The 72,089-nt window shown below is 32.0% G+C and overlaps 2 protein-coding genes across 3 annotated transcripts; both read right to left on the bottom strand.

The window, feature by feature from the left end:
• Positions 1 to 20,304: 20,304 nt before the first annotated feature.
• Positions 20,305 to 22,724, bottom strand: LOC108469902 (homeobox-leucine zipper protein ATHB-13-like). The gene is made up of 3 exons (XM_017771045.2): positions 22,180 to 22,724; positions 21,719 to 22,098; positions 20,305 to 20,980 (listed from the first exon to the last, which is right to left on the bottom strand). The coding sequence occupies exons 1-3, from the start codon at positions 22,310 to 22,312 to the stop codon at positions 20,627 to 20,629; spliced, it is 867 nt and encodes a 288-aa protein (XP_017626534.1). The 5' UTR covers positions 22,313 to 22,724; the 3' UTR covers positions 20,305 to 20,626.
• A 14,599-nt stretch (positions 22,725 to 37,323) lies between these two features.
• On the bottom strand, positions 37,324 to 42,630 carry LOC108468124 (sucrose transport protein SUC3-like). 2 transcript variants are annotated; one of them, XM_017769299.2, is made up of 14 exons: positions 41,987 to 42,630; positions 41,179 to 41,244; positions 40,933 to 41,031; positions 40,784 to 40,848; positions 40,599 to 40,683; positions 40,482 to 40,515; positions 40,239 to 40,338; positions 40,040 to 40,115; positions 39,167 to 39,532; positions 38,814 to 38,957; positions 38,418 to 38,651; positions 38,236 to 38,299; positions 38,101 to 38,144; positions 37,324 to 37,807 (listed from the first exon to the last, which is right to left on the bottom strand). In XM_017769299.2, exons 1-14 carry the CDS (start codon positions 42,293 to 42,295, stop codon positions 37,640 to 37,642), a joined length of 1,854 nt encoding a protein of 617 aa, XP_017624788.1. In that variant the 5' UTR covers positions 42,296 to 42,630; the 3' UTR covers positions 37,324 to 37,639. The 2 variants fall into 2 exon arrangements, with proteins under 2 accessions (XP_017624788.1, XP_017626010.1); XM_017770521.2 differs by having other exon boundaries at positions 40,784 to 40,823; positions 41,987 to 42,058.
• Between the last annotated feature and the right edge of the window lie 29,459 nt (positions 42,631 to 72,089).

Below are 72,089 nucleotides of genomic sequence, written 5' to 3' on the forward strand. Positions count from 1 at the left end.
ATATCAACATAAGGACCTTTCATTTAATAAATCATAACAATTAAATACTTTTAACTTATAGCATGCCACTTTTACATTTTACGCGATTAAGTCCTTTTTCTCAAATTAAGCATTCAAACGCTAAAATTAAATCACGAAACTTTCACACATACATGCTATCATACTGTAAACACATAAAATAATATTAAAATAATTTTTTGACCTCAGATTTGTGGTCTCGAAACTACTGTTCTGATTTAACTAAAATCGGGTTGTTACATTACAATTCAAGTATGAACTTACTATTTCATTACCTTTCCACACCCGTTTCATATGCATAAAACACAAGACATAATCATATCATCAACCATGACTACAAGCTAGTACATTTAAACATAGCTCTTTTGGAATTAACCACATGATAAACCATTTCATAAAGAATTACATAATTTAAACATTACCATTCTTTCATGAACATAAGCATATTTCCATTTGGGCACTTTCCATTTCAATGCATAGCTTATAAGTAAGCATAATACAATCCATCCAATAGCTTGGCCAAAGCCTAAGCATTCACACCAAACATGTTAACAATGTAAGCATAAGACATAAGCAATTTACTCATGGATGATCACAACATTTAAACGTGTAACATATGAATATATCATCCATCTCAACTTACATTTATCCATGTATCACCAATTCAATGCAATTCATATGTGAACATGTCTTATTTCATATCAAACTCATACCATTTTTTTTCAAATCATGCCCGTTGAACCGTTTAGAATACCGTTGGATACCCAGGATAACTCACACATAGTGTGATAGCTCATATAACTGTAATTCGTCAATTCCTGTACATGTATGCTCACACGAACTATGAATCAGAATGCTCACATGAGCTGTGAAAATGGGCCTACTCACACGAACTGTGGGTTGGAACGTAGCTACACGATGCAGCTCAAACGAACTGTGGAGTATCCGCAACACATGCCAAACCTCAGCCATCGGTAGGACATTCAGGACCAGCACCTGAATCATGTAAATCCTAATGACATGTCATTTGTATGCTACAAATTCCTAAGATTCAAACAAGGCTTGGTAGTCGTCAAAACATTGTTGGATTTTCAATCGTTTCATTACAAGATAAATTACATACAAATACATATATATTTTTTGATTAATCACAATATAATCACATATTAACATTAAATTTAATCAAAATTATACAAAATACAGTTCATATGAACTTACCTAGCTAAATTGCAGAAATGTCAAAACACAGGGGCATTTTGGTAATTTTCTATTCTCCTCGATTTTCTACCCGATCTTGATCTAAATTAATAATTTCATTCAATCTATCAATTTAGACAGTAAAAAAATGTATTTTATGCAATTTAGTTGTTTTTATATTTTTACAAATTTGCCCCCTAAAGTTTTACTTTTATTCAATTTAGTCTTTGAGCCTAAAACATGCAAATTAACCCTTTTTACCCAAAATTGAGCCTAGCCGAATAATTATGGCATCCAAAACATCCCATTCATACTATAATTTCACATCAAATCCTTGTAATTTTACTATTTTAACAATTTAGCCCCTAATAGAAAAATTCATCAAAAATCACTTAATAAAATACTTTTAAATAACAACTAATATTTCAAATTCATCATTTAACATCTAAAATCACAAGGATCATCAACGAAAACATTCAAAATCTTCAACAATGTCAAAATCGAAGGTACGGGCTAGCTGGACCTATTTGCAACAATTTCAAAAATATAAAAATTATTAAAAATGGGACTAAAATAGACTTACATGCATCTTCAAAATTAAAGCCGAAGTTTCAAGCTTATCCCTCTCTATTTCCATGGAAAATTCGGTGATGAAAGTAAAATGAGGAAGAAAACATTTTATTTTCTTTATTTTATTAACCTTTTATTTTTATTTTATTAAATAAATAACATATAAAACATTATAATTAAAAGAAATTAAGCATCCAACCACCCCACTAATATAAAATATGGTATATTTACCCTATTAATTCATATTATTTCATTCATTAAGCCATTTAATGATTCAAATCAAATAGCGACCAAATTTTACATCTTTTACGATCTAGTCCTTTTTAATTAATTAACTATCGGAACGTTGAAATTTTTCAACAAAAATTTAATACCACCTTAATGAAACTCTGTAAATATTTATAAAAAAAATTACGACTCGGTTTATAGAAATGAGATCCTGATACCTTATTTTCTAAAACCACTTAACCTTAGGGTTTTACCACTTGAACTTAATAAATTTGTTATATAACAAAAATCATTATATCAAAAACCTTTTTAAGACCATGTTTGACTCGTAAATATTAAATAATAATATTTATGAACTTACTTGTCAGATTTGGTGGCCCTGAAACCACTGTTTTCGACACCACTAAAAAACGGACTATTACAAAGAGATTGTATAGAGCGCGATGAATGAACAAGGAAAGATTATTGGCATGATGAGAAGGATACGCAATGATTATGGATGCAATTTCGAAGATGATGATTTTGTGATGAAAAGGGGATCAAACATGAATTTTTTGCACTAAAGACTCCTCAACAAAATGATGTAGTTTAGCATAAGAACAAGACCATGCAAGAAATGGCCAGAGTAATACTCAATAGTAAGAACATCTCAAATAATTTTTGGGTTGAAGTAGTTAACACTGCCGTACATGTTTTCAACTAAGTGATAATTAGACCAAAGACTCGTATGACTCCATATGAGTTGTAGAAAGGGAAGAAACCTACTATGAAGTACTTCCATGTTTTGGGGGGTGCATGGTTCATCCTAAGAGATACAACACCAAGGTAAATTTGATTTTGAATCTGATGAACTTATTTTCCTTAGTATAAGCCAACAACAGCAAAGCCTAAAGGGTGTTCAATAAACATACTCAGAAGGTTATGGAGTCAATCAATGTGGTGGTTAATGATGTTGGAGCTCATGAGATTCATGGTGATGATGATGGAGATAAGACTTATGATTTAGTGCTTAAGGGAGTGCCAACTCCCTTTATTTGGCACTATTAAACCTAAAGAAAAGTAAAAAGTAAAAAGTCAAAATGTTCAAGTTACTGATCTGGTCAATGACATTCTAATGATGATGAGTCACTTCAATCTTCAGCAAGAGTTGGGAAGAATCACTTGCTAATATAATTAGTGATGTTCATGATGGAACCAAAACAAGAGACAGACAAAACTACAGATGCATGGTTCGTTTAGCTTGCTACACTTATCAGATCAAGCCAAAATGAGTTGAAGAGGACCTTAAAAATGTTGATTACATCTAGGCCATGCAAGAGGAGTTGCAATTATCATATATGGGTCTCTAATTCTATGATGCATAGTTATGATGAGTGGGTTTTGTTTGGTTATAAGCTTAATGATATTATAAGCCTTCAAACTTAAAAAAAAAAAATTCAATTAAACCACTCTAAACTTTTTGCACCCAATTAAGCTATTAAACTAACAAAATTGGTCAACTAGGTCCTTTGACTAACATTTAACGTTAGTAATTACAGTAAAGTTGGCATGGTCATTAGCAAGGGCAAAGGCAAGAGTATGATATTGGGGTGCCAAAATAAGGTTTAAAAAGTTTAGGGCACAAATGTTTAAAAAATTACTTTAAAAATGACTTAATTAAATAATTCAAAACGACAATGGACTAGAATTGCTATTTCACCCCTCAACTAAGGGAAGGCCAAGGCATTTGTCTACCCCCAATTACACCGCTGACTATTAGCCCACATCAAAAAATAAAAATAAAAATTTCAAAAAAATAAAAAAAATATTTAAAATTATTTTTAAAATAAGTACACAATGGATCTTGGTTGTCCAAATTTATTTGAATTGAGCACCCATGTGTCTGTATACTTTCTATTCTAGAATTATAAAATATAAGAAATTATAAAATAATTAAACATTATAAAATTATTAGAAATTAATTAAAATAATAAATTTTATAAAAATATTATATTTATATTTTAACTCAAAAATGAATTTGAACAATTGCTTAACATGTTTTGTTATATTTTTTGCCTCTCATTCTCAATTAACCCAAGTTATATTAGTCAAATAATTTAATTAAAATGAGGAAAATAATTTTATAGAATTTTATGGTTTTAAATTAATTTCTAATAATTTTTATAAATATTAATAAATTTTAATGATTTTAATTATTTTTATAATTATTTTATGTTTTTTATAATTCTAGAATGAATTCAAATGAACTCGAATAATAATTTGTCCGATTCATTGTATATTTTTTTAATATTTTTAATTTTTAATTTTTAATTTATGTTGATATGGCACTGTCACCATAGATTCATTGTATATTTTTTAAATATTTTAATTTTTAATTTTTAATTTATGTTGATGTGGCACTGTCACCATAGCAATTAGCGCTGACTAGACCGTTTCTTAACAATCACATCAGCATTACTATTAAATATTAATGGTCAACATTAGTTAAAAGGCCTATTTTTTTAATTTTATTAATACAAAGGCTCAATTAAGTGCAAAAAGTTCGAAGGGACTTAATTAATTTTTAAAAATTTTCTAAAATTTATTTTACCCATAAACTTTGATTATATTTCGATTTTTCGTCTATTTGTGCTCTATATTATTTTGATTGTACTGTCTAATTACTTATATATAATATTATAGTTGTGATTGTAAAACTTAAAAAATACATATGAAAAAAGGATTAGAAAAATGGTGAAATGAAAATGGGCTATAAATGAAACAAAGGAAAGTGGGCTCAGTATTGGCAAGCAGAAGGTTGGATTATATTTATCTGAGACTGATTTGAAATGATGCCTTCCGGCTTTCTGCTGCTTCTATTTCAAGCTGCAACATTGTTTGTTTTTTCGTATAAATAATCTATTTTAAGAGAGTTTTCCCATTCTCCCTCAATAAAAGCAAAATAAAAATCACCATAATTAAAGTGGTTGTTATACATCCACTACTAAAGCATACAAATGATTTTTGAGAATTTACAAGTTGTTTTAATTATATATTAACTTAATTATCTAAATATATTTTAGTAACCATTACAATATCATTAAAGTCACATCATTGTGGACCATCATTAATTAATATCTGGGTCAAGGAGATATCAATATGGGAAAAAAATAAGTAACAAGATGAGAAAAGAGATATAATTTAAATATAAAAATAAAATTTTGGCTACCAAAACTATTATGCAACAATAGTACATTGGTTGATTTTTTTTTTTTTGTAACAATGTAAATTTAAACGTCAAAAGTTTCTCTTCCACCAAGTTAAAAGCTTTAAACTTAAAACTTGGAGGAAGTTTCTAAAAAAATGCCTTAAAAGATTGAGGTTGAATGAAGGGTAGAGGTGTGCATGGGCCGGGCTATCCGGCTCGGCCGTAAGGCCCGCCCGAAATGTGAGAGGGTTTGGATAAAAATATAGGTTTGAAAAATGGGCTTGGACAAAAAATAAGGCCCGTTTAAAAAAATAGGCCGAGCCTCAGGTAAAGTATTTTTAGCCCGGGCCGGGCCGGGCCCGACCCGAATCACTAAAGGACAAAAAAAATCTGCATATTTTTTTTATTTTTGAATGTTATTTTCTTGTTATTTTCTCTCTATTTTGCTACCATTTTACTATTATGTTACTATTATTTGTTGTTATTTTTGGATATTGTATAAACTTTATTTTATTGTTAATTTTCTTATTATTTTAAAGGCATTTGTTAATTTTTTATTATTTTAAAAGCATTTGCTTGTTAAGTTGCATTTATCTTAGTGTTATTTAAGTCTACATATTTTTAAAATTTATTTTTAATTTGTTGGGAAATATTTATTTTGATATTTTTTATATTTTTGATGTATTATATATATTTAAAAATAATATAAAAAATTTTAGGCCCATTTTTAGGCCCAAATTCTACCCTAACCAAATAAATGGGCATGATTTTTTAGTTGAGCCCGGCCCGGCCCATGAACACCTCTAATGAAGGGTATCTATACATGTTTTATAGCTTATTACGTTGTTGTATTCTCGATGTGGGATGATTACCTTAAACCTTGTTTGCTCAGTGTAACTAAGAACATATAAACACACTACTTTTAAATAAACATTTTCAAATTTGGTAACTTGGGCGGTAACATTTTCAACTACTAATTCTCTCCTCTCTAGAAGTCTCATTTGTTTTGGTTTGCCTATGAGCGGCCGCGTGTCCTCTGGCTAGCGCCACTTACTCCCCTACTTCGTTTTCCATTGTTTTTATGCTTTTTAGCACACTACAGGAAAATAGGGCTTTAGCGGCGTTTTTAGCGGCGTTTTATCAAAAAACGCCGCAAAAATTGTAAAACACAAAGCAATAGGGCGTTTTATCAAAAACGCCGCTAAAAACTGAGCAATAGCGGTGCTTTTGGTAAAGCGCCGCTAAAAGACAGAGATTTAGCGGCGCTTTTGGTAAAACGCCGCTAAAAGACAGAGCTTTAGCGGCGCTTTTGGTAAAATGCCGCTAAAAGACAGAGCAGTAGCGGCGCTTTTGGTAAAACGTCACGAAAAGACAAAGCATTAGCGGCGCTTTTGGTAAAACGCCGCTAAAAGACAGAGCAGTATCGGCGCTTTTGGTAAAACGCCGCTAAAAGTCATATAACTCTTAAAATCTTAAACCCCCAAAAAATCATAAGCACTGCTTTATAACCCCTAAAATAGTAAACCTCTAAATCCTAACAAACCCTAAACACTAAACTATAACCCCTAAAACCCTAAAGCAATAGGTGCATTTTTAGCGGCGCTTGGTTATAAACGCCGCTAATGTTAAATTATTTTGTTCAAAACTTCGTCGTTTATCTGTCTTATATATTTTTTACCTACACCTGATACACTTAACATTTTCTCCATTTTTCCCTAATTCTATTTCCCCCTTATTCCTCATCCTAAATCCCTAAAGTATTATCACCCATTCCCAAATTTGACATCCAAATCCCTAACGAATTTAATAATAATAAAAAAGTAATTTTAATAATTAAACTTAAATTCAGAAATTTGAAACATAGAGGAATTAAATTCTTAAGAATAGAAATATAATGACTAAATTTTAATTTTACTGAAAAGTACAAATACTTATCTCATATTTTAGCTTTTACAGATTAAGTGGTTTAGTATTCAATTTGTTAAAGTATGTTAAGAGAATTACTTTTTCTTTTTAAGATTTAACACTCCTATGTGAGAAAATATTATTTAACTCAGATATTTATTAAAAGTTTATATAAAAATTAATTTAAAAGTCTATATAAAATTAATTGTTATTTTAATCATAAAGTTAATTGTGTTTCAAATTTTATTATAGAAAATATTTGTTAAAAATGAAAAAATTAAAATACTGTTATTTAAAATAATTTTAAAGTTTTTGGGTATATGACTTATTGTTTTTAATTTATATATTAAATAAATTCTTATATAATAGTAAAAGAGATAGTCTTAATAAATTTTAAAATATTGAATTAATTATCATTATAGTTTAAGATTTATGGCTTAGCGATATGATTTAGGGTTTAAAATATAAGAGTTACTATTTTAAGGTTTACGGATTATGGATTATGGGTTTATGGATTATGGTTTACAATTTATGGTTTAAGGGTTGGGGTTTAAGGTTTAGGTGTTAGGGTTAGGGTTATGGGTTAGGGTTAGGGTTATGGATTTAAGGGTTATGTTGTATGATTTAGGGTTTAGGGATAAAAATTAGGGTTTAGGTTTAGATTAGTTAATTAGTATTTTTAATTTATATATTAAATAATTTCTTATATATTCGTAAAAGAGATAATATTAAATTTTAGATATTAAAATTATGATTATAGTTTAATTTATTTAAGAGATAATAGATAAACTTTATATATATTTAGGATTTAACTTGAGATTTGTTAAATGATGAAATTTTATGTAATCAATTAATGTTTTTATATTTAAAAATATTTAATCTAAACAATTTGATATATAAAAATATATAAAAAAATTAAAATTTAATCTAATTATTTTAAATATTACTTAAATTTTTAAAAAAAATTATTTAAAATTAATATAAAAGATATAAAAATTCAATATAAAAATTATAAAAAAGTCAAAAATTAGCGGCGTTTATGATAAAAACGCCGCAAAAGACAAGCAATAGCGGCGTTTATATAAAACGCCGCAAAAGGCAATCAATAGCGGCGTTTATGATAAAAACGCCGCAAAAAGTAATTTATTTTAAATAAAACAGTACCGTTTTGATAAAATACGCGGCTAAATTTTAGTTTTGATTGAAATGACACCGTTTTATTTCTCTCCCCCCCCCCCAATTCCCTTCTTTCCCGATTCCACTCTCTTTCTTAGCCATTCTTTGCCCGTACTTCTATTTCTCTCCCTCGATTCCCTTTTCTTTCCCAGTTCCCTTTTTTTTCTCAGCCTTTCTCAGACTAAGCCATTTGCCTAAATCATAGTTCCCCCGAAACCCTCATTTTCCCCCAAATCATAGTTCCCCCAAAACCCCAAAATTTCCCTAAATCAAACCCATTTGCTGTCTCCCTCTCTTTTCGATCGATAGGTATTATAATTTTCTAATCAAACCCAAAGCTCATTCTTTCATTTTGATTTCATTGCAGCAAGCAAGCCGTTTATTTTTTATTTCATTTCGACTTCGATTTCACTTCTGTTTTATTTTTGCAGCCAGCAGAAAGATTAAGGGATTTCATTTTGAAATCAAACCCGATTGAAGGCTACCTTTGGCGAGTCCATCAAATCAAGGTACTCTTATTTACTTGTTCTTTTGAATCCTAGACTTTAGCATGTTGACATTTATATATTTTTTTCTTTTGTGTTCTTTAGTATATGCCATCTATTGGGAATTTTATTGTTGTTCTCTTTCCCTCTGCGTATGTAGTTAGTTTCCTATTATGGGAATTTATTTTGTTGGTTTTGATTTCTGCGTTTGATTTTGGCTTTTTCGTTTTTTGAGTCGGAAGATTGATGGCCTTTTATGGGCTAGTTTTATTTATATTGGCATTTGATTATACATGATTGGAAAATGGTTTAATATGTATAGATTCTCCAAGACTAGAAACTTTATCCTTGATGTTTCAAGTTACTGAATGATGAACTTGGCTGTCTTGAAACTACAACCTACACATGAGTGACCTTCGATACCGTAAACATGTTTTCGGTTATCGCTCGATGTCTTCTCATGTGATCATTGGTAGAAGCAATTCCTTGTAGGATTAGATAGTTTAGGTTAGATAACCCGACCTATATTGAATTGCTTGCTCTATTTATTGTGTTTTGGTTTCAATGGTCAATATTCGGGCTTATTAAACTCTAAAAATGCGTGTCACCAATCATCCTCATGAAAACATGCCTCAAAACACTCTTTGCTTCTTTGTTGTGCTTGTCTTTTTTACACTCAAATATTTATGTTACCAATCTTAGCTGGTCCAATCACCTTTTCTTCCATGATCTTCGCATATTGTGTAACATTAATACATCCTTCCTTATCCCGCATTGCTTTTACATCGTTAAATAGCGGGTAGTAGCTATCCTCAAGTTTTCGCAAACTTTAGAGTCATAAAACCTCGCTAAAGACTTCCGATTTCGAAATTTGCTGCCTTGCGTTGGAGGCACCTATTGATATAATTAATAATTACGACCTTTTTTAGGTAAAATAATGTGAATTTGCATTTAATTAAATTGTTTATTTACCAAAGAATCTTTTTTTCGCAAGCCCCATGATATATATTTTCATTTCTCATTATTTTCTTCTAAGATCTTTTTATCATAATACTAAATCTACAGTTAATGGCTCCCTACCATCTTAAAAGTTGAATTATAGTCTAAATCACCATTTTTTTTCCCTTTAATTTCTTCGGTTAATAATTAGTACGGTAAACGTGGACCAATTGCCATCTTTAAAATTAGTTGAAATGACTCTTGAAACCCACAAAAAAGCTGGTACACTTCTCAAATTTTTATTTTTATTTTTATTTTGGTGGAAAACATTTCTCAAAATTTTAACCACGGTGTGACAAGAGATATGTATTTCTTCTTAACTTGGCAAGCTATACAGACTTCGCCAATACAAATTAGTCACGCTTCATAATTGTGAATCGGTAAGCAACTCACCATTTTTCTATATAAAAAAACATTTGGGCAAATCAAATTTATTATACATTTTCATGACAAGCCTCGCCAGCTGTTATCAATTTTATTATGTGCATGCCTCGCCATTTTCTTTTTATTTTGGTATATATCATTGAAGCTTGGAAGTATACATACTATTGGTGCTTATAATTTGCTCATATCGTTGGCTGTCATTAGTGATACCGTAACTGCATATTTGTTTTATTTTCTCCTTAATCCTCAAGTCATGCTCTAAGAAATACACTCAATTGAAGTTTGGAGCAACTCTATCCTCTTTTAACTCTATGATCTTATGAATGTGCAGAGCATGTTTGTAATGTCTCTGTCATAGTGGCTTCATCATATGATATCAATTACTATGTTACACATTGATGGTTAGAAAGCTGTAATTAATTATTTTTTATTCAATTTGATGGCTCGGAATAAATTGTTTGTGGTGACGCATGCATATTCACGTAATGAGATGATGTGATTGTTATACATAGCTACTACATGAGTTGAGACCTGATGAGAGTAAGTTGGAGAATAGCCCGTGTTATCCAAAAATTAGTATTTTGTTCTAACAATCACTCTTTTGCATGCTAACTCAGATATTACGTGACATCTGTGTCGGATCAATTGCTTGCCATTGAAAAGAAGGAAGGTGGGGCTATCCATTTGTACATCATGACATTGGGGTTATCCATTTGCCAAAGATATTACCCTAGACTTCGTGATGAGTTAAATGGATTTAACTCGAATAATGATTAATTCACTTGTTTTAAGTGTTTTTTTTCATTTTATATTTTTATATAAAAATATATATATTTAAATCACAAAATGATAACTAAACTATACTTATTTTCCTAAATTGATATTTAAACTTTTTGTTGTCATAAGTGGTACTTAAACTATACCACTTACCCATTTTATCTCTCGTTGTTAAAAAATTCCTTAACCAATCATTTTGTGGCATGATATAATTTTTAACTAAATTATCCAAAAAAGATTAAATATTATTTCCTTTATAAACATATTTATCTTTTTTTGTTCTTCACCTAAAAGTTCTAGTGACAAAAAATTCAAGAACTAATCGAGAAACACATTTGAACCTAGTTTTCGACAATAAAGCTTAGATTGCGATGAGTTTTTTTTTTCTTTTTAATTTTTTAATATATTCTACCGGACACATTGCAATTCCAAGTATCTATGTTAGTGATTTAGTATCTCTTCTTAAATTTGAATCTCGATGATAATTAAACTGGAGGATGCCATTACTGTAGTGAGGATCCTTTAAATATTTACCTTTTTTTAATAAATTTTGAACTAGAGTGAACTGGCAAAAGTGTTGTTAAGAAGCTGAGGGTGTTACCGTAGCTCAACCAATTTAATAATTTAGGTTGATGCTATAATGTTATTGAAAGGCATATTTGAGTCAGATTATTTTTTTATTTTATGGATGTTTATTGTTTGCAGGTGTAATTTAATTTGCTAGAATTGACTCTTCCATCCAATTTATAATTTTTAAGAGGTATGTATATTTAATTTGCTAAATCTTTATTTCTAGGAGATTATATTTGGTATGTATTCCATGAGCTAATTACAAGGTAATTACAATTTCAAATAGGTATGTATATTTAATTTGTTAAATTTGTTTTTAACTTGTTTTTTAATGGATCATTAATGGATCATGTTTTTAACTTATTTCAAGTCTGTCCTTTGATTATTTTTTTTAATTTGCTTATGTTGTTTATCCTTAGAGACTTGTTATGTTGTCTTTAATTTTTTTAATTTGCTTATTCTGCTTATCCTTTGGATCTCTTTGCTACTAGTTCCAATGCGTATGTTCTTCTCATTGCTACTGGAAACCTTTGCGTATGTTCTTAAGTATGAATTAATTTTATTACCATGTAGCTTGCTTGTCCATTAAAATTACAACAATAGCTCACCTTCTCTCCAACCTTTTTTTAAATATTTTAAAGATTCAAAGTACATAGGCTGGAAACCTGACGGGTTGCCTTATATCGAGCTGTAAGATATAATGGATCCTCCCTAGGTGTAACAACGTCACGTATGATGAATCTTAAAAAATTCAAAAAGACTTGAAAAAAGTTTTATCGAGCTCATTTACTATTGAATATTTATTACCATGTAGCTTGCTTGTCCATTAAAATTACAACAATAGCTGACCTTCTCTCCAACCTTTTTTTAAATATTTTAAAGATTCAAAGTATATAGGCTGGAAACCTGACGGGTTGCCTTATATCAAGCTGTAAGATATAATGGATCCTCCCTAGGTGTAACAACGCCACGTATGATGAATCTTAAAAAATTCAAAAAGACTTGAAAAAAGTTCTATCAAGCTCATTTACTATTGAATATTTATTACCATGTAGCTTGCTTATCCATTAAAATTACAACAATAGCTGACCTTCTCTCCAACCTTTTTTAAATATTTTAAAGATTCAAAGTATATAGGTCGAAACCCGACGGGTTGCCTTATATCGAGTATGTAAGATATAATGGATCTTCCCTAGGTGTAACAACGCCACGTATGATGAATCTTAAAAAATAACTTACATAATTCACATAACTTACATAATTTACATAACTCACATAACGTACATAACAACTTACGGAACTTAACTAATACATGTAGTGTAATCTAATAGTTTCCTTAAAAGCATATAGTTTAAAGTTCAAATTTCATAACTTACATAATCTACATAACTTACATAAAACATAAAAATATATCATATCAAGACTTACATAATAAACAACTTACCTATGTAATTTATTGTCAACTTTAGAATTCAAGAACTACGAAAAAGATAGGAGTTGGATGAAATTGTCAAGGGTAAGCAACGCCTATCGAAATAGAGTACAAACTTTTCTGAATTTTGCATTTCAAAATGCAAGACAAGAGAATATGATTCTTTGCCCGTGTAAGAAGTGTGGCAACATCAATTGGCATACTCGTGAAGTTGTCTACGAACATCTAATTGTTGATGGCTTTATTCGGGTATAAAAAATAGATTTTCCATAGAGAGTGTACAGCTAGTGGAACTTCTTCAATGATTAATCCGAATTATCCTGATACTGATTACCATCAGTATGTCAGACAAGATGACATGGAAGGTATGTTGCGGGATGCATTTAATATGCACAGTCATGGTGAGCAATCGTTTCCACCTGACTTTATTGCATCCGATGATTGTAATATTGGTGGAAATGTTTTTGGCGAAACGGGAACAAGTGCACCTTATGAGGAGCCAAATGAAGAAGCGGTGAAGTTCTACAATTTACTTAATGAAATGAACGAAGAACTTTACGAGGGATCAAAATATTCGAAATTGTCCTTTTGCATTCGTTTATTTCACTTAAAATGTTTAGGAGGATGGACTGGAAATTCTTTTACAATGCTGCTAGAGTTTCTGAGAGAGATATTTCCTTTTGCAAAAATCCCCCAATCTTTTCAAGATATGAAGAGACTAATAAAAGATTTGGGCCTTGGGTACGATAAAATTCATAGTTGCCCAAATGACGCATGTTGTAACTGGGTGATCAAGAACCAACAAGTGTTGTAATGTTTATGCAAGTCTCGTTGGATGAATGGGAATACGAGAAGATGTGAATGCGGATGAAAGTGGGGCACGATTAAGAAAGAAGCCACCAAGGTTTTACGATACTTTCCCTAATACCAAGACTTCAAAGGCTTTTCATGTCATCAAAGACTACCGAATCTATGAGGTGGCATAATGATCAATGATCGATGATGGATTATTAAGACATCCTGCGGATTCTTTAGCTTGGAAATCATTTGACATGAAATTTTCAAGCTTTACAAGCGATCCTCGAAATGTGAGGCTTGGGCTAGCAGCTGACGGCTTTAATCCATTTAAAATCATGAGTACTTCGTACAGCACTTGGCCTGTGGTGCTTGTTCCTTACAATTTGCCTCCATGGATTTGCATGAAGCAATCTTCGTTTATTTTATCAATGATTATTCCTGGAGAGAAAGGTCCCGGAAATGATATTGACATCTATTTGCAGCCACTTATTGAAGAGTTAAAACAATTATGGTCGGGTGTTGAGACATATGATGTATTAAGAAAAGAGAACTTTTATTTACGTGCAGCTTTATTGTGGACAATTAATGATTTCCCGGCTTATGCTAATTTATCGGGTTGGAGTACTAAAGGACGTTATGCTTGTCCTTGTTGTGCTGCGCAAACTTGTTCGAAGTGGTTGTACAATGGGAAGAAGTTCTCTTACATGGGCCATCGTCGGTGGTTAGATGGAAATCATAAATTTAGATTTCAGAGGACTTTATTTGACGGTACAGAAGAGTACAGAGGAGCTCCTCAGTAGACGTTGGATCTGAAATCTTGTTTATGTTAAAAGATATCAACTTCAGTTATGGGAAGATGAATCAACCACCTAACACGCAATCAAAGAGAAGATCAAGGGATGAATTCGATGATGAATCTGACGAAGAGGATGATCCTAATGAGGCAGACTTGTGGAAAAAAAGAAGTATTTTTTTTGAGTTGCCTTATTGAGAGCATAATATTTTACGCCACAATCTTGATGTCATGCATATTGAGAAGAATGTCTACGAGAACATAATTGGGACAATTTTGAATGTCGATGGAAAATCAAAAGACAATCTTCAGAGTCGACTTGATTTAGTTGACATGAGAATTCAGCGTGATCTTCATCCTCAAGTACTTCCGAATGGGAAATATCGATTGCCACCTTCTATTTTTTCAATGTCAAAGGAAGAGAAAGAGGTGTTTTGTATGGTGTTGAAGGATATAAAGGTCCCAGATGCGTATGCGTCAAATATATCTCGATGTGTGAGTCTTAAAGATCGAAGATTATATTCATTAAAATCACATGATTACCACATCTTGATGCAAGATTTACTCCCAGTTGCTTTGCGGTGCTGCATGTCAAAAAATGTGACGTCCTGTATAATTGAACTATCCAATATAATGAAAGCTATTTGTGGCAAAGTTTTGGATGTTAAAGAACTTAAGAAAGTACAGGATCGAGCTGCTTTGACTTTATGCAATTTGGAGAAGATCTTTCCACCTTCCTTCTTTACTATTATGGTGCACTTGGTAATTCATCTCCCTCACGAAGCAATACTTGGTGGACCGGTTTTTTATCGATGGATGTATCCAATAGAAAGGTGCTAATTTATTTGTCAAGTATTTATTATTCGCATCTATACATTTAGTTACAACTTTTGATAAATATTGTATATCGTGTTTAGGTTCCTAAGCAAATTGAAAGCTTATTGTCGCAATAAGCGTTATCCAGAAGGATCAATTGCTGAAGGCTACTTGGCAGAGGAGTGTATGACATTCTGTTCTAGATATTTAGAAGATGTTGAAACATGATTGAGTAGACCAAATAGAAATACTGGGCTCAATGATCATAACTTGGCCGAAACTTATTTATTCCAAAGTTATGGAGAACCAATCGGCAAAGTTGAAATTACAGAATTAGATGATATATCGTGGATACAAGCACATCGATATGTACTTTTTCACCACGATTTAGTTGAACCGTTACGCAAGTAAGTTCTAAAATTTCCTCACATATTCGTAGTTTTGATTTGTTTATCTTCTAACCAATTACACTTGTTTTTAATATAGTGAGTACAAACAAATTTTGAGATCTCGTGCACGCCTCGAAGATTGCAACATCGAGAGATTAATAAGTTATTCACAGAATCTTTTCATGAATGGTTAAGTCAAACGGTATGTAACTAAAGTTAATAAGTTACATATAATCCCGAAATTTAGTTAATTATTCAATTTACTTTCGATTCAATAGGTTTGGAGTGGAAAGGGCGTCAATGACGAAGTTAAATGGCTTTCCCAAGGTCCGAACAGAATAATAAAAAGATATAGTGCCTTCCTCATCAATGGATACAGATTTCATACAAAGTATCGTGAGAGAATGAGGAGAACTCAAAATTGTGGAGTTGTTGTTAATTCTTCAATTACAAGTTATGCTAGTGCTAGGGACAGTAATCCGGTTGAGGGTAATGTGGAGTATTATGGACTTCTTACCAACATTATTGAGTTGGATTGCTGTGGCAGATGGAAAGTTGTCTTATTTCGGTGTGATTGGGCTGATGTTAATACTGCTCGAGGAATTAAAGAAGATCAATTTGGTTTTACAATGTTGAATTTCTCTCGCTTGATTCACACTGGACAACAATTGATGGACGAGCCATATGTATTTTCCTCTCAAGTGAAACAAGTTTTTTATTCGAAAGATCCAACTGATGAGGGTTGGTATGTTGTACTCCGGAACACCCCTAGAGACTTGTTTGAAATGGGTAATGGAAGTAGAGATGACATCTTCGAAAGATCAGAAACATTACCTTTTCCAGAACAAAACTTAGATGAAAATATCCCTAGTACTAATACACAACATCAATGGGTTCGACATGATGTGGATGAAGATATTTACGAATAATAATGTAGTAAGATTTTACAATTTTTAATTATATGTAATATTATAATTTTAATCTTTGTCATGTTATATAATTTAACTATTTTATATGTACTACTATTGTTGTAATTTGTTACTAAAACTTTAACTATTTTATGTGTATTGCGGGAAAAATGCGTAGAAGAAGATTAAGAGATTTAAGTATTGTCCGAATACTCCAAATTCGGAAGAAGGAAATAGTGAACAATGCAGACAGCTTGTTGGATCTTCGATCGCGCGGAGACACTTGATGAGCTGAAGAATTTCAAAGTAATGTTATGTTCATTTTACATGTGTTGACTTTTATTATTGAATTATTTGTCAATTTTAATATAATAGTAGTATATCATTTTCAATTTGAAAGTGGTAGGACGCGTAGAGTTCGAGGACGACGTTGCTTAGAGATTTATACGACTTAGATCTGTCGAGCGTGTTAAAGTAAGTAGAAATACTCATGGTCACTGTTGGATCCGAGGCTCGACTTTTAGCGAGCTATTTGGGCATTTTAGCACGAAATGCAAATATGTTACCCATCAACTATGAATCATGGCATCACATGCCTGATAGCAACAAAAATCAGGCTCTCGCTAATATTAAGGTAACAAAATGTGAATGCAATTTATAATACTTTGGTTTAAGTTTCATTTATATTTACATTCTAAACTTATGTTTTTTTAGGAGAGATTTGCTTTAGAAGTCTCCGATGATTATATCAAGAAGGCATTAGGTAAAAGATGGAGAGACAATAAAAGCACTTTAAAGAAACAATATTTTAAGAAAGACATAAGGCTCGAGGAAAAATTGAGAAATGTTCCGCCGAGAATGCTAAGGTATCAATGGGAAGATGCGGTTAGATTTTGGAATTCAAAGAAAGGAGAGGTATTGCGTATTTCCAAACTCTTATATATAGTGTTTACTTTATACGTAATAATAATTTTATTATGTAGGACCGTGAACGAGTTGGAACAAGTAGCAGGCAAAAACAAAAATTCACGCACACGGCAGGGTCGAGAAGTTTTGCTTCTGTAGCTGAGGCCGAGGTATTATGAATTTATTAATTCTTTCAAATATTAATAACTTTCTATTATTAAATAATATTCTTACTACTATATTGTAGGAAGTTAAATCCGGACAAAAAGTTGGACGCCTTCAGCTTTTTGAGATTACGATAGGAAGAAAGATGGATCTCCTATGACATCCAAGTGGAGAAATTATGGTATATTTACTTAATAATATTTGATTTATTCTAAATATTTATAATCTTTAATGATAATTTTTAATTTGATTTATTCTAAATCTTTATAATCTTTAATTATAATTGTTTAATTCAATTTATCATTAGTAGTTTTAAATAATGTTAAGTTATGTTGCATTCCTTTTTATTATATATTTCGTTTCTAACTCTTTAATTGATTTTTTAGGAGAAACTAAAGGAAAAGAGGGCAGAATATGAAGCGATTGCTTCGAGTGATAGTTCTGTTAATCTTGAGAACATTGATAACAGAATTATCACTGAAGTTTTGGGTCCTGAAAAGTTCGGTTGGGTTCGATTTCAAGGATCTGGTATTACCCCGACCCAATATTTTGGATCCGGCTCCCAGCAATACATGCCTTCCAAAAGTCAAGCTCAAGCTGAAGTTCAGAGGTTAAGAGACCAGATAGCTCAGATGCAACGAACACGGTTGAGCAAATTGCCGAGGTTCAATGAAAATATGAAGAACTCCAAGAACAACTTAGAGTGGAGGCGAGAGAGGGAGGAGGCAATGCGCAATGAGAGAGGCAGAGGCACGAGCGATGGTAGCAGAGCAAAGCAAAAAGTACGATGACCTCCAAATCTGACTTCAGCAGATGATGCATATGTTTCAAAGAATCGCAAAAGCCACCATCTTAGACATTAGTTTTCTTATTGTAAGAATGTTTTTAAGTTTTGTCACGTTTAACAAGATTGTAAAAATATTTTAAATTATACTTTATTTATTAATTATATCATATATCTTTAGTTAAATTTGAAGTATCATTTAGAATTAATTTTTGGTTGTATTTTTATGCTAAATTTTTGTTTTTGGTGCATTTTATACTATATTTGTTGTATTTGGTTGGAATTTAATGCAGGAAGGGCTGGATATTGGTAAAAAAAATATTGCAAATCTGCCAAAATTAGCGGCGCTTTTCCCACAAACGCCGCGGCTTTTTTTTCAATAAACGCCACAAAGTTTTATGGCGTTACCTATAGCGGCATTTTTGGCGACGTTTTAGAAAGCGCCGCTAAAGGCTAAAAAAAGCGCCGCTAAAAGTCTATTTTCCTGTAGTGGCAGAATCATCTGAAGACCTGCCTTCCTTCATCTCCGCCTAACCCAGGCCACAGATGAGAGGTCGGTTTGCTTGTCTCGTTTTCTCTGCCTAACTCAAAAATTGAATCCACTAAATAATTATCAAAGTAGACTCAATGATAGTCCTAGACTACTTGAAAGCTCAAGGTAAAAGCAATCTCACAATGTACAATTTTTTGCACTCACTCTCCCCAAATGACAACCAATTTTACCCACAAAATGTTCCCAACATGAATTGATAAAAAGACTCAAAACTCATCTCTAACAACATTTATATGGGTAGAGTAGTTGCTTAGAAAAACTTATGCAATCAGTTTGAATTTTGAATTTTGAAAAAATCCCAGTTGATGAACTTGGAATGACTCAAACTCTTCAAAGACTTTTAAACTTAGTTACCATAAGGACTTCGTATGGTTTTATCTAATTCCTTATTATTTCTTACAGTTGCTATCTATCACATATTTACAAAACATTTATTACAATAATACGTCTATCAAATATTAGCAATATTGAATAAAAAATTGTTTTGCCTAACAATTATAATCAATCATCTCCTTTACTTTGTATAGCTTAACAAAACAAAGTTTGTGATTACTTATTTATTTACTAATTTCAACCTTCTAAACGAAAATACATATTAATTTTGTTCTTTAATAATATAACTAGTTACCAAATACAGTGTAAAAAGAGATAGAAACAAAGAGAGTGGGGGGTAAAAAGGAGGACTGTGTTGGATGATAGGGAGTGGGTGACAGTGGCTCACATGATATATATGTATAAAGATCTGTGTATGTATGTATAATTTTGGTGCAATCAAAGAGTCCAAAAAGGGGGAGAGCAGGAACTGGCAGTGAGGATAGTGGTGGATAAAATAGGGTTTTGGATGTCATGCATAATTCCTTTGTTTGTGAATTGGCAGCCAACGTCCCCTTCACGAGAACGACCATTTCCTACTCTTCTTGTTTTCTTCTGTTCTTCATATGCTTGTCTTCTTCTTCTCTTGGAATGTGTGTTGAAATTGGATCCCTTTCTTTTCCATTTTTTACCGCCACAAAAAGAAAAAAGGTATTCTTTATATAAATAATTTAGATGAGGGTATATACCATTAGTTTAATAGAAAGCTGATCGTGGTATTTACTAATTAACCATTAATTGCGACCAAGATTAGAACCCTAATTTATATATATATTAATAAATAAATATTCACCATTGGGTTTTGATGATTATCAGGATATATATCATTATAATCCCTTTTTTTCTTCATGGTCCATGCTAGGTAGAGCTGCTGCAAACCAAGTAGTCATCATTGCCAACTTAAACTTAAATAATTTCACTTGGAAATTCTTCTTGCATGATTCAACCTAGCAAACGTCTCTATGCTCTAAGCCTATACATACACACACGCAAATTATTTCTCCATAATCATCACTTCAGGGCCCCGTTGATCATAAAAAAAATTTCACTTGATATGATTTCTACTTTTATACATCACTCTCTCTCTCGTTACCAAAACCTTGGATACATATCATAATCATTATGTATAACATAAACAAATACACCATGTTATGTTTTTCTGTAACTGGGATGACACTTTGATCGACGAGTACTTTTTCAAACATTCCAAATCATCAATTGAAATGGTGTTGTTCGAGCCACGGCCAAAACCCCGTTTGATCCTCGATGTTGCAGAACATGTTACCCAGGCCTTCTTCTTTAACAATTTGATCCATCTTTTGGCATTGAAGGTGATTATCAGGCCTTGATGATGAGGTTTGAAACAGTTGTGCGACTGCTGTAGTTGGCCTAATGGATGTTGGGAAAAGGGTTCTGCAGCTTGTCGGATGGCTGTCAATGACTGTTGGTGTCCTTGACATACCCAGCTTCACATCCGAGCTGTTTTCACTTCTGTTACTACATGAACCTTCCGTTTCCTTGTTGAGGTTGATGGATTCCGTTGGTTCTTTGCCTTTCAGTGCCAATATCTGCACCCACAAATTAACTCTTGCAGTTAAAGAAGAAGTATATACGCATGTTGTTGCACAAACTACTAAATAACTCAATAGTTTTGAAGAGGTTTAATCCATAATTTCATACTAAGACAATGAGATCCTTGTTCTAACTTGTAAGAAAAGATCTCTCATTCATTGCATTCCATAAGTTATCACTCATGATTACCCCTATTAATTTGAATTCTAATTATGGTTTTAATCTCTCTATAATGCTAAAATTTGTGATTTAATCATTTTACATTAATTCGGCATAGTTTATTCTATCTTCTTTTATAGTATCATTAGTAGGTCTAAATTGATAATACTGTTAATTGCTATTTGTAACTTGATGAAATGGTTTTTTTAAATAGTTTAAGTATTTAATTAAGATTTAAATTTATTATTGGTTGGACACAAATGATTAAATTTTTGCATGATCTTTTGTGATAGAACTTTAGCAATAACAATTAATGGTGTTATCAATTTGAATCTACAAATATCATTATAAAAATAAATGAGAAATTATACTAAATTAAAGTAGAGAGATTGAATCTGAGGCTAAAAACAGAATTAGACCGTCAATCAATAAAAAAAGTAAAATTATGTGGCAGAAATAAGGTTCTGAAAATAATGGTTCATGGTAAGTCAATAAAGCATGAAGAAATGGATCATAATAATCTTCAAAAAGCTCAATTATTCAACACACACACACACATACATATATATGCTTACCTCAGCATGAAGCTTTTGGTTCTGAGCTTGGAGTGCATCATTATCAGCTTTGATAGCTTCATACTGTTTTTTAAGGAGATCATAGTCTTTCTCAAGTTGCTTGGTTTTCCACCTTGCTCTTCTGTTTTGGAACCAAATAGCAATCTGCCTTGGTTGCAACCCAAGAGCTCTAGCCAGCTGCATTTTTCTCTCAGGTTCAAGCTTGTTCCCCAACTCAAAGTTCTTCTCAAGGGTCTTCACTTGTTCCATGTTCAGCCTTCTCTTCTTCTCTCCTGCCTGTGAACCATCATCTGATAAATCATCCTCCCCATTTCCTTCTTCACATACATGATCTATACCAGAAAATGATATTGATCTCTTCCCCAGAAATGGTGCAACACCTATATATATATATAAAAGAAATCAATTCCATGATAGATTTTACATATGTAAACCCTAAAGATTCAGAATGATATATATACCGTGAAAGTCTTGGGGTGTGCATGAAGGAAGCATTTGATTGATGGAAGTTGGGGGTTGATGATGATGATCTTCTTCATGAGGAGTTTGGAGCATGAAATTGGCCGGAAAAAAAGCCATCCCATTGCAAGACATGTCTTAATAATAATGATCTTAATTCAAACAATATTGAGAAAAATATATATTTTCATGCTTGACTGCCATGGCATGATGTTCTTCAAGGAAACAACAATACGCAGAAAATCCTGAGAGTAGACACAGAGTTTAATGAAAGAAAAAGCAAAAGAGAGGTTTGATAATTCAGTTTATAAAAGAAAAATAAATTAGTTTCTTGAATTGGAAGGTGATGCAGAGATTTTTCTGAAATGGATGGCTTATATATATATATATATCAATTCTGTGTGTGTGTGTGTGTAAGAGAGAGAGTGAGAGAGAGAGATATGCATGTATGTGACTATGCCATTGGGTGAGGGAAATGCTAGCTGATATTATTATTATTTTCTTTTAAAAACTAATTAGCAATAAAAATAATATCATGAAATTTAGTTTAAATAATTGCAACAAAATTTTTATACACGTGCATGCATGTTCATGAAAAAAAAATGAGAAAGGCTACTAACTAAACATTGGTTATATTATGAGTGTTGAAAGCATTTAAAGTAGTGATACCAATCCAAGTCCAATAATTTGAGGTCATTTTCATGTTACTAGACTTTTATTTCCACACTTGGGAGACAATTTGTGGTGTTTTTCTCAATAAAGACAGTTGTCTTTAGATGTAAAATAAATTTTCAGGATAGGGATGCAACCACTTTTTATGAAGCTTTGATTCCATAGGTGAATGTGGGTGCTTCTTTTTAACTGGTTTGAATTGTAATTTTATAAAACTTATAGGTTTAAATAGTAATTTTACAAATCAAGGAAGCCTCCCCTACCTCTAGTGAGTAATATTAGATTCTACTGTTATTATTATATTTTTAATAGTGCTAAGATTCCGGAGTATATCTTCTTTTAAGTAATATTACATTTTCATGATAATGTGAGATTTTTGATAAATTTATCTCAAAAAGGGTAAAAGACACCTACTCCTATAGTTTCAAGAATGCTCGTACCCATCAGGTTTAAAGAAAATTTCATAAACACCCCTTCAAATCTATTTACTAATTAAAAGATAAATTATTCCTTTATTATTATTTATCTATATATTTTCTATTTAATGTATTCATTTCTCTATTTTAATATTAAAAATTGAATGCTATACAATATATTTGACTTTTTCATAAAATTATATTTGAATTCAATTAAAATTAAATATTTTAAATTTATTTTAATTAGTTATGTATAAACCGTGTGAGATAAACTCTGTCATATATTTTATGTAAAAATAATTAATTACTAGAAAGTTTTAATGGGAAAAATTGATTGAAATATAAAAGTGAAATTTAAAAAAAATCATCGAAAATTTAATATTGAAAGTGCAAAAGAAAAAGTTGAAAATGAAAAAAAAACGTAAAAGAGAAAAAAATAATTGTCCAAAATTTTAAAATAAACTTATGGCGAACGAGGCCTTGGCTGAACTAGAAGGCTAAGACCCTCTAAACTTTAAGATATCATATCTTAAACTATATTTATTAAAAAAATATTAATTGAAAATTATTTATATTTAGCATAAGATTATATTAGAATATAATGTAATTTATAATTTAATTTAATAATAATTAAAATATTTTTAACTAATTAAATTTATTTAATTTTTCATTGAATATAAAAGGTGAAATTGTCATTCTATTTATTTCATTTAATAAAAAACTTTAAGAGGATCATGAATTTTTCATCAAACTTTACAGAAGGGTATGTGAGAATTTTTTAAATCATTGCGGGTAAGTGGATCTTTTTTTATCAAACCTGACTTTTTCCTAATAAAAACTCACCAACGACTCTGGATCCTTGATGTTGTTGTTATAAGTTGAGAAAAATAATAATTTCTCTATTTTATTTCTGCATGAAATTTTATATTTATGATAATTTTACCATTATTTTCTTTTATTATTTTGGTTAAAATTTCCATTACACCATAACAAATAACATGTTTTGGTAAAATTGTATTTTTTTCTCCTGTCACTTTGATCAAAGAGAAGCCTTAACTATTTCCTAATTTCAATTTATCTATTTGAAAATGGAGATATTAAATTAATTTAAAAAAAAAAGCATTCATTTATCAGTAAAATAAAATACTATAAGCTTAAACAATGTGTTGTAAAGAATAAAAAATAATAAAAATTCTCGATGACTATTTAGTAAAATGTGTTTAGATAATTTTATATTTCCTCAATCAAATAACAAAAACTTACTTTCAAACTAAATAAATTAAACAATATAATATAACATACCCAATAACGTGTTAAGTAATATTACGTTCTAATAATCATATTACAAAAATAATCATACATTCCTTAAACTAAACACCTTTTAAATGTATGGTTATCAAGTTGTGATGTTTAAATCAGCAAAAAATTTACAAAGGAATGCACATAAGATTCAAATCAAAGAAGGATGTGTATAAATGGATTGTTGTAGGGCTTTAGTCTTCTCCCATTCTTACATATACCAGTTCTCATGTAACGTGTCTTCCGTGTTTATTTTTAAATTTACTAAATAATATAGTTTATAAATTTTTAAAATATATATTTGTTAATTAAATTAAAATTTGTCTAATTTATAATAAAAGTCTGTTAATTTTGAAAAATAGTTTAAAGAAAAAATAACATTTTTAAAAGTAATGAAAATAAAAGAGTAGGAAATAATTGATAGTAAAATATTAAGTAATTAGATAAAATAACTTATAATTTGAATATAAATCAAAATTTCACCTATAAAGAACCAAGACTTTAATACTTCATTTTCTTTAACATAATATTTCATAACACAATAGTAAACATCATTCACAATTATGTAAATATTATTAAAATCAAATCATAGTAAAACTATCAAGTATTAAATAATAATAATAATAATTAAACATCTCAAACAATAATGAAGATCTTTTTTTTTTGATGGAAACAAAACCTATTAAATAATACTACAATATGAATTTTCCTATAATTCTTTAGATGTTATTTTAAATGAAAATGCATTGATAATGCATGTATTTATAGTACTAAATATTAGTTTTAATTTATATGTAACGTAACACTAATTAAGTGATAATTAATCTAAAATAGCAAATGTAATTTTATACGAATCCAAAATATAATTAAGTGATGAAAACAATAGTAATAAAATAATTATACGTAAATTTTATATTCAAGTTTTAATAAAATATTATTAATAAAATATATAGTTATTTTGATATAATATTATAGATTTTAAAAAATGAGAAAAATAGATAATACAAAATATTAATTCTTAATTTATTGATTTTATTTACATTACTTTCTCAAATAGATATGAGGCACACTATTTGATTATATGCACTTAGTTTTTATAAAAGATTTAATATTTAATTTAATTATAAAATATATCTATTTTCTTTTGAGTTTTTGACATGTAAATTAGACCATTTTTCTAAAAAAGGCCCATTGCCTACTTTATTTACGGAATTGGACCACTTAAAACTTTATTGACTGGAATGGACCAAAAAAATCCAAAACGTGCCTACGTGGAAGCGTTTTAAGGAGAAATTTCAAAAAAATGTGCTGACAGGGGCGAGCTTTACCCTATGTTAGTAAAAACGCACTAACGTGGGCACGCTTTTGCCTGTGCTCAAACTAAATATTCAAAAAAGATCATTTTTTAAAAATATTATAAAAATAGACTAATTTTTTAAAAAATTATGAGAATAAGCCTTTAAAAAGACCCAAAATGGCAACATTATTTTTTTTTAAAGGTGCAACCAATTAATATGGAAATAAACTTTACAAAATAAATTTTTAAATAGACCCAATGTTTCATTTCCCTTGTTTTCTTAAGCAACATGAGATGTGACATATGTGTATATATAGAGCCATGAATAGGTTTGCAATTTGTTTCTAGACAATATATGATTTCTTCCTCTTTTAACTAACAATATAAGATTAAATGCTACACTATATTTTATAATTTTTTACAAAAAATTCTATTTTTATATTTTGTTAACATTTTCTCATATTATAAAATTATCTTTTGAGATCTTTAATCTTGTTACATTTTAGAATTGTTAGCATATACAAAAGAACTATTAAAAAATAACAAATTGTACATATAAAACTTGTACACGCAGTAATATTCTATTCAATTTTAAATGTTTGAAGTTAATATCCATGCAATTCTAATTTTTAAAATATATGTTATGAATGTTTGATTAATAAATAAATGGTTAGTATTTGGTACTCAAATAATATTTTTTGTAATTTTAAAAATTGATATATCTTTTTAAATATATCTTTTTTAATATTTTACTATATTCATTAATTTTTAATCCTAATTTTAATTTAATTTTCATCACCTAATGAATGCTGATAAATTTATTTCAAATGTATTTTGATTAGATAGATAATCTATTTAAGCATAGTATATAATTATGTTAAATAAGTTTTTATAGAAATATATAATATACATAAATTATATAAATTATTTTTCATATTTTTATATCTAGATTAAATTATATTAGTAGTCACTTAACTATGATTTTTGGCTATCAAATTATAAAACTTACAAAATGATTACTCAACTATTAGTAGTTTTTAAATATTTATTTTTTAATATTTTGTCATACTCATTTTATATTTTATAATTTTTTACTTATAGAGTTTAAAATTTTATTTATAATGTAACAAATTTTAACTTTTTCTAAAAAAATTAAACTCTATAAGTAAAAAATATAAAATATAGTGTAGCCTTTAATTTTATGTTGTTAGTTAAAAGAGAAAGGAATCTCACATTGTCTAGGAACAAGTTGCAACCTATTAATGACTCTATGTATACACATATCTCACATCCCACACTTCTTACAAAAACAAGGGAACTGAGACTTTGAGTTTATATAAAGATCTGTTTTGTAAGTTTTATTTCCATAAATTGGTGGCACTAAAAAAAAAATAGTGTTGCCACTTTAGGTCTTTATAAGGGCTTATTATTGTGAATTTTTAAAAAATATGATTTATTTTTTAAATATTTTTAAAAATGACTTTTTTGAAAATTTAGTCTAAGCATAAGCAAAAACGTGTTCCTTTCATAGCATTATGGACATTTTTTAGTAAAATAATTTGTAAATTAAGAAAAAATAAATAAATTATACATTGTAGATTAAATTACCAATATATTGATCTATGTTATCTTTTCTTACATATAATTATATTTATTTAAATAAAAAAATTATATTTTATTATTTCTAATTTATCCAATTATATTTAATGAATTGTTAGATTTATAATATTATTAGTTAATAATATAGTAGGTATATTTTATTATTTCTAATTTATCCAATTATATTTAATGAATTGTTAGATTTATAATATTATTAGTTAATAATATAGTAGGTAGAAGGAAGAAATTTATGACTTTTATGTTAATAGAGTATCATATTAATTAATATTACTTTTATTATTATCACATAATACTAATAAATTATTATATTAATATGGATTTAATAGTAAAGTGTAATCACATCAATTCAATTTTTTTAATCAAATTCATGCTTGCACATAATAATTATAGATAGATAGACGGAGCATATAGGGAATGCTAGTCCTTTTACGTCATGTTTCCTTAAAAAGTATCCCATACATATTTAAATATTAATTAAGTTGTTTTAAATATATCAATATTGAATATGTTGCGTGGGCAGATCCGTTTGAGATAGGTGTTACATTCTGAAAGGGGTATCCACTAGCTTCTGCCAAATGGGGTCATGCGGGTCCGCCCATCCTGGCGTTATTTAGTATTGGATGTGATACTGTGTATTTCATTTATTTATGTGGGGTGACTTTGAGGGACTACTATTAGCCCTTAAGAAATCTGAAATTCTTTTCCTTCAGAAGGAATTGAGGGTCGACCAAGTTCCTGCTGTACTGATAAAAAAAAAAAAAAAAACATTTTGTTGAAAATAAATGAAATCTAAGTTTATATTTAAAAAAAAAAAAAAGATTTGAGTAGTGGGGTGGGTGAGATTTCACTTACTAAACTCCATTCAATTTGATTTTATTATTAATAATTTAAATCTATCTAATTTATTTAAATTTAAATTTATTTGAATCCAAATTTATTTGGACATATAATCCACAATAATCAAATTCAAAGTGATTAGAATAAAAATCATTTGAATTCATCATAATCAGATTCAAAATAATTTAAACCTTAAACTTTAAATGACAATTTAAATTTAAAACTGACATAGACCGAAATTGCTTGAAAATTTTGAAACAGGACTCAACCTGGTCCAAATAGACCCAAACCCTAACTAATTTGATGGACTAATGTGAAAAGAGTGATAGAAAAAAGGAAAAGGGAATTAGGGGATATGTAAGGGAAAAAAGGACGGGGTTGCTTAAGAAGAAAGAGAAATGAGGTGGCGTGCATGGTTTAGGGAGTAGGCTAAAGGGGATTCACATCGGAAATGAGAGGGGGGTGGAATCTAGTAGATGGCCAAGGTGTGGGGGAAGGGGCAGAGGTTGCTACCTAACCCACCAACACCCATCGTGCTTTAGGACCAAAGCTTCTTTCCCATCCTCTATCCCCTTTTCATCTCTCTCTCTCTTTGAAATTGAAACACCACAACAAAATAAGTAAATAAATAAGAGGGGGTTTTAAAAGCCCAAGCGAAACACCTCTTGTTAGGAACCCTACAAGTACAGGAGCTGGTCTCTTTTTTGTCTTTGAGCCCCTCCTTTGTCCATCTCTATCCCCCACTCCCACCCTATACATCATGCATTCACTCATTTCATTTCATGTTATGTCATTACTCTTTAAGTTTTGAAATTCGAATTTTTATTTAAATGTGAATTAAAAACTGTGAAGTAGAATTAAAATATGTGAATCAATTATCTAGAGAAATAATTTAAATATGTCATGATAAAAAAATAAAAAATAATCTATCATCAAAATTTTGGAGCACATGTTTTGGGCACGCTCCACGTGACATCCAAGCTAATGATAAGATGTAATTAATAGGATTCTAATATTAAATTAAAATGTGGTGCAATTAATCTTCTGATTTTCCAAAATTAAGAGAGAAAAATAAAAAAGTTAAATAAAATGTTTCCCACAAATCCATGCTAAAGCAAGATTCGGGTGCAATGATCAATCCCAAATCAGAAACTTCCTAACTTAAACAAACTTATACTCTTATGCTGGTTGTATGATTAGACATAGATGCTTCCATAAATTATTTTTTTCAACAAGGGTTGGTTTTCGTTTTAGAAACCAACTTTTTTAATTTTCTTTATCCAGATTTGCTGGAGATTTTCTTTTTCACTGTTGGATGGGAAAATAATTGAATATTTCAAGCTCAAGTGTGGATTTTCAATGTAAAATATCGTATTTAGATCAGATTTATGTATCGACTTATTTCTAAAAAGGAGACTAATATGCAATACACTATCAATACATTAGTCTCATTTACCATTAGTTAATAATAAGACAATATATCATTACTGGTGTAAAAAAAATGAATGACTTTTAAATATTAAACCTTTTTTTTTTCTTTCAAGTTTTGGGTTCCAAGTTTCGATTTTTGAATTTTGGATTTCAAATTTTGAGTTTGATATTTTGTATTTATTTATGTTTAACCATTATTATTTATATTTATTTTTAAATCCTTCAATTTTTTTATTTTACATCATAATGATATATCATCTTATTATTAATTGACAGTGTATAAGACCTATGCATCAATAATAAATCAAATATTGCCTAAAAAATTAACCAAAATATCTTCTTTAACTTTACAAATATTTTAACTAGATATTTTAAAAAATTATAATATTTTAACTATATTATATGTATTTTAATTAGATTTTTATGAGTTTATAAAATGTGTTTTAGAATTTACAAAAAGAAAAAACAACATTAAAGTAAAAAAAGGATAAATATTAAAATTATACATGAACTTTTTATCTAATATGTAATGTCATACATGAGCTTTGATTTTGTATAATTTTATACATAAAATTTTGATTTGATTTAATTTTCTCAATTCACTAACAACATTATTAAATTAGTGCGGTTTACATTGATATATTGTATCCGAAACAACTATATTAATCCAATATAAAAATAAATGTATGAACTCATTTTTTAAATGTTTACAATTGAATCAAAATTAAAGTTTTATACATACGTATAAACTATAATTCAAGTTTATATATAAAATCGTACATTAAACTAAAACTTATGTATAAATTTGGTATTTATCGAAAAAAAAAAAAGGGTCAGTCCGGTTGTATTGCCATCCCTTGGCTCAACCTTAATATTTACTAAACTTTAGTATGTATATTTAGAAGGTACCGAAAACAAGTCAAGTGTAGGTTTACTCTCATGTAGCCACAAGTTAATCCCCTTAGCTTTGACATTTTCTTTACCCTTATGATTGACTATATAAAATACCCCATATAGACCAATCATCTCGGAACACAAGTAGATAAATAATACTAATACCTTTTATTAAATCAAATAGAAAGAAAACTAGAAGCACTTGTGACTTCCAAATAAGCAAAGACTTGTTGTGGTAACTAATTTATTTACCAAAAGTTTGTAAAAGACAGTGGAAGGGTGGAAGTGAGTAAATACCCTTACAGTAAAATTCTAGTTTGACTAAAGTAGCACAGAATGTCCGTAAATACAGTAACGTTGAAATTTCATTTTACCACATTCTTACACAACACAGAGAATGTATTCGTGGTAGAAGAGAAGCTTGGCCTGAAAATACCGTTGCAATATTCTGACTTCACAATTACAAAAAAGGAAGTGTGCAAAATTTTTAACTTGGTAAAATTTTCTGACATTCTCCTATTCCACCTTTCACTTGCTAATTTTACAGAAAGAAAAATGGACAGATTTTGCTTTTCATTTCCCACAAGTGGTAAAATTCGTAGATGATGAAATGGGTTGTCAATTTCTTCTCTTTAGATTCAGGGTTTTGATCTTGACGTTTTGAAAAACCTACTGTCGTCCTCACTCACACAATTTCACCTCTCTCTTTTTTCCCTTTTCAAACAAAATGACATTTCATAAAAATTAGTTTATCAAATTATAAAATATTTATATATTTAAATTCATTTTTATAAACAATTTATATTGGTTGATTAAAAAGTATTTAAATTTTATATTTTATAAAAATAATAATAACAATATTAATAATGAGTTTCTATAAATTATTTTATTATGTTTTAACTTAATTTTTAATACCAAAATAATACTAATAACATAAAGATATGTTATTTAAAGTACTGTGTAGTATTAACAAATTTGAATATCATTTAAATTTACTTATTTCTTGTTTTATAACATCATAATCATTTTGACTTTTCATAGTTTGACAACAATATAAAACTTAAAACTAAACTTTTAAATTACTCAATTTGGGACAAGTTAATTCAATTTTTTTTTAGTTATTTTGAGCTTGAATCAGTGTTAAATTTCATGTTATTTTGGGTTTATTTGTTGAGTTTTTTGGATTGAGTCATATTAAGTTCATATAATATTGAGTTGTTTGAAGTTCAAGTCATTTCTTACTCTAACTTTTTGAAATTAATTCATGTTAAGCTAAGTTTTAATTTGGATTTATCTTTTTAAATTCGAAATAAAATTGTTTGGTTCATTATTACACATATCTCTTAAACCCTAATAAGCTCAAACCGAATATAAATTTTGAGATGTTAATTTTTAATGGAAAACATAAACATACTAGGTTAAACCTCATATTAACACCATAAAACAATATTGAAATATGTCTCAATCATTATAACCAAGATGGAGGTCTTGAGGCAACTGTGAATTTGATTTTACAAACTATGTTGTTTTGATCTATAAAAGTTTTAGAAATACAAATGAAAGAAAGGGGATAGGCAAAGACCATAGATGTTAGAGTGGTCATCCACATATATATAAATATGCATGGGAAGAATTCATGGTTGATGTTAAGTGGACGTAGGCAATACATGTTGTGGTTAGCTGTTTGTAACCTAAAGAAAGGAAGGGAAGTTGGGACCCCATCCACCAATCTGCATATTGTTGGTGGGTTCCATTAATATTCTAAAACATTGCAGTTGCTGAAGAACAATAATAAAAAAATTTGGGCAAAGACAAAAGCTACTCTCACACTCAATGCCTTTCACCATGACTTTATTAGCTGGAAATCTGAACTCAACCATGGCCCCAACTTTCAAAGTGTGTGTGAGGTGGAGGATCCATTCCATGTTCCTCACCCTTTTCTCTCATCTCCCCCCATTTCCATTTTTCCATTTAAACTCAGTAAATATTAAAAGAATGATTTATGCATCGGAATATAAAAGAAAAAGAAAAAGAAAAAGAGAGATTACCAAAATAAATAAAACAGAAAAAGTGAACGTTGGAAAAACACATGGGATATAGGTTGTGTTAAGGGGTGGGGGGAGGGGGGTTGAGCTTCAGCTTTGCAATCCCATGTGCTAATCTGTGCTTCACGACGTTACCTGCCCACCTCTCTGCCTTTTTATTTCAATATTTCTGGGCCTAAGGGAATATGTTATGTAACTTGATAGTGATTTCTCAACCACACTCCACTTTTTTTTTTTCTTTCTTTATTTTATTTTATTGAATTTATTTATTATGGTCATGGTGTGGCCCATTACTATCACATCCTTTCCATTCAACTCTAATACTTCTTGGATTCGGCATAAATCAGAAAGGACTTTAATTTTCTGTTTTCCTTTTCAAGTAAAATATTTTGTTTAAATAATGAATTTGAATTCCAAATATAATTATATAATAACGCATCATAAACTTGTTTACATAATTATTTTTAAATTCTTGAACTTATTAAATATCTATTTGATGATGCATTTAAAATATCTAAATAAATTTGAATATCATAAATAAATATCAACTTGAATCCTAATTATAATGCACATATTTTATCATTTATATCCCCATTAAATTTGTCAATTTTGATTTTTATTACTCAAATCCTTTCAACTTTAATATAAATTTGAAATATAATATATATATATATATATATTATAAAAGCTTCTTTGAATTAGTCTTTAAATATATATATTTAAAATTAATTCAATAAAATATTTAAAATAATTAATTCTAAAGTTCAAAAGATTTAACTCAAAAATGTCAACCGCACAGAGTATATTAAAAGGAGTTTAGAAATCTAAATCTATATTTTATATATAATTGAATTTAAATATAAATTCTAATTAATACCCAATCATTATGCAATCAATTTTCCTATAATAACTTTATCTGTCTCTCAAGATTTTAACTATTATAGATAAGTTGTTATTTATACTATTTTTTAAATGTCACGAATTTGATGTCACAAGTCAATCGATCACTATTTTAATTAAATAAAATACTTTATATTATTATATTGATACTTCTGTTTTTTTTATATTTTTAATAAAACTAATAAAAGACTATATAATGAGCTTTGACCCCATGCCACCAACATTTATAACATCTTTTTACTTCTTAATCAAAGCTTTATTTTGACTTTTTATACATATTAATATTATTACATAAATGTTTTCACCCACATCATTTTTATATGTTACAAATAAACTCGATACCAACTAAAAACATAACAATACCACAATAAATAATTGGAATGCATTTAATATTCTTAATATGATATATTTATCTATTAAAATTTTCTTTTACTTACAATTTAAACTATTTTTAAATTTTAATTTCATCCATGTTACGTATGTGTTATTATTGTTAGTTCAAAACTTTCCATTTCATTGTTTATGATATGTTACATATTATTTTCTTATGTACAAGTATAATAGAATTTCTATTATCTATAACAACATTTAATAATTAAATAATATTTGACTTTTATTTTTATTTTAAATGATATATAAAATTTACTAATATACTTTCATTTATTAAATATTATTTTTATCGATAAATATAATTAATATATTTTTATGTAAAATTTAAATATTTTATTAAAATATCTTAATTAAAATTTATTATTTTAACTAAATTCATTAAAATTTGAGAGAAATGATTGTTATAAAAACTAATTTAATAGATGATACTTTGTAGTTTATTTTAATTGTTGAAAATGGAACTTTTTATAAAAAGTAAAAGATAAAAATCGAATTTACAATAAATTTATAATATTATTATAGTGATGATATTATAAAAGGTATCCAGTAGTAATATATACTGATAATAACTAAATTCAAGTTTTTTTTTTTGAGAAACTACAACAAGACCTAACCTAATCAAAGGATATATATAATATACACGAGAAAAGCCAACTCACCTTTTTTGTCAGTCAAACAACTCTTCCCTTAACATGAAATGTAGCATTCAACGAGTTATTTCTAAAGCTGAAATCAGTCACCTTCGTTAGCCAAACTTTACTACTAATGAATGGTTTCCTCAATAAAATAAATAAATAAACAAACCAAAGCAGTACTATTTTGTCAATATTCTGAGAATGCTACCATTGAAATAATTCAGCATTCACACGGCAATGGCATTACAAATTGCATTTACCATTCAACCATACAAATAAAGATCCGACATGACTAGACCCGACAAAACAAGCTCAAATCCGAATACTCACCCTTAATGATTTGAGCCTGAAAAAGGTTAAATTTATAATAAATTTGAGTTCGACAGAATTTGAACTCATAATATACCCGAATCTGATATCAATCTCGTCCGAGCTTGAAATAAATTTGATCTAAAAAAACACGAGAGAGCTCAACTTTAATCATTAGTATTCTAATTTATTAGTATTACTAATACATAAAATAATATTATAATATATAACTATTACTAAAAATATTAATACATATATAACTACAATTATAATATAAATTATAATAAAGATATAGTATTATATGATATGATATAACATCATATAATAATGTAGGAAGTCTAACTTTAAAATGTACAAAAATATAGAGACTTAGAGCATATTTCAACTAGTATAATAATATGTATGTATAATTATTATTATATTATATATTATAATAAAAGATATAATATTACATTATATTATAATGTTTAATCATTGATGCACATACATAAACTATTAATATTTTATAAACTATATGATATGATATATCATTATATAATATAGTAGGAGAGCTAACTTTCAAATATATGAAAAATATAAGGAATTAAAGCATATTTCAACCAGTTTAATATCTAAACAATAATATATGATAATAATTAATATTTATAATGTGTTACTATTATATTATAGAATAACATAAAAATTATATTACATGATATTATAACGTTTAATTATTAATATATATATATATATAAATTACTAATATATTATGTACTACTCTATGTTTGTATGTGATACAATATTATACAATGAAATAATATATTTTATAAGTATTAATATATATAGCTATTATTCAATTATAGGTTATAATAAACAAATACAACATTAATAATTATGTGTAATTTAGTATATTAAAATACATGTTTATAATTATAACTCATAATATATAAAATATTATTAAAAATTATTATCTCAAAAAATATATTAATTTTATTACATTAATTTTTGACTTAAGCTTTCAACCTTTATTTGGATATTGAGTTTATTTCATTTTATTTTGAATTTGAAACTTAAGCTATTATTTTATTTTGAATTTGAGTAATAATGAGTATATTATTTAAGTTTGCGATTAATATAATATATTTGATTTTTGAAATAAATATTTTAGAATATAAGTAAAAGGTTTATACATTTAATAAGAAAGATAAAAAGTTATTCAATTGTCAATATAATATAATAATGAACAATAAAAGATATTTTTGTTAATTCATATAATATCATAGAATAATAAATTTACATACAACAATCACTTTAATTATTTTACATAAAATAAATTTATTAAATATATATAATTTATACTTTTGTAAGACAAATTTGAATTGCGTTATCATCATATAAAAGCAAAATAGATTATTATATTCAAAATTAAAATATTTATAATCTATAAAATTTAAAATTATTTTGAATCCGTTAAAACCCGCCCAACTAGATACAAGCCTGAATCCAAACAATCCTAAGCTGAAAAGACCCAAGCTCAAAAAAATTTAAGCTCGTAATAGATCCAAGCCCAAGAAAATCCAAAAAAAAAAATCCAAGCCCGAAATAAGCCCACCCGTTTGCCAGCTCTAAACATGACCAAATAATTCCACTAGGCTAGCTCATATGCTTATTCCATATGTCATTATAGCGCTTTTATTTGATACTCGAACTACCATTTCATTGCTTGCAAAGAAGAAATCTATTCTAAGTCCCTCTTCCTAACACCCAAACCTATTACATAGTATGAGCAAGCAAATTCTAAGGCACAGTAATCCTAGTATTAGTTGTTCAGACAGGAAAATAGTTGCATACAGTATGTTTTTTCAGTTCGCATAAGAATTCCGCACAAGAATATTTCTGGAAATATATATAAAAACGGAAGTATATTCTCAAAACCAAAGGCGTTGAGTCCAGTGAAAAAATTTAATTATAAGGGAGCTGGTTCAGAAGTGCAGCAAACCTGGCTTAAGGACACGTCTAGAAACAGTCAGAGTTAAGTGGGGAATCAGGGAAGAAGACATTCCACCTTTTACAGAATGAAGCCTGCTGTTTCTGTTAGGTAGCAAGTTCAGGTCTGCACATCATCACATGTCATCCACAGATGCCAGCCCCTAAACAGCTGCTGTATGCTTGCCCACTTAAAACAGAAAGAAGAGCTACATCTATTCTATGAAGCAAGTGGATGCTCAACATAATAACGCCATCACTACACACACACAGAAGCGGTCAAGAATCCAGACATAAAAGTTGCAGAACCGGAATAAGCTAGATGTATATGCTGTTAAATCATCCACATCATAAACGGCTACTGCTTGATGATAACGGGGCCCTCTAAACTTTTTATCAGGCTACAATTCTAGAAAATAGGAAATGACAATAACAATGAGAAACAAAGGAAACGATCTTTATGATGTGAGAAAGGTAAGTATAGCTACCAAAGTACATAAGACACCGATAATCCTGATTATGTATATATTTTTCAATATGCTAACTCGAAATTTACACTCTGCATAAAGTGCATGTACCAACGAAGTGGGGGAATGAATGAATCAGGATACATAATATGCATAGATTTTAATATGAAAACTATACCTACAAATCATGTTAGAGCCATCCCCTGAAAACACATGGCAGTATTTTCATGGTTGCCAAGTATAATATACAGAGTGGTAGTCACCCAATGTAGGCCATTTGAATCCTTATCCAAAATGAAAACCAGATGACTTGAAGGAACTTGACAGATCAGGCAGCCTAAGAGTTGCAATAACCCCTGCAGCCAGAGCGCAGAAGGAAGCCAAAATAAAGGCCGGTATATTTCCTCCACCAAATAGAGCATCCCATGGACCCGCACCAAGAGATACAATCATCTGATAAAATCAATATTCAATAATACATTAAAATTCAGCTTTTACTAAAATGGACTAACTGAGAACAAACAATACAAGTTTCAATTTACAATACAATCAACATTTCGCTTTATTTACCCAAAATATCACCAGAATACAAACTTTTTTAAATACAAGGCACTCAAAATACTCAGATATTTGGAACTCAATTTAGGTTAGACCATATGAACTATGAAAAAAAGAAATCATCTGAAGTAGCAAGAAATCTTCAGTAATAACAAGAACAATATCTACCAACATGTCTAATTCTGTACCTGTGGAATGACAATTGCAAGGTTCAAAACTCCAATTGCCAATCCTGAAAAAACATGCAGATTCTTACAACATTTTCCAAATTTGGCAACTGTATAAAGCAGAAACACACTAGAAAAGATAATTGAGATATAAACCTTGGCCACCACCAGAATCTGCAGTCAACTCTGCTGTAACAGAAAATGGAACACTATAGGTAATCTACAAGAACAAAGAGAAAAAAACAAATTAGTTTTTAAAAAGTGCATCAGTTTTTTAAACAAAAATGGCAGGATATAGAAATTTTATAGAAATTTACTCCCAGTCATTTGATACATACAGCCAGAGGAAAGCCAAGAAGGGTGAAAACACCCAAGGCAGCAATCCTGATTGCTGCACTCCCACCAATTACATGTTCGATCCCTTGAGTATATTCTTTGACAGATACCAAACTAATGATAGCTGTAATGGCCATACAGGCAAATACAGTATAGTTGCTTGTTGCCCAAACAAGTCTTGACCCCATCCGTCGACACATAGGTCTAATAAAGAACGAACTAACCCCCAGAACAACCTACACCAAAATTTAACAGAAATATAAAAACTTTGTTAAATGAGTAAAGAAGAGATCAAATCACCTACAGCCCTCAAGGAACAATATATTACATTAATGCCACAGATGGAGCAAAAGAACGAAATAAAAACTAGCAATTGGTGCACAATTTTGAGTTCTTACAGAATTTAATAGCAAACCAAATGCACCTTCTCTGACACCTTGATCATACAACTTTATTTCAGCAGCATTCCCTTTTGGATCGCCATGGTATACTTCTCTTCCCATCCAATCCGTATCAAATAAAAAGAATGGGAACCAGGAAAGCTGCAAATAAGATACAAATAGACATGAAAACAACAATAATTAATGTTTGCTTCCCATGGGGGAAAGGAAAGGAAAGGGTTGTGAAATTGAAGGCAACTATCAGACAAATGCTAACAACCCTTAATTGTCTACTATCAATCAACAGATATTAGGCTCAATGGCAATTCAAAAATAAAATGTAATGCAGAGAACAAATTGTTGAGACTTACCCAACTGAGAGCCATAACAATAAGAACCGAGTGCATTGCAGGCGGTAAATGCCTTAAACTGGTTAATAAGTTGACCAATACGGCTCCAGGCCCATCACCGAAAACTTCATTTTGAACATTTGTATCTTTCAAGTTAGCATGTCTTGATTTTGAAACTCGCTCATATCCATTTTCAGCGGTGCTTCCGTTAGCATTGGCAACAGCGGACACATCAGATTTTGAATTTGAGTGTTGAAAGCCATTTTGTGTGGAATCATCCAACAAAGGTGCAGAATCAGATATATGGGTCGATTCGTTTGCTGGCGGTGGAAGCGGAACCTCCTTAGCAAACAATATAGTCACAGCAGTACAAAAGAAGAGAAATACCTGCACAAATGCCAAATGATTTTTTGAACTCATACAGGATGGCATCAAATAAAGTGTCAGGAAACATGTGCAACCGCAGAATGCTCAAAATTAGCATTCAAACAAACTCAAATATATTAGAGAATCTACACAACAACTTCATTGTTAATCTTATACAGTAGCATCAATAACTAATTCTAGGTCAACTCCTGAAAATACATGAACAAGGAAAATGATTTTTGTAGCTCATTGAATCAGCATGATATTGATAAATTAAACTAGTGGTCCACAAAATGCAAAGAAAATGGAATTTCGGATCAATAGTTTCAACCATAGTAAATGTCATGCTCATCTTAGCATACTTTGTCTAAAGAATCGATAACAATGTCTAAGTGACGTACCATGATTCAAGCCATAAATTGACCAAAAAAAAAGGGGGTACTGAAAGTACTACTTAGGAGGTGAATATCACTATAACATCCTACAGAGATTTATCCTTGTGAAACTTCAATGCATAATGCTACTTACAACAGCGACAAGAAATGCTGCCTTAAGATTGGCACAGGCTTCACAGCAAGCTCTACTTTCCAAGAAAGGAAACCACCTGTATTGAGATCATTTATAAGGATTAGATCAAAATTTAAATGCAGTATAAGATGAAACAGAAAACTTGTGTCTCCATAATTGTTTGTTTCATCACAGTAAAAACAGGTGGAAACATTTTTACCGATGCCAACTCCCACTAGCACCAGCCGAAAACCCCAAGATGTTTCCAACAGCCATCCATAAGCAAAATATGGCATTTGAAGAATTGTGCTGATCAGGACCTGTCATCCAGCATCTTGTCATGCACAGTATCAAAGAAGTGTAAAATTATACAACCTCGTAAATTAGAGGCATCAAAACTAAACGTCACAATGTTACCATGTACAGACTAAATTGTTTCCATTTTCTTAAGAAAGAAGTTCACCTGATAGATCAGCCAGAAGGGCACGAGCTGGTCCCTAAGAAAATAAAAATTCTATCATTCACAAACTTATACAACAGAAAACTTGAAAGTAAGAAAAAATCACCATGGATGGCTTACCTGCACTGTATTGTTAGCAAGATCCAACATCCAGAATCCAATAACAAAGACAAAAGCCGCCCTCGTTCGTGTACCTTTAAATGTACTGCATTGCATACATTATTTGGTCAATATCTTTCTATTTTTCTTTTGGGAGACAGGGGGTGCCAGAAAAGAATAGAAGAAATCAAAGCAGAAAATGATACCTGCAATGCTCCTTCGTATCACCTAAAATGTATCCAATGTCTGCAGAAAATCCGATTATTATCACCTAAATTACAAAATTTAGTTTAGCAGATATAAAACCCAGAAACATAGTATATAAGAATGAATTATGTAACACTTCAATGCTTACAGAAAGAGAGATCATGAGTGATCCAGCAAGGATAAAAGGCCGTCTCCTTCCATATTTTGAAGTGCATTTATCACTCCAAATACCGACACAAGGTTGAACCTAAGATCAAAATAAAAACAACTCAATAGATCACATATAAAGACAGCAATCTTTTAAGTGTAGTCATTTACATCAATTATTGCACCACCATAATAATGAACAGGGCATCAATATAAATTTATATGTAATATGGTTCCCATCACCTACCACAAGACCAGTTATTGGACCACAGAGCCAAATGAACGAAGAAAAAGCATGCTCTATTCCAAGTGTCTGCATGAATCAGCCAATATGAATGGTCAAACAACAAGGGAAATGCACCATAAGCTCAAAAGAAGCTCAGAGCAGTTGAAAAGGAATCAAGGCTGAGGCTAATAAAAAATAAATAAATACAAAGATAATGTTACCCAGTTTCACAAAATATTTTGAGAATTACTTTATGATTAAAACATGTTCTTCGAACAATGGCCATACTTTTTCTTCTTTTCTCAGAAGAACGACAATAATCAACAAAGCAAAAGCATTCTAGCCTTTTACTCCTTTTTTTTTTTTATTCCTTTTCAAACACTGCGAGGGCCTTCTATGATATGTTAAAAATTACAAGTATTTCTAGAAATTATGAGAAGAAATAGAAAGAAATTATATAAAGAGTTTTTCTCTCACGCCATAATCTTTCTTTTCCAAATTGTAATTGCACCCAAAATTCGTTCTAAAAATCCATGAAAATTAGGCAAATTACCGACTAAACAATAAAGAAAAAGTATTGCAGTGTATACTTTCTAATTGATGATTCAAAAATATCAACAAAAGAGTACTTGGCGCTGATATTCTTTTATTTCTATTTCATAAAATTAACAAAAGCAAAGCACAACATGCCATCTAATAATAACACTGATCTAATTCAAACACATTGCACAGAGTTCAAAATTAACAACATGCATAGTAAATAACCTAATTTTCTCCGTTACTTAAAAATATAAAAAGTATTAAGGGAAAACACACACAAAAAAAGGACCTGAATGTAAGGAGTCAAAAGCGAAAGTTGCAAAGCCCAACCAAATTGAACCCCGGCGGCGATCGTACAACTAAGAGCGAGAGTTATCAAGCTACAATCCTTAGATCTAACGTGGATCGGCGACGATAAGTTAGAGTTTCCGTTGGGAAATCTAGCCGAAGGCGGCGAAGCAGAAGTTGAAGGAGAGCCAGGAGACGAATTTAGATCGATCCGACGATGATATGGATCGTCGATCATTTCAACTTCCGAATCTTTCCTTAAGTTCCTGTAAGGAACCTTGACAGAAACTGAGTCACTCGTTCCTGCCATAGCCTCTTTGACTCAGCCGCTGGTTATCCTCCACGAGTTAACTCAATTAAAACCTTTCACATTAAAACTTTTGAATATACCATGAAAAAAGAAAAAATTGAAAATTGAAAATTGAAAAATGAAAATAAAATTGTTCTCTTTTTGGATATTAAAATTTAGATCTAAATTGCTAGAGCAAGAGAAGAAAAGGAGATTAAAGTTAAAAAGGTCAAATTTGGGCGGGTGTGAAGGAATTTTGCAATATTAGAAAGGACTACGGTCGCTCGTTCCCTCGCGCTTCTGGCTCTTCTTTGGTACGTCACATCTTCCTTAATGCGGTTGCGTTTTGTGATTTCTTGGGTTAATTCGAACGAAGGAATTCAAATTAATTTCGGTAAAAGTAGCATATAGAGCTTTGTATTAGGAGTCAAATTACATTTTGTCCATCTTTACTAAAAAATGGATATATTAATTCTTGTACATTAGATTAAAAAGTAAATTTTTTTAATAATTTCATCCATTTCTACTGTTAAAAATTGGCATGCCTGACAAAATAACTAGTCAATTACATGTGGCATGCCATGTGTAGCTCATTTTGACATACAAGGCCAGTTTTAACAATAGAGATGGGTAAAATTTTTATCAGAACAATTTACTCTTTGATCGAATGTATAAGGACTAATTTGCCTATTTTTTAGTAGTGGGGTAAAATGTAATTTAATTCTTAGTACAAGAATCTCCATAATACTTTTATTAGTTAATTTTTAAAATTCAAAAATATTTTTTTTTTACCTTACAAATTAGAGAGAGGAATTAAATTAACAAGATTTGAATCCTATCCTTGAAACAACCTTAACCATTACTCCTTTATACAGTTGGCTAAAACATTTTAATTGGATCATTAAATTATTAACATTGTATAAGTCAAGTCCTTTCTTTTACTCAAATCGACGTGGAACATATTTAAAATATATGAATCAAATTATAAACATGTTTGTATCTATCACATAACATTTTTTTTATTTAATGTGTTAAAAGGGAAAAAATTAGAAAGTACCAACAATTTTTTAATATTTATATTTTAAACATGTTTATTTAGTAGGTATATAAGTTTTCAATTTGATCCACATGTTTTAAGTATATTCTATGCTAATTTTGATACAACAACTATGTTCAAGCTATTGATTAAACTAACAAGGGGACCTGATTGATACAATATTGATGCTTTAAGAATTTAATTAGAACACTTTAAAATTTAAAGACTAATTTAAATTTTAGATCATGTTTTGAAAACATCTTATGAAATTAACCTATTTTTTATAAGATGGATCTTTTTAAGTGTGGTGTCCACTTTCTAGTTTTTTACTAATAATGATGACAAGCCTTAGAGATCAAATTTCAAAAGTTGACACCAAAGATAAGAAACGACGACGGAATGTGATAAACCGTAATTCATACATATTTCTATCCCATGCTTAGCACATTTTATGGATGATTTTTTCTTAAAATTGGTGAATTCGATGCTCCTAATGCCTTAATTTCATGTTTTATTCTTAGGTGAGCATATGAGAGTGAAAGGAACGAGAAACGGGCCAAAAACAGAGAAAATGGGCCAACGTACGAAATCAACACGGCCTAGACTTCCTCACATGGGCGGACCACATGGCCGTGTCCCTTTGGCAAGGTCAAAGCATGATTGACACGAGTAGATCACACGCTCATGCCCATTTAACAGCCTTGACCACGGCCTTAAGCAATCGCACACGGGCGTGTCCCTGCCGAGCCCAAGTTTAGTCCAATTCGGAAAAGGCCAATTTTAAGGGCTCTTAGGCATTCCAAAGCCTATTTAAACACCTGAGGAGGCACTTAGACAAGGGGAAGGAGGGGAGGAAGAAAGGAATTGCTCAAGGAAAGCCGATCGATCCATCTCAGAAGCCGAATTCACCATCAAGGCTGAAGATCTCCCTTCAAATTCCCTCAGGAGTTTTGGGTTTTCTTATGTTTTGTTATTTTTATTCTTTTGAGATGTGTTCTTTCATTAGTATGAACTAAAACCCCTAAATACGTAAGGGGAATGAAACCTAAGACGGATCTTGTTATTATTATCTGAATTGTATGATAAATATTTGACTTGTTCTTAATTATGTGTTCTTAATTCTTGTTTTGATATTCCAGCATATTGATTCATGTTAAGCTCTTATTCAGAGAAGGAATAGACCTTGTCTAAGATTAAATTTGTCATAATTAAGCGGAGTTGGTTGCGCGCCTAGAGATAGGGTGACAAGATTTTTCCGAATTAGGGTGAAACCTAATAAGGGGATCCATAGATCGAGTTAATGCAACCCTAGGGCGTTAATTAGAAAGAGATTTCAATTATTCAATCTAGGGTTAGACGATGTTAGTCTCGAAAGAGATAATAATCTAACTTAGAGATCTCTACGGAACAAGTTGAATGAATAAATCGTCCGATTCAAACTCAAATAACAAGTGAAGTCTAGGTGGATTTTTCCTTAGGTATTGTCTTAATCAATCGAGTTTTACAAAAAGTATTTTCCCCAAATTTCTTTTCTGTGATTTCTTAGTTTAGTTAATTAGTTAGATAAACAAAACCCTTTTATTTTTTAGGCTAGATAATAAAAAGAAAGTTGATACTAGTACTTTTAGTTCCTTTGGTTCGATAATCCGGTTTTGCTAAAGCTATACTACTATTCGATAGGTACATTTGCCTTCATCGTGATAATAGTTAGTTTTAAGAACGATTCATTATAAATATTTAAAACCTGTCACGAATATCACGTATCAGAATGTTAAATCAGGATCGTTTATTTATTGAGATGGAAAAAGGAAACCACTGACAAATGGAATTCTGAGTCAAGTCTACGGACAAAGCAGGCTATTAAAACAATAGCCAACCATTGACAAACAAATTTCAAGGTGGTTTATGTAAGGGATAATTATTTATTTAGTTTTTTTAATGAATTTTTACTTATTTATTTCATTATTTTTTGTTTAGAGATTGAATCAATTGAACCGGATATACTTGTGTGAAAAATAATGAAAAAATTGAAAAAAAAAGAACATAGAATTTTTACATAGAAAAACTCATTCGAAAAAGATAAAAAAATCACGGTCAAAGATAATTTCATTAAATCGGCAAAAAGTAAATAGTACAAAGATAGAGATAAAAATTAAACCCCAAAAGCCGAAAATAAGAACCTTTAAAGAAAGCTTGTAAAAGTTAATACTTAAATTTTTTATAGGTTAATCTTTCTATGGTAGAAAAGGGCCTAATTATAGGCTGAAATTTATAGCTTATATGACTAGAATATCCCTAGGTTAATCAGAGTTGAAGTGGGAAACTAAAACAAAGTTGAACTAAAAAAAGAAAATCATGAAACTTGAGGAACACGTTGCTATGTCATGACGTAGAGTTTGTTTATCGAGACGAAGAACGATCGTATCATCGGGACGAAAGTCTTCTTCTAGTCGTGATATTGTCTATTTGTCGAGGCGATGAGTCTTGTAACAGCACAATTTTGGGGGCTAGTCAGAATAGTGGTCTCGAGACAACAAATTCGAAGTCAGAGAAATTGTTTTATTATTAAAATAGAGTCATAGCATGTTTATGATAGCGCATGAAAAATTTGGTGAGCTAATTTTAACACTTGTGAGCAATTGCGAAAAAAGGACTAAATTGCATAAAGTGCAAAAGTCCTAATTTGATAGCTAAAGGTGTTATTTTATTAGAGAATAAAAATTAGAGGATTTTAAAGGGCAATTAGACCCTTAAAAGAAAGCATAGCCGGCCATAGAGTCAAAGAGCAGACAAAATTTTCAAATTTAGTGAGTTAGGTGGCTTATTTTTTACTAAAATAGAAATAAATAAAGGAAGGATGATATCATCCCTTTTTCATCTTCTTTATCTACCAAAAATTAGCCATTAAAGGGGGTTTGAAAGCTTAAAATTTTCAGCAACTTGAAGCACTCACAAGTAAGTGATTTCCATGTCCTTTGTTGATGGTTTTTGTACTTTTGAGACCCTTGAAGCACGAGCTTTCAAATGAGGGGTCTATTTTGAAAAATGGTTGAAAGTCTAGGGTTTTTCCATGAGAGCATCTAGGGTGTTTTCTAAAATTTTATGGAAGAATATGAGTCTTGGGTGTGACATAAATAACTTTTGTGAAAGGTGTTAGCATGAAAACACCTAAAGGGACCATTTTGCATAAGTTGTAAAATAGATGAAAATGTGTGAAATAGTGTCAATTTAGAGTTTCTATAAGAATAAAAGAGGTTCGGCTAGTCTTGAGAAATAAATAAATTCTATAAAAATCGATTTTCGGGCCGAGGGGTAAAATGGTCATTTTACAAAAGTTTAGGGGCAAAATGGTCATTTACCACAAATGTGAATTGTTGAGTGCTTAGATTGATAAAGTGACTTAACAAGTGCATTTTGTTATTATAGATCAAGAAATACCAAGTTTGAACCTAGATCGGGGGAAAGGCAAGTAAAACGACAAAACCGGCTAGTCGCCACATTTTGTAATCCGATGTAAGTTGTATGTAAATAATACAACTACATTGTTAATTATATGTGCTTAAATTATTATAGCATAAATTGCTTGATTTTGGAATCGAGAATGTATAATGATAAATGAGATAGTAGAATTTCCGTTGGAACCTTAGGAAGTAAATTGGATATTCATGCCATGACATTTGGGTCATTCGTGTATGAGCTAGTGTAAGACATGTCTGGGACATGCATTGGCTACATTATGAGAGCTAGTGTAAGACCAAGTCTGGGACATGCCATCGGCATTGAGACAAGGGCTAGTGTAAGACATGTCTGGGACATGCATCGACCTCGAGACGTAAGCCAGTGTAAGACATGTCTGGGACATGCATTGACTATGAGATGATAATCAATGTAAGACCATGTCTGGGACATGGCATCGACTTGAGATAAGAGCCAGTGTAAGACCGTGTCTAGGACATGGCATTGGCACCTTATCCTATGCTTGAGGCTTATATAATATCTGGTAGTATTCCAAATGGTTCAATGGTAAAAGTTATGTTCTTAAGCTAATGAGGAAAGTATAACCGTGTTGTGAGTGTTTCAGGTACATATGAGATATGAGCTCAATATATATATGTGACTTGTATAGATGGTAATGAGTAAGTTATGCTTATGCCTACATTGGTGTTATGAGCATGTTGATTTTTGATAAATTGTTGTTGTATACTTACTTATATGCAACTTACTAAGCTGTTATGCTTACTCCATTCCCTTTTCATTTCCTTACAATGCCGCCTAACTAGATCAAGGATCACCGAAAGTCAGAGATATCGATCACACTATTAACTGAAGCATTCGGTATAGTTGGATTTATATTTTTGAATATGGCATGTATAGGACTTAGACTTTATTATTTTGTGTCATTGAGGTTTGGCCATATGTATTGGCTTGGGTTGGAAACCCTTCAAATTGTATTAAGCCTTGAATAATGGCTAACATTTATTTTGAATTTATAAAAGATACATTATCATGGTTGAATGGATGTCTATTGTGGCTGATTTGTTATAGGAATTATGCTTGTTTTGGTATTGGTTGGTATTTGTATAGAACTACATATGTAAGGGTGGCAATGGGGCTTGGTAAATAGCCTTATATTGTCCATACGAGTAGGCACACGGGCTTGTGCCTTGGACGTCTGACATTTTTGGGTTGCTAACGTCAGAAACAGAATGTCCAGGTATTTGCACACGGGCTAAAGCACAGGAGTGTCATGGCTATGTGAAGGACACGGGCGTGTACCAGGCCGTGTGAAAATCCCTGTAGGTGTGCATTTCGAATTAATTCCACACGGGTGGAGAACATGGGCATGTCCTTGTCTTGCTTAGTCTCACACGGGCCATTAGCACGGCCATGTTGGAATGCTCACACGAGTGTGTTGCCCCTCCCACACGGGCGTGTGCCCCCTGTGTTAAGTGACGTTTTCCTATTGTTGTCAAAAGGACTTGGATTGGTCCCGAATGATTTTCGATGTGTGTTTTGGGCCTCGTAAATTCATATTAAGAATGTATTGATAAGTTTAAGAAAGTTTTAAAATTTCCAAGTCATGAAGACTCGGAATTGGTTGTAAGGATGAGTTCAAGTTAGGTAACGCCTCGTATCCCGCCTCAGCGTAGGATACGGGTATGGGGTGTTACATTTAGTGGTATCAGGGCTATGATTTAGTCAGTTCTAGGACTAACCTAGCGAGAGTACGAGTCTAGCTATACATGCCATAATTATATATTGATAGTGTGACGTCTTTTGATGATTATAAATTGTACTTTCATATAGTAAATGGATTCTGATAAAGATACGGCGGATGATGTAGAGAGTAATGCGCCAGCTCCCGTCGAAGGGACCGCGCCAGTTGAGAGTGAGCCTGTGACTATGGGCCAATACGGAGGGGCTAGGGAAGCCTATCTCCGAATGATGGATGCTTGGTACACGGAGTTCGTCCGTGAGAACCTGAACACTCCACCTCCCCCACCTCCTTCGATCCCTCAGTATGCCCCGGTAGCTCTGTGAGGCGCGGATATGTTTAGGAGAGAGAAACCTCCAGTAGATAAGATCCCAAAACAATGGGTTGAGGAATTTCAGGCTAGTATAGATGATGGCCCAGAAATAGTAGAATTTTGGTTGGAAAATACTATTAGGGTATTCGATGAACTATCATACACACCTGAAGAGTGTGTGAAGTATGCAGTGTCACTCTTACGGGATTCAGCGTATCAGTGGTGGAATACTCTCGTGTCCATTATGCCACGAGAGAGAATCACTTGAAAATTCTTTTTGGAAGAGTCCTGGAAAAAATATATTAGCCAAAGATTCATAGATCAAAAGAGGAAGGAATTCCTAGTGGTAAAGCAAGGCCGAATGGCAGTGACGAAATATGAGCGTGAATTCGTGAGGCTCAATAAATACGCGCGGGAGTGCGTGTCTTCAGAAGCTGTTATGTGCAAAAGGTTTGAGGATGGTCTAAATGAAGATATCCTAGTGTTTGTTGGTATTTTAGAGATAAGATAGTTTGAAGTGCTCATTGAGAGAGCGTGTAAAGTAGAAGAGCTAGTAAAAGAAAGGAGGAAAGCGACTATTGAGTCGCGGGATTCAAAGAAGAGACAGATGGGGAAATCACATCAGTTTTCTTCAAAAAGATCAAGAGAGTTTACTACTCGATCGAATGCTTCGGTAGGTTTTCTAATAGATGGGGAAATCACATCAGTCCTCATCTAAAAGATCAAGAGAGTTTACTACCCGATCGAATGCTTCGGTGGGTTTTCTAATAGAAACAAGAACTGGCAGAATGCAACTTCTAGATCTCAGACTACTTCTATCGCGAGTGTCGGTAGTGCTCGGCCAAATAAGCCAGGATGTTTGCAATGTGGTAGACGTCATTTCGGCGAGTGCCAAGGTAAAGAAAGAGGGTGTTTTAAATGTGTGTCACTAGATCACTTCATTCGAGACTGCCCTGAAATGGAAGATGGAGGGAAAAAGCAAGAAGCGAAGGCAAGTAGTGCCCCATTGAGTGGTAGACCACAAAAGAACCCTAGAAGTAGGGCTACTAGTAGAGGTGCACGAAGAGATGCTGCAGTGAGGTCTGAGGGTAGAGCGCCTACAAGGACTTATGCTATTCATACCATGAAGAGGCAGAGTCTCCCGACGTGATTACTAGTACCTTTTCTGTCCATGAAATATCTATTATTGCTTTAATTGACCCGGGGTCGACCCACTCCTATATTTGTATGGAATTGATACCTCATGTGAGCATGCTAGTAGAGTCCACTGAATTTGTGATAAAAGTGTCCAACCCCTTAGGAAAACATGTGTTTGTAAACCAAGTGTGTAGAAATTGTCCTTTGGCAATTAAGGACATTGTTTTCCAGCTAACTTGATGTTATTGCCGTTTAATGAATTTGATATAATCTTTGGGATGGATAGGTTGACTTCTCATAGTGTTGTAGTGGATTGTGGGAGAAAAGTTATTGAGTTGAAATGTGAAGACGAAAATGTTATTCGGGTTAGACCAGATGAGTCGAATAGTTTCCCTGTAATAGTAACATCTTTGACCGCTGAAAAATATTTGAGAAAAAGATGTGAGACACATCTCGCCTTTGTGTTGAACACTCAGGTGTCTGAGTCGAAGATCGAATTGGTACCGGTAGTTTGTGAATTTACAGATGTATTTTTGGAGGAATTGCTCGGATTACCTCCGGTGAGGGAAGTAGTGTTTGGAATCGAGTTGGTACCGGACACGTCACTTATTTCTATTGCTCCGTATAGGATGACTCCTATAAAATTGAAAGAGTTGAAGGTACACTAGAAAAAGTTAACGGATAAGGGCTTTGAGAGACCAAGTTATTCACCGTGGGGTGCCCCGGGGTCGATGAGGTTATGTATCGACTATAGACAGCTCAATAAGGCAACAGTGAAGAGCAAGTATCCTTTGCCAAGGATAGAAGATTTATTCGACCAGTTAAAGGGAGCCACGGTGTTCTCCAACATAGAGTTGAGGTCTGGTTATTATCAGTTGAGAGTTAAAGAGCAAAATGTAACGAAGACTGCTTGTTAGATGAGATATGGATATTATGAGTTCCTCGTATGCCCTTTGGCTTGACTAATGCTATAACACCTTGATTTTGGGCCTAGTTGGAACAGTGGTTTCGGGACCACAAATCTGATGATGAAAATTTTATTTTTATTATATTTTTATGGTTTACAATTTCACTGAATAATTTCGTGAAAATTTCGTTCCAAAATTTTGACGTTCGGGCACTTAATTTAGTCAAAAGGACTAAATCGTAAAAGTGAAAAAGTTGAGTCCTACATACTAGAGGTGTCCAATTGTTATGAAATTTTAAATTTAGGGTCCTTAAATGGTAATTAGACCATTGGTTAATTGCTGGACAAAAATAAACATGAAACAGGTGTAATAAAATATTTTTAAGTTAGGAGTATTTTGGTAAACTAATAATTAAAAGAATTAAAACAGGGAAATAAGCCAAATTAGCTATCATCTTCTTCATTCAACCGTTTCTACCAGAATCATCCATGGTTAAGGTTTTTTCGAACTCCCAAGCTCGATTATAAGTGCTCCCTAGTCCCGTTTTTAAAGTTCTTTACATTTTTGAAATCCTGGTAAATTGGTTAAGCTTATTCTAGCAATAATTTAACCTAGGGTTTATATTTGGAAAAATACCCATAGGTGAAATGTGTTTATTTTGATGTTTTATGGTAAAATATGAAGCTTGAAATTGTGTTAAACAACTTTTACTAAGCGATTTTACGTGAAAACGAGTAAAACAACATAATCGGTAAAAATACCTAATGTTCATAAGTACATGTTAGAGTTCGAATTTGAGGTTTCTATAGAAGGGAAAAATTATTATCATGTCAAAAAACATAAGGAAATAGGATGAAGTTTAATTTACGAGCCTAGGGGCAAAAATGTAATTTTGACAAAGTTTAGGGGCAAAATTATAATTTTTCCAAAATATGATTTTGGGTTAATTTGAGTAATGTGAGTCCTAATTAGGCTATATTTGAGATGATAGATCAAGGAAAAATCGAAATTCGGGCTAAAATCGAAAAATATCAGGTTGTGGACAAAATGGTAAAAATGGCCATTTTCGCATAAGGTAAGTTCATATGATTTTTAATAATGCAATGTGTAATTTAATGTTATTGCCGTTCATATGATTTTTAATAATGCAATGTGTAATTTAATGTTATTGCCTTGATATTAAATGAGATGTAAGTTCAGGTGTAAATGTAGTAACATAATTGTCATTTTAAGTAATTTAATGTTATTTATATGATATGATGATTATTATAATGAAATATTATGCTTTGTGGATTATTATTTAGTAATATACAAATTATGTGAGCTACTTGATAAATATGAAATGCTATCAAGTATCGGTTCCGACATTCCGTGGAAGATAGCAAAGATGTGTGATTGAGGAAAATCTCATTTGAACCTTGGGAATAGATTAGGATACAAGTGACATGTCACTAGGATATTTGAGTTCCGAACTCGTTGAGTTGAGTCCGAGTTCACTTATGGGTGGGTTACATGGTAGCTTGGCTACACATATATTTCGCAGGCTATTGAGTTTGTCTAGTTGTGGGCATGGCACTTATGTGCATGCATTCCGTGTATCCGATTATATTCCGAGTGTTCAACGAGTAATTTGGTGAAGTATTCATTGATGATCCCAATGAGATAAGCCATTGGTGAGTATGCCTTTGAGTTATGTTACAAGCTGTATGTACACTATACTTATGCGTGATGCCTTGACATGTGATGATCTATGATGTATATAGTATTTGGTGAATATTATGAAAATGACATGATTTGGAATAAGTCCTTGATACTTGATGATATTAAGATTATGGATTTATGCTTATGAAGCATAATTATGTGTTCTTACCATTATGAATGAAATGATATTGTATGGTTTGGTGAATAATAGTAATGAATGGGTAAATTTAGCCTTGGCCGTTTTGGGTTACTGTAGTGGTGCAATTTTGGAAATTCATAATAAATTGTGAAAATTGAATTAGAGGCTGAATAAAATATGAGGTTAAAGCCCAATGAGTCTAGTTTCACATAAAAAAAATGGTATATGCAATCTAAATTTATATTATGAGATATTTAAATTGTTGTGAGGTAGAGTCTAAATGACTTCGTGATCCCCTATTTCGATTTGAGAAAATCATTAAAAATTGTATAAAAATAATTATGGGTTGTAATTTATATTATTAAAATCCTTAATGAGTCTATTCTCTAAAAAGATAGATGAGAAGATTATCTGAATTCTGTACTATGAGAAAAATATATTTAGTGAAGAGAGGTCAGAACTGTGGGACAGCAAAACAGGGGAAACTTTAATGAATAAACTGTACTAATTGGCTAAACCAAAAATTCTAGAAATTTTATGGGAGAAAGGTATATGAGTCTAGTTTCAAGTAAAATTAACAAAACTTAATTTGGAGTCTCGTAGCTCTAGATATAAATGAATTAGTAATTATAACTTGGTAAAATAGCTTAACTTGAACAAGAGTAAATTGTACAATTATGATGTTTTACCCAAAACAAAATGTGGGTAATTGCTTATTAACTTCATATGGACTTACTAAGTGTAAAGCTTACCCCTCCTCTCTACCTCTTCAGTTTTGGCAAGTCGGCTCGGGGTTGGAGCTCGTCGGAGGCAAAATCACACTATTAAGCTATCATTTTTGGGAGAATTAATTCAAATATTAGAAATATAAAGTGAGTGGCATGTATAGGAAGTTGGTTTGTTATATGTATTATTATTATGACTTTGACCATACGTATCGGTCTGCATTGAGTTATCGTATATGATCATGAGATGTGGTCCTTATCCACTATGGTTTGTAAGTTTAATTAATCATGCCATGTCTTATGTTTTGAAGTGATGATATACTTAGATTTGTTTGTTATTGCATGATTATGGTTGTGTAAGTGCTCATTTATGCCACGTTATATGTCTTTAAATATGAGTCTATTCATGTGTTCAAAAAGTTTTGAATTAAATAAAATTTTATGGTCCGGTTTTCGTCTATGCGTATGGTTAAGTCTGGTATTACCTCGTACCCTGTTCCGGCTTTGGATATGGGTAATGGGTGTTACATTTGGTGGTATCAGAGCTATGGTTTAGTCAGTTCTCAGACTAACCTAGCTTCTGTAAAAGTCTAGTTATACATGCCACGGATCTATGATAGTGTGATGTCTCCCGACGCGTAAGAGCACCATATTATTTAGACAAAGGTACTCTCCAACCGAGCTATACCGACCATGTTCAAGGTGATTGAAGGTATTTAGGTAAAATTTTGATTATGATAAGTCTCGGTTCAGAAAAGTATGAATAAAAGTTTATGATATATTGTGATAACACGTGATATGAAAGTTTATGTTGTGATAAATATCTATATTTGCTTAATGCTCATATGATGTAGTGCACTTGGCTTACTTGACAAGTTGAATGGGATAAATAGAAATTCGTAGAGGTATGAGTAAGGGTTCATAATATCATGATACAAATGAAAATGTCATTGTTTTGATTGGACATTGAATGTTGATAAATATTAATGATATTTTTATGAGATAAATAATTATAACGAAATGAACTTATCTATGTTAAATTGTTTGGATTGAATTATATGATTGTAATGATATGTATATGATGATACACAAAGTGAAAGTTGCGGTTGTGATGCAAATATTCATGTTTGTTTGGCCCTTATGTGATGTCATGAGCATGACTTATTTGATTAAATGAATGGATAAGTAAAGCTATCCAGAAAACATAAGATGCATGCATAAGTATACTTGTCTAAATGGGATAATTGGAAAATTGGTGTAAACTAACATGAATGTTGCGTTGCCTGAAATGAATGACATGATTTTGACGATGTTGCTATGATGATGAAATGACATCATTTTGACGATGTTGCTATGATGATGAAAGTTGTGTCATATGTATATGTATAAGAAAGTCGAGTCAGAGACCTTACAACCCTCCCCTTTATCAAAGTGGTGCTTATAATGGAATTTCATGAGATTTGTACTAAATAAGTTCCCGGTTAAAAAACCAAAGAGTTCAATGATAGAATAATTATAAGTATGATTAGAGATTGAGAATGAGTTGATAAGTAAAGTTAGAGCTAGAAAAGCATCAGGTTGACATAAAGATTATTAGAGCTATGCACTGTCCCAGTTAGAGAATGAATTTACTTTGGTAAACTGAATTACTCAGGTACAAGGTCGAGAAAAGTGTAAATCAAAATTTATTCAGAACTGGTCTTCTTTAGTGAAAGGTCTAACATGAAATTTGTGATGGCAGAACTAGTTGTGGGAAATGATATTTGAAATGTGTAATATCTAAGTGTGACAGTTACGGCTGAACAAATTTAACAGTTTCTTCTGAGATGTTCTATGTATTTATTCGTTCTCAGAAAAATTTCTATGGCTTTTGATCTTTTGAAGAAATTCTTGTTATATGGGAATGTTTTCTAATCCTGGTGTTAGATAGAAGCATTGGTAGTCTGACTGGTTTATAATTTGTATTGTTGTATTTCCTCGGGAATTTTATTACATTTCGTCTAATAAGAATTGATGAGAGGATATGTATGATATTATGATACTGTTTCTTCTACTTGATGCTCCATTTGATATATATGTATGGGAAGATACATTGTTCTTGTTATATTTGATTCCAGTGGGATTAAATGATGTTTTCTTCTGGACTTCTTTTCTCTGAGGAATTTTTGAGATCTTCCATATTTTCCTATGAGTTTGGTTTTCGATTTTCTGGCATAATATCATATCTTGGATTTCTTTATTCGGTTTTCTTATTATCTTTATTCCATAATTTGTCAATTATGACTTATGTTCGAAGTGCGTTCTTCAGCTCATGATAATTATGACAAGCATGACTATACTTCCGATTTGAGCTTGGTAATGTGGTCATTTTAGTATTGGCAATAAAAGCGCGAGTTTCAATCAGTATGGTGGATTACTTCTCTCAAGTAAGTCAATTATAATTAATGACTTCAATTGAGATATTTTGGTTACTTAAGCTAATGCAATTGAGATGGTTTTGATTAGCGTAAGGAATGAATAGTAAAGGACTGCATGATGAATTGTTTAGTAACTAGAAGAAAGGATTACTTGAAATGTCATTCAACGGTGTTTAGATCGGCTCAAGTGTTTAATCTGTGTGAATTATTTATTTGAAAGATTTCATATGACAATTATGTTAGGATCATTTTTCCCAAGTCTGATAATAGAATTTCATTTCTTTACGGGTAAAAGGTAAATAGTCTGAATGAGAAGTGTGTATCTCTTAGAAAATTTTGATATGAGTTAAAGCTACTAAGAATGATAAAGTTTTCATCTTGCGAAAGCTGAAAAGTTTATTACATATTAGCAAGGTTTGGACAGATGAAAATATTGCTAACCAAAGCATCTGAACTAAACTAGTCTACATTGAGTAAAGATTTCCTAATTTTCAATAATGCACTGTTGTATGAAGGGTGATGTGTTTCAAGAAAATAAGGTAATGTGATAGTTTGGAGCATTTGATGTCACAGAAAATTTGAGTTGTTGATGGGGTTAAAGCTGAGCATTAGGATCTACCAGAATTATCTCTGCCAGTATTGATATTAGGATGAGAATGAGAAGGATTATTTTCTAGGCTATATCAGAATTATTTCCATAGCGGAAAGAGGAAAATGTGATAGTGAGTAGTAAACTGAAAGAGTACGGTGAGGATCGACTTATGATGTTGAATTTCAGATTGGATCTGATTCATGGTATTATTATTCCGAGGCTTATATAGAAAGAACTATACGAAGCTCACATTGAAAATTTTCCTATTCATTCAGAGAGTAATGACGTGTACTGTAATTTGATTCAGATGTTATTGGATTGTGATTTATCGATGATGAAAATCTGTATGATTATTTCGGAAGAGCGCAGGTCCCTTTGATTGTTAGATTTCTTGGAATTCTAGTCTCCATAAACCAAATTGAGATATGGGTTTTAAGTCATGATATCATGGGAAACTGAGAAGCCTTTGAAAATTTAAGAACAATTGGGAGTTGAGACCGTAAGCTTTCAGATCATATGAGAAATTAAAGACGTGTATTGTAGGCACCGCCTGAGCGAAGGTACTTTGGTATCGAGTATGAGATTGAGGAATCTAAGTGAAGACCACTTTTCCGGTAAGATTTTCGAGGACGAAAATCCCTAAAGGGGGGAGAGTTGTAACACCCTGATTTTGGGCCTAGTCGAAACAGTGGTTTCGGGACCACAAATCCGATGATGAAAAATTTATTTTTTATTATATTTTTATGGTATACGATTTCATGAAATGATTTCGTGAAAATTTCGTTCCAAAATTTTGACGTTCGGGCACTTAATTTAGTCAAAAGGACTAAATTGGAAAAAATGCAAAAGTTGAGTTCTACATACTAGAGGTGTCCAATTGTTATGAAATTTTAAATTGAGGGTCCTTAAATGGTAATTAGACCATTGGTTAATTGCTGGACAAAAATAGACATGAAATGGGTGTAATAAAATATTTTTAAGTTAAGGGTATTTTGGTAAACTAATAATTAAAAGAATTAAAAAAGGGAAATAAGCCAAATTAGGTATCATCTTCTTTATTCAACTGTTTCTACCAGAAGCAGCCATGGTTAAGGTTTTCTCAAACTCCCAAGCTCGATTGTAAGTCTCCCTAGCCCCGTTTTTAAAGTTCTTTACATTTTTGAAATCCTGGTAACTTGGTTAAGCTTATTCTAGCAATAATTTAACCTAGGGTTTATATTTGGAAAAATACCCATAGGTGAAATGTGTTTATTTTGATTTTTTATGGTAGAATATGAAGCTTGAAATTGTGTTAAACAACTTTTACTAAGCGATTTTACGTGAAAACGAGTAAAACGACATAATTGGTAAAAATACCTAATGTTCATAAGTACATGTTAGAGTTCGAATTTGAGGTTGCTATAGAAGGGAAAAATTATCAGCATGTCATAAAACATAAGGAAATAGGATGAAGTTTAATTTATGAGCCTAGGGGCAAAAATGTAATTTTGACAATGTTTAGGGGCAAAATTGTAATTTTGCCAAAATATGATTTTGGGTTAATTTGAGTAATGTGAGTCCTAATTAGGCTATATTTGAAATGATAGATCAAGGAAAAATCAAAATTCAGGCTAAAATCAGAAAATATCATGTTGTGGAGAAAATGGTAAAAATGGCCATTTTCGCATACGAGGTAAGTTCATATGATTTTTAAAAATGCAATGTGTAATTTAATGTTATTGCCTTGATATTAAATGAGATGTAAGTTCAGGTGTAAATGTAGTAACATAATTGTCATTTTAAGTAATTTAATGTTATTTATCTAATATGATGATTATTATCATGAAATATTATGCTTTGTGGATTATTATTTAGTAATATGAAAATTATATGAGCTACTTGATAAATATGAAATGCTATCAAGTATCGGTTCTGACATTCCGTGGAAGACAACAAAGATGTGTGATTGAGGAAATCTCGTTTGAACCTTGGGAATAGATTAAGATACAAGTGACATGTCACTAGGATATTTGAGTTCCAAACTCGTTGAGTTGAGTCCGAGTTCACTTATGGATGCGAACAACCGAGCTCGTTGAGTTGAGTCCGAGTTCACTTATGGGTGGGTTACATGGTAGCTTGGCTACACATATATTTCGCAGGCTATTGAGTTTGTCTAGCTGTGGGCATGGCACTTTTGTGCATGCATTCTGTGTATCCGATTATATTCTGAGTGCTCAACGAGTAATTTGGCAAAGTATTCATTGATGATCCAAATGAGATAAGCCATTGGTGAGTATGTCTTTGAGTTATGTTACAAGTTGTACAGGTATGTACACTAAACTTTTGTGTGATGCCTTGACATGTGATGATCTATGATGTATATAGTATTTGGTGAATATTATGAAAATGACATGATTTGGAATAAGTCTTTGATACTTTATGACATTGAGATTATGGATTTATGCTTATGAAGCATAATTATGTGTTCTTACCATTATGAATGAAATGATATTGTATGGATTTGGTGAATAATAGTAATGAATGAGTAAATTTAGCCTTGGCAGTTTTGGGTTACTGCAGTGGTGCAACTTTGGAAATTCACCATAAATTTTGGAAATTGAATTAGGGGCTGAATAAAATATGACGTTAAAGCCTAATGAGTCTAGTTTCACATAGAAGAAAAGGTATATGCAATCGAAATTTATATTATGAGATATTTAAATCGTTGTGAGGCAGAGTCAAAATGACTTTGTGATCCCTTGTTTCGATTTGAGAAAATCATTAAAAATTGTATAAAAATAATTATGGGTTGTAATTTATATTAATAAAATCCTTAATGAGTCTATTCACCAGAAAGATAGATGAGAACATTATCCGAATTCTGTACTATGAGAAAAATATTTTTAGTGAAGAGAGGTCAGAATTGTTGGATAGCAAAATAGGGGAAACTTTAATGAATAAACTGTACTAATTGGCTAAACAAAAAATTATAGAAATTTTATGGGAGAAAGGTATATGAGTCTAGTTTTAAGTAAAATTAATGAAACTTAATTTGGAGTATCGTAGCTCCAGATATAAATGAATTAGTAACTGTAACTTGGTAAAACAACTTAACCTGAACAAGAGTAAATTGTACAATTATGATGTTTTACCTTAAAAAAAAGTAGGTAATTGCTTATTAACTTCATATGGACTTACTAAGCGTAAAGCTTACCCCTCCTCTCTACTTCTTCAGTTTTGGCAGGTCAGCTCGGGGTTGGAGATCGTCAGAGGCAAAATCACACTATTAAGGTATCATTTTTGGGAGAATTAATTCAAATATTAGAAATATCAAGTGAGTGGTATGTATAGGAAGTTGGTTTGTGATATGTATTATTATTATGACTTTGACCATACGTGTCGGTCTGCATTGAGTTGTCGTATATGATCATGAGATGTGGTCCTTATCCATTATGGTTTGTAAGTTTAATTAATCATGCCATGTCTTATGTTTTGAAGTGATGATATAGTTAGCTTTGTTTGTTATTGCATGATTATGGATGTGTAAGTGCTCATTTATGCCATGGTATATGTCTTTAAATATGAGTCTATGCATGTGTGTGAAAAGTTTTGAATTAAATGAAATTTTATGGCCCGGTTTTCGTCTATATGTATGGTTAAGTCTGGTAATGCCTAGTACCCTGTTCCGGCCTTGGATACGGGTAAGGGGTGTTACAAATGCCCCGGTGGTGTTTATGGATTTGATGAACCGCATTTTTCAACCGTATTTGGATTAGTTTGTAGTCATTTTTATTGATGACATATTGATTTACTCGAGTGATTAGGGTGAACACGCGGAGGATTTGAGAATTGTGTTACAGACCTTGAGAGACAAGAAATGTATGCCAAGTTTAGTAAGAGTGAATTTTGGCTTAAAGAGGTCAGATTTCTTGGACACATTGTGTTGGGTGATGGATTAGAGTTGACCCAGGCAAGATCTCAGCTATTGTTGAGTGGAAATTGCCTAAGAATGTGACTGAGGTTCGAAGCTTCTTAGGCTTGGCCGGGTACTATAGAAGGTTTGTTCAAGGGTTTTCTATGATCGCTACTCCAATGACGAGGCTATTATAGAAAGATGTGAAGTTTGAATGGACAGAAAAGTGCCAACAAAGTTTGGAAAAATTAAAGGCTTTGTTGACCAAAGCTCCAGTGTTAGTGCAACCTGAGTCAGGCAAGGAGTTTGTGATATATAGCGACGCTTCCTTGAATGGTTTGGGGTGTGTGCTTATGCAAGAAGGCAAGGTTATAGCCTATGCCTCGAGACAACTTAAGCCGCATGAGAGAAATTACCCGACCCATAACTTGGAACTAGCAGCTATAGTGTTCGCTTTGAAGATTTAGAGACACCATCTGTATGGCGAGAAGTGTCGGGTGTTCACTGATCATAACAGTCTTATGTACTTAATGACTCAAAAGGAGTTAAATTTGCGGCAACGTCGATGGTTAGAGTTAATAAAAGATTATGAGTTGATTATTGATTATCATCGGGGAAAGACGAATGTAGTCGCTGACGCTTTGAGTAGAAACGCGCTATTTACTTTGAGGGCCATGAATACTTAGTTGACCCTGTCTAATGATGGTTCGGTTTTAACAGTGTTAAGAGCTAGACCAACATTTCTTCAAGAGATCTGCAAAGCTCAAAAAGGCGATGAGGAGTTGCAAGCTAAAATAGCTCAGTGCAAGACGGGGAAAGAATCCGGATTTCGTATTGATACCGATGGTTGTATGATGTTCAAGGATAGAGTTTGTGTACCTAAGAGAGTTTGTGTACCCAAGGACAATGACCTTATTCAAAAGATTCTACGAGAAGCACATAGTGGTTGTTTGTCCGTCCACCCGAGTAGTGTGAAATGTACAATGACTTGTGGAAAGTGTACTGGTGGTCGAGGATGAAAAGAGACATTTCATAATTCATTTCCAAATGTCTAGTGTGTCAGCAAGTGAAGGCTGAACACCAAGTACTTTCAGGTCTACTTCAGCGTATCACGATGCCCGAGTGGAAGTGGGATCAGATTACCATGGATTTCGTGACGGGTTTGCCATTAACCCCAAAGAAAAAGGATGCTATTTGGGTTATTGTGGATAAGCTAACAAAGTCGGCACATTTCATACCAGTGCGTACCGATTACTCTCTTGATAGATTGGCTGACTTGTATATTTCTGAGATTGTGAGACTACACGGGATACCCTTTTTGATTGTTTCGGATAGGGACCCGAGACTTACCTCGAGGTTTTGGAAAAAGTTACAAGAGACTTTGGGGACTAAGTTGCGGTGTTGTGTTCTCGAATTTTAATGTAGTTGGGAAAAGTACTTGCCATTGGTTGAATTTGCTTATAACAATAGTTATCAAGCAAGTTTGAACATGGAGCCTTATGAAGCTTTGTATGGGCGAAAGTGTCGAACGCCTTTATATTGGATCGAGCTTAGAGAGAGTCAAATTCACGGGGTCGATTTAGTCAAAGAGACTGAAGAGAAAGTTAGAGTGATTCACGACTACTTGAAGGCTGCCTTGGATAGACAGAAATCCTACGTGGATTTGAAACAAAAGGAAATTGAGTTTCAAGTTGGTGAGATAAGGTATTTTTAAAAGTATCTCCATGGAGGAAAGTACTTAGATTTGGTAGAAAAGGCAAGTTGAGTCCTCGTTTCATAGGACCTTATATGGTTACCGAAAGAGTAGGACTGATTGCCTATCGATTGGCTTTGCCACCAGAATTGGAAAAGATTCATGACGTGTTTCATGTGTCTATGCTACGTCGATATAGATCAGACCCTTCGCATATGATCGCACCATCAGAGGTTGAGATTCATCCGGACATGACTTATGGTGAAGAACAGGTCAAGATTTTAGCTCGAGAAGTCAAACAGTTGAGAAATAAGAGTATAACACTTGTGAAAGTTTTGTGGCATAGACATGGAGTCGAGGAAGCCACATGGGAACCTAAGGAGTCTATGAGAGATTAGTACCCGAACTTATTCACTAGTAAGATTTTTGAGGACGAAAATCCCTAAAGGGGGAGAAATGTAATAGCTCGATTTTGGGGGCTAGTTGGAATAGTGGTCTCAAGACCACAAATTCGAAGTTAGAGAAATTATTTTATTATTAAAATAGAGGCATACCATGTTTATAATAGTGCATGAAAAATTTGGTGAGCTAATTTTAACGTTTGTGAGCCCAATCGCGAAAAAGGAATAAATCGCATAAAGTGCAAAAGTCCTAATTTAGGTGTTATTTTATTAGAGAATAAAAATTGGTGGATTTTAAAGGGCAATTAGACCCTTAAAAGAAAGCATAGCCGGCCATAGAGTCAAAGAGGAGACAAAATTTTCAAATTTCGTGAGTTAGGTGGCTTATTTTTGACTAAAATAGAAATAAATAAAGGAATGATGATATCATCCCTTTTTCATCTTCTTTTTCTACCAAAAATTATCCATTAAAGGGGGTTTGAAATCTTAAAATTTTCAGCAACTTGAAGTACTCACAAGTAAGTGATTTCCATGTCCTTTGTTGATGATTTTTATACTTTTAAGACCCTTGAAGCATGAGCTTTCAAATGAGGGGTCTATTTTGCAAAATGGTTGAAAGTATAGGGTTTTTCCATGAGATCATCTAGGGTGTTTTCTGAAATTTTATGAAAGAATATGAGTCTTGGGTGTGACATAAACAACTTTTGTGAAAGGTGTTAGCATGAAAACACCTAAAGGGACCATTTTACATAAGTTGTAAAATTGATGAAAAATGTGTGAAATAGTGGGAATTTGGAGTTTCTATAAGAATCAAAGAGGTTCAGCTAGTCTTGAGAAATAAATAAATTCTATAAAAATCAATTTTCGGGCTGAGGGGTAAAATGGTCATTTTGTAAAAGTTTAGAGGCAAAATGGTCATTTAGCACAATTGTGAATTTTTGAGTCTTAGATTGATAAAGTGACTTAATAAGTGCATTTTGTTATTATAGATCAAGAAATATCGAGTCTGAACCTAGACTAGGGGAAAGCCAAGCACACCGACTAAACCGGCTAGTCGCCACATTTTGTAATCCGAAGTAAGTTGTATGTAAATAATACAACTACATTGTTAATTATATGTGCTTGAATTATTACAACATAAATTGCTTGATTGTGGAATCGAGAATGTATAATGATAAATGAGATAGTAGAATTTTCATTGGAACCTTAAGAAGTAAATCGGATATTCATGCCATGACATTTGGGTCATTCGTGTGTGAGCTAGTGTAAGACATGTCTGGGACATGCATCGGCTACATTATGAGAGCCAGTGTAAGACCAAGTCTGGGACATGGCATTGGCATTGAGACAAGGGCTAGTGTAAGACATGTCTGGGACATGCATCGGCTACAAGATGATAATCAGTGTGAGACCATGTCTGGGACATGGCATCGACTTGAGATATGAGCCAGTGTAAGATCGTGTTTAGGACATGGCATCGGCACCTTATCCTATGCTTGAGGCTTATGCAATATCCGATAGTATTTTGAATGGTTCAACGATAAAAGTTATGTTCTTAAGCTAATGAGGAAAGTATAATTGTGTTGTGAGTGGTACAGATACGTATGAGATATGAGCTTAATATATAATATGTGACTTGTATGGATGGTAACGAGTAAGTTATGCTTATGCCTACCTTGGTGTTATAAGCATGTCTATTATTGATAAATTGTTGTTGTATACTTACTTATATGCAACTTACTAAGCTGTTATGCTTACTCTATTCCCTTTTCATTTCCTTACAGTGCCGCCTAACTAGCTCAATGATCACCGAAAGTCAGAGATATCAATCACACTATCAACCGAAGCATTCGGTATAGTTGGATTTATATGTTTGAATATGGCATGTATAGGACTTAGACTTTTTTATTGTGTGTCATTGAGGTTTGGCCATATGTATTGGCTTGGGTTGGAAACCTTTCAATTTGTATTAAGCCTTGAATGATGGCTAACATTTATTTTGAATTTATAAAAGATACATTATCATGGTTGAATGAATGTCTATTGTGGCTGATTTGATTATAAGAATTATGCTTGTTTTGGTATTTGTTGGTATTTGTATAGAACTACATATGTAAGGGTGGCAATGGGGCTTGGTAAATAGCCTTATATTGTCCACACGGGTAGGCACCTGGGCGGGTACCTTGGCTGTGTGACATTTTGGGGTTGCTGACGTCAGAAATAGAATATCCAGGTATTTGCACACCAGCTAGGGCACAGACGTGTCATGGCCGTGTGAAGGACACGGGCTAGAGACACGGACGTGTGCCAGGCCGTATGAAAACCCTTGTAGGTGTGCATTTAGAATTAATTCCATACAGGTGGAGAGCATGGGCGTGACCCTATCTTGCTTAGGCCACGTGAGACACACGGGCCATTAGCATGGCCATTTTGGAATGCTCACATGGGCGTGTTGCCCTCCCACACGGGCGTGTGCCCCTGTGTCAAGTGACATTTTCCTATAGTTGTCAAAAGGACCCGGATGGTCCCGAATGATTTTCGATGTGTGTTTTGGGCCTTCTATGCCCATATTAAGAATGTATTGATAAGTTTAAGAAAGTTTTAAATTTTCCAAGTCATGAAGACTTGGAATTGGTTGTATGTATGAGTTCAAGTTAGGTAACGCCTTGTATCCCGCCTCGGCATAGGATACGGTATGGGGTGTTACAAGTCTTCCCTCATTGCAACATTACTCATTGTTTTGGTCGAAATGCGAGCCATATTTCCAAAATTCTCCACCTTGACTTGTATTTCTACAATGCTTTTTTTGCCGAGCCCACCACGGGCCTTTCTTAAACTTTGCAAGATATTAACTGAGTCCAAGTCATGCTTGAACTTTGAAATTGAAAGACTTCTAGTCTTTGGCTTGTGCACTACTAAATCAAAACTGACTCAGGTCTGTTTTCCAAGAACACAGTGCTTTGTCTTTCTAAATCTTGAACCCAAACGAGAACTTCTCTTATTCAAAACGATAATACCTTTTTCTCTCTTAGGACCAAATTGCCTCTACTTCAAATGAGTCAACTTTGACACCTAAACAGATGGACTTGTTGTTTTGCTAGTCACCGTTGAACTTTGCAGAACATAAAGACTATTGGTCTTTTGACCTTTCATCAGAACAAGAGCCCCATGAGATAATTTAATGTTGCTTGACTCGATGTTAATTCTACAACCCTTCAAATCTAACATGCTCAAGGAGATAAGATTCTTCCTTAAATTAGTACATTCTTGACATTTGATAGTGTCCTAATTTTTCCACTATGCATCCTAATCTGAACAGTACATTTATTGATTATCTTATTGGATGAGCCATTCCCCATACACACCACCTTCAATTAATCTGTATGTGGAGAACCAGTCCTTGTTGGGACACATGTGTAAAGAACACCCTGAATCCAGAATCCACTCGAATTTAAACTTAGACCTTTCGGTCGTAGACACCAATAACAAATCATCACCCTTGTTCCCAACCAAATTAGCATCAACGAATTCTTCATCGTTACTTATAGTAGCCCTCTTATTTTGCAGATTATAACAATCTGGCTTAACGTGACCTAATTTCTTACAGTAACGACATCTCTTATCCTAATTCCTTGATGTTACCAAAATCGAAGCTTGCCTATCTTACTTGCTATCCGAACCAAACTTATTGTCCAGTTTGTCTTTACTCAACAAGTAACCCTTCATATCCTCAAACGAGAGTTTATCTTTACCATAAATCAAGGCCCCTTTGAAAAAATTATATGAAGGGGGTAAAGAGCATAAAAATAGCATAGTCTGATCTTCATCATCAATCTGAACCTCAAGATTCTTTAAATCATTCAAAAGAGTAATAAATTGACTGATGTAACCTCTAAGGTGCTCACCTTCATCCATACGAAATGTGTGTAGCCGTTGTTGCAACATCAATCGATTAGCAAAAAATTTTGTCGCGTAAAGGGTTTCTGTAACACCCCTCGCTCGTATCCGATGCTAGGATGGGGTTCGTGGTGCTACCCGACTTAAACTCAACTAACTAAACAAATCTGAGTCGTGAAATCTCAAATAATTTAAAACTTTTCTTTTTCACATTCAATTTGTCCCATATACGGGCTTACGAGACCCAAAACATACATTCGGTGTGGTTCAAAACCTAATCGAGAACTCATGAAAAACTTAGAAAAATTTCATGCAACAAAGCTCCACATGCCCGTGTGGGTATAGAGCACACAACCATGTGCTAGGTACACGCCCATGTCCTGAACCCGTGTCTGAAAACCTGGCATTCTGCCAAAACCACAGGGCCCAAGCACACACCCGTGCCCTATAATCGTGTCTTTTACATGACCGAGACACATGGCTGTGTCTCTTGCCCGTGTACTGCTAGCATGCATACTGACTTTATGACACGGCATGGACACACGCCCGTGTGGCCTACCCGTGTGCTAAAATGACTTTAAAAATCTAAGTGCAGGGGATACATGGCCATAACACACGCCCATGGGTGTGAACTGTGTGTCACACACGGCCTATACACACACCCATGTGTCTTACCCGTGTAGACAAACTAGGCTATTTCCCAAGCCCTTTTGTCACCCATTTTGCACAACCTACACAAGATCATTTCAATATATAAATCTCATCGCAATGGGCACTAATTCATCCATAGAAAGAATATTATATGCATTCATCAAAATGAATAATAGACATTATTCCAGGCTTGATTACAAAATGAAGGGCTTTTGACTTCAGCCGAAATACATGAACGATTCTCTTAATACAACATCCTAGTCTAGCCCTATACATGCCACTTTCAAAAATATAAATCAAACTATACCAAGTATTGTGACTGATAGTGTAATCGATATCTTTGACTTTAAGGGATTCTTAAGCTAGCTTGATAACATTGAAATAAGAGGGAAAGAAAAGAGGGTAAGTATAAAGCTTAGTAAGTTGCATATAAATAAATATACAACAACAATCTCACCATTAGTCATCATACTTATAGCTCAAAGGTAAACATAATTTAACTTACTCATTATCATCTACTCGAGTCACATTCTCTAAATTAAGCTCGTTACTCATGCTTACCATATAGGTACTTGTACCACTCACAACATGATTATTCTTTCTTTATCAAAATTGATCTATAACTCTCATCATTGAGACGTTTGGAATACTACTGGATATTCTATGAACCTTCAACATGGGATATATTGCCGATGCCATGTCCCAGACATGGTCTTACACTGGCTCTCATATACGAGTGCTAATGCATGTCCCAGACATGTCTTACACTAGCACAACTTTTAGCCGATGCGTGTCCCAGACACGTCTTACACTGGCTATCACTGTCGAGGCTGATGCATGTCCCAGACATGTCTTACACTGGCACTCATCTCTGTGCCGATGCCATGTCCCAGACATGGTTTTACACTGGCTATCATAGTATGGCTGATGCATGTCCCAGACATGTCTTACACTAGCCCTCGTCTGGATGCCGATGCTATGTCCCAGACATGCTCTTACACTGGCTCTCATAATGTGGCCGAAGCATGTCCCAGACACGTCTTACACTGGCGCACAAAACCCAATGCCTTGGCATGAATATCCAGTTCGTATCCTAATGTTTCAACGGGATATTTCTATTATCTCAAATATTACTAGACATTCTCAGTTCATAACTTGACAACTCATACAATATCATTTCAATGGCGATATGAATACAAGCATTAACAGTGTAGTTGTATCATTTACATACAACTTACCTTGGTTTACAAAAAGTACTTGGCTATTCTGTTTAGTCGGTTTGCTTAGCCTTCCCCCGATCTAGGTTTGGATTTGGTAAATCTTGATCTATAATAGCAATATACACTCATTTAGTCACTAATTACAATTAGGCAATTATAAATTCACATCTTTGGTAAAATAACCATTTTGCCCCTAGACTTTGACAAAATGACCATTTTGCCCCTATGCTCAAAAATCGATTTTCATCAAATTTTTTTGTATCTTAGGCCTAAATGAACTATGTTTACTCTTATAGAAACTTCAAATTATCACTATTTCACATGCTTACTAACTATTTTACAACTTATGCAAAATAGTCCCTTTAGGTGTTTTTATGCTAACACCTTTTACAAAAGTTGTTTATAACACAACTAGGACTCATATTCCTCCATAAAAACTCAATAAACATCACAAATCCTTTCATGGCAACACTCTAAACTCTTGAACATTTTGCAAGATATCACCCTCATTTGAAAATTCATGCTTCAAGGGTCTCAAAAATACAAAAATCATCAACAAAGGGTGTGGGGATCACTTACTTGTGAGGGCTTTAAGTTGCTGAAATTTTTCAGCCATCAAAACTCCATTTTTGCTGATATTTTCAGTGGAGAAGAGAGATGGAGAAGAAAGAAATGATAGCTAGGTTTTTAGGCATTATTTTATCACCAAATCATGACATCATCCACCTAATACTTTGACTATTTGTTTAAAATCATTCACATGGCCGGCCAACACTAATAAAAAGGGTAAAATTGCCCTTTAAAAGCCCTAAATTTAAGTTCTTTAGCTATTTAACTCATTTAGGTACTGAAAATGCAACTTTTGTCTTTTATGCGGTTTAGTCCTTTTTTGAAATTGGGCTAGAAAACATTAAAATTAGCTCACCAAATTTTTCATGCACTAATAAAATCATACTATAACCTCATAAAAATAATAAAATAATTTTTATAACTTCGAATTTGTGGTCCCGAGACCACTATTCCGATTAGGCCCTAAATCGGGCCGTTACAGTTTCTAACCTTTTCCACAAGGCAGATGTCATTTTCTCCATCAACACCTCCTACAATACACTATTTTTGAGGCACAACTAAATTATAGACATGGCCTTCTCATCAACATCTTCCTATTTTGACTGATCTATATTATCAAGCTTGTAACACCCCTAACCTGTTTTCGTCACTGGTCTAGGGTTGCAGAGCATTACCATAAAAATCAGAACAGTTAGCATCAAAATAGTTTAATAATGCTATTTAATATTAATTAATTAGAACTCAGTACAAACCCAACAAACATATACATTTGGGCCTTAAATCGAGCTTTTGAAGCCTTAAAAATAGTTCGGGATCAAATTGGGACTAATTTAAAACAATTCAGAAAGTCTGAGCCAAAGTTGAAAAATTAAAAAAACAGGGGTCACACGGCCGTGTAGCTAGGCCATGTGACATATCTTGGACTGTGTAGTGTTTGAATAATGGGACACACGATCGTGTTATAGCTCATATCTTAAACCATGTAACTCATTGATTTAGGTCAAACGGTCGTGCCATAGGTCAGGTGCCAGGCCGTGCAACTCTCTGATTTGTGTCACACACCCGTGTCGCAGGCTGTGTGCTAGACTGTGTAACTCACAAACTTGATACACAAGGTTGTGTCTTAGGCTGTGTGATACTTAAACCTAAAATAATAAGTGACACACAACTATGTAGCCAGGCTGTGTATGTCACATGGTCATGTGACAGCCCATGTCCTAGGCTGTATAATCCAAAAATAAACCCTAAAACAAGCTATTATAAAACCAAACCTTGCCCAACAATTACTTCATTTGTGTATACATTAAATGGACTTAAACACATTTCAACCACATATAAATATACCAATTCAATCAACCTATTTCTCTCAACTAATATGCCATTCAAAGGCACCTTATTTATACCAAAACAACATCATTCTATCACAAAACTATGATGCCATATCCGTAATAGCCTATTTTTGGGTCAAATCAAAACAGTGGTTTCGAGACCACAAATATAAAGTAAAAATATTTATTTTATTTCTATTTTAAGGTCTACAGCATGATAGAATAATCGTGTGAAAATTTTGTTAAGAAATTTTCTCGATTGAGTGCCCAATTTGACTAGAAGGACTAAATTACAATAGGTGCAAAACTTGAATTCTATAAGTTAAAGGTGTCTAATTGTTATGTGCTTTTAATTAGAGGTCCTTAAATGGTGATTAAACCATTCTACTTTAGGATGGACAAAAATAGACATGGTTAGGTAAAAATTTAAAGTTATGCATTAAGGATATTTTAGTAATTTGGTAAATAAAGACAAAATTAACAAATAAAAAGTGTCCATCTTCTTCAATTTAGTCCCCCATAGCCGAAAATTTCAAGGTAAGACATAGCTAAGGTTTGGCCAAGTTTTCAAGCTCGATTATAAGTCAGTTATTGTCCCGTTTTCAATGATTTTTATATTTTTGAGATCGTTGTAACTTGATTTAGCTATTTCAAGGACTAATTTGAAAGCAATAAAAGTATAAAATTTTACCCATATTGAATATATTTGTATTTTGATGTTTGATGTAGAAAATGCATGTTCTTTGTTAGTTAAACAATGTTTGTAAAATGATTTTCGATAAAAATGTTAAATAGGGACTTATTTGTAAAAGTCTATAAAATATGTAGAAAGCTAAGAATAAATGAAAAATGTGGGCTATTATGAGTACAAATAACATTCGGCTAGGCTTGGGTTGTGATGAAATCGAAAGAAATTCATTTTATGAGCATAGGGACTAAATTATAAAATGTTGAAAAGTTAAGGGAAAAATGTAAAATTTTCCATAATATGTTTTTGGACTGAATTGAATAATGTGATGATTAAATAAGTTAAATATGGTATTATAGATCAAGAAAAATGAAGTTCGGGTCTAGATCGAGGGAAAAACAAAGTAATTGACGAATAGATCTCTTTAGTTGTTTTTGTAGCCGAGGTAAGTTCGTATGTTAAATAAGCTTTATTATAATTGTATTTTAAATTCTTTAATACTTAATGAATTGTGTAAAGACTCTAAGGACACGTTCGATGATGTTTCAGCAAGCGAAAAATCCCAATCGAACCTTAAGAATAGATTAGGATACAAGTGACATGTCACTAGGGTTTTATGTTATGTGATCCGGGTGCTGGTCCTGTACGTCCTACTGGTGGCTGAGTATACTGGCATATGTTACGGTTACTTGACAGCTTGTGGGAGTAGCACCGAGTGGCTACGTCTTGACTGACAGATGGTGTGAGTAGGCCCGTTAATGGCTCGAAAGTGTGCAGATAAGTGTTATGAGATAGAGGTAGAAATGGCTACATATGTGGCACCTTGTGTGCAAGATTTCATGAGTATCCGACATTATTATTCCAAGTGGTTCATTGGGTATGACAAAGATGAGAATGAGTATGAAGTTATTACGAGATGGTACAAGTATGTACTTAAAGCTTATGATTATTAATTCGTGAAATGACAATTTCAAAGTAAGTTTGTGATGGAAGTGAATTATGATCATGAGATTATGGTAAATTACATTATCTTATGTTATATTACTTACATGTTAATGATGATAAGGTTTGCTTATTTCTTTCATAGAGCATACTAAGCTATATATCTTATTCCGTTTTATTTTTCATGTTTTATAGTGTCACCAAGCTAGCTCAGATTGGAGATCGTCGGAGATCACATCACACTATCAAACTGTCATTTTGGGTATCGATGATCTTAAACATTTTGAGTATATGGCATGTATAGGGACTTGGTCATTTTTTTATATGTGTCATCATGAATTTGGCCAAAT

The sequence above is a fragment of the Gossypium arboreum genome, chromosome 13 (assembly GCF_025698485.1).
Source record: "Gossypium arboreum isolate Shixiya-1 chromosome 13, ASM2569848v2, whole genome shotgun sequence".
NCBI lineage: Eukaryota > Viridiplantae > Streptophyta > Magnoliopsida > Malvales > Malvaceae > Gossypium > Gossypium arboreum.

Coding starts and splice junctions, on each gene's coding strand:
- LOC108469902 (XM_017771045.2), bottom strand. CDS start 22,312: ATGTCTTGCAATGGGATGGCTTTTTTTCCGGCCAATTTCATGCTCCAA. Junction 22,099..22,179: donor CACACCCCAAGACTTTCACG/GTATATATATCA, acceptor ATATATATATAG/GTGTTGCACCATTTCTGGGG. Junction 20,981..21,718: donor ACCAAAAGCTTCATGCTGAG/GTAAGCATATAT, acceptor TTGTGGGTGCAG/ATATTGGCACTGAAAGGCAA.
- LOC108468124 (XM_017769299.2), bottom strand. CDS start 42,295: ATGGCAGGAACGAGTGACTCAGTTTCTGTCAAGGTTCCTTACAGGAAC. Junction 40,339..40,481: donor CCTTCTGGCTGATCTATCAG/GTGAACTTCTTT, acceptor GCTGGATGACAG/GTCCTGATCAGCACAATTCT. Junction 38,300..38,417: donor TTCTTGGCTTTCCTCTGGCT/GTATGTATCAAA, acceptor TTGTTCTTGTAG/ATTACCTATAGTGTTCCATT.